The sequence below is a fragment of the Notolepis coatsorum genome, assembly GCF_963971535.1.
Source record: "Notolepis coatsorum genome assembly, chromosome: 1".
Lineage (NCBI taxonomy): Eukaryota > Metazoa > Chordata > Actinopteri > Aulopiformes > Paralepididae > Notolepis > Notolepis coatsorum.
In genome coordinates, this window is record NC_140165.1 from 53524766 (window position 1) to 53596854 (window position 72089).

At 43.4% G+C, this 72089-nt stretch overlaps 1 protein-coding gene across 1 annotated transcript; it reads left to right on the forward strand.

Moving 5' to 3' along the window:
* Positions 1-4236: 4236 nt before the first annotated feature.
* On the forward strand, positions 4237-35179 carry mfsd6a (major facilitator superfamily domain containing 6a; the record flags this gene model as incomplete). The annotated part of the gene is made up of 8 exons (XM_084319810.1): positions 4237-4445; positions 7198-9007; positions 12041-12138; positions 25548-25709; positions 26440-26532; positions 29392-29672; positions 34073-34215; positions 34987-35179. The coding sequence occupies exons 2-8, from the start codon at positions 7200-7202 to the stop codon at positions 35177-35179; spliced, it is 2778 nt and encodes a 925-aa protein (XP_084175936.1). The 5' UTR covers positions 4237-4445; positions 7198-7199.
* Positions 35180-72089: the final 36910 nt, after the last annotated feature.

Consider the following 72089-nt stretch of genomic DNA (forward strand, 5'->3'; position numbering starts at 1 on the left):
TTTTTCTTTTTGAAGGTGGAGAGAGTAGCATTGCTAGTGCCACAACAGTTTTATTTGAGGTTCATAACAGTACATTGTACTAAGCAATTGTTGGCTCATTAGTTTGTGATTCACATGCACTAAAATTCACCAGAATGCAGGAAACTAAGTCTTTGTAACAAAAAAAATCCTGGTGGGGGACCCCCAGACCCCCCGCTTAAAAAGTGGCCTGACTGGGGCTATATTTCGCGCTATATCTCCCGGTATGAATTATTTCCCCAGTCCGGCCCTGGTGGCGCGGCAGGTCCCCCCCCCCCCCCCCCAAGTGCTCCTGAATGCTCTCTATCTCTCTCTCTCTCTCCCTCCAGAGTGCACGAAGAGTATGAGGAAGTGGTTTCCACTCGCTGTGTACAATCAGTCTATGTAGATTGTGGGCGGGCATTAGCTACAACCACAGAGCCAATCACATCACTGTCTGCTACCCAGAGCCTGAGTAACGTCATTCAGGCCTTCAAATCAGGATGACCTAATTTACTGGAGAAGGAAATGATCTGAGCTGAATCAGAGCAATCCGCCAATATGGTATTTAGACACTAAAACACATTGATACGAACTCCTATTACTATAATACAATGCTAGAGACTTAAAAATGACATTTATAGTACATGTCCCCTTTAACAGATTGCAGAATGGGTACAGTACAGTACAGCTCAATACATACAATTGTTAAGGGGATGCAGACCAGAGAAAGACTTTCGTCTTGTTTACATCAGGGTCCCCCATTTTCAATTCATCATAACATATATGACACACACGACATACAGATAGACAGTACTGCTACATCTATACATTTATGATGACATACCAGATTTGCAAATACAGTACTGTTTGTGATACAAAAAGTGTCCAGAAAAATAGTGTATATACATACTGTATATTTGCATATCGTATATGTCACAAATGTAACAGTACTATACCTGTATGTATGTCATGTATGTCCCTATGCCATAAATGTCATGATGTCATGATGTATGTTGACTTGTGTATGTCATAAATGTCACTATGAATTGAAAATGGGGGACCCTGATGATGTAAACAAGACAAAGATCTTTCTCTGGTCTGCATCCCCTTAACAATTGTGTGTATTGAGCCGTACTGTATTGTACCCATTCTGCAATCTGTTAAATAAGGTTTTCATTAATTCATTCATTCACTGCGTCGCGGTCAGAAAGCTAAACGACTTTCACTGTTTATTGAAATGGTCCCCTTTAATATGGTGCATTCGATTATAACTCGGAGGTCGGAAATTTCGACATCCTACTAGGAAAGATCGAATAAAACGGAGCATCAACTCGGGATGAATGAATGAATGAATGAAAACTTTATTTAACAGATTGCAGAATGGGTACAATACAGTACGGCTCAATACATACAATTGTTAAGGGGATGCAGACCTGAGAAAGACGTTTGTCTTGTTTCCATCAGGGTCCCCCATTTTCAATTCATATAGACATATATGACATACATGACATACAGATAGTCAGTACTGCTACATCTATACATTTATGACATACCAGATTTGCAAATACAGTACTGTTTGTGATACAGAAGGAGTCAAGAAAAGGGAGTATATACATTTGACGTAGAAACTGTACATTGGAGGAGGTTGGGTGGGGGGGGTTGGGTACATTGGGATATTGACAACCATACTGGGTAATTTACATTGGAGGTGGTTGGGGGGGGGGGGGGGCGGGGGGCACACTGTATAAACAAGTAACACTGTACATTGAGGGGGGGGGGGGGAGGAGACACTGTACAAACAAACACAATTGTACATTGAACTATTGACAAAACCATACTAGGTAAATGACTGTACATTGGAGGGGGTTGGGTTAGGATATTTACAGGGGCCAGTGTTGAATTGCAGTCTCCCGTAGGTGTCCCTTGAGAGAGGTTTTGAAAGTGGGTAGTGATCCACATTCCTTTACAGCTTTGGGTAGGGCGTTCCACATTGATGTGGCATAATTGCGAAACGTGTTTAGTCCCTTATTTGAGCCGAATCTGGGTTTAACATGATTTGTGGAGCTCCCTCTGGTGTTGTGATCGTGGTATTCACTGACCTTTGGGAAGTATTTTGACATGTACATGGGTACCTTGGTCGTGTAGTGTATCTTGTAGACCAGGCCCATTGCAAGTTGTTGTACTCTGTCGTCTACTCTAAGCCATCCTAGGTTGTCAAAGTGGGCAGGGGTGAGGTGGGTTCTAGGAGTAAGGTCAAGCAGTAGTCTGACCAGTTTGTTTTGAGATGTTTGTAATTTTGTTTTTAGCGCCTTTGAGGTGCTTTGGTACCATGAGGTGCAAGCATAGTCGTAGTACCCCTGAATGAGTGCTCCTGCCAGAGTCTTCAGGGTGTTCTTGTTTACCAGAGAGGAGATCCGGTACAAGAATCGAGTTCGTTGGTTGACTTTTTTTTATTACATTGGATGCCATTTTGTCACAGGAGAGATTAGCCTCTAGGATGGAACCCAGGTAGGTAATTTCATCTTTCCTTGTGACAATATTGTCACCCACTGTAACTGAGAAGCCGTCGGTCTTGCTGAGTTTGTTCTTTGAACCGAAGAGAATGGACTCTGTTTTGCCCATGTGTAATGATAGTTTGTTATCAGCGAGCCATATGCAGATTCTGCCTAGTTCCGAGCTGAGGGTTTTTTCAACCTGTAACTTGTTCTTGTCAGAGACCAGCAGGGCTGAGTCGTCCGCAAACAGGAACAAGTTGCAGTCACAAGCTGACGACATGTCATTTGCATAAATTAGGAACAGTAGCGGTCCTAGTATGCTTCCTTGTGGAACACCACAGCTCACTGTGAGGGGGGGGGATAGGGTACCGTTTACCTCCACCATCTGTTCCCTCCCCTCAAGGTAGGATTGCATCCAGCTCACTGATAGACTATCAAAACCAATTGCTTTTAGCTTGTCAATCAGAATGGAGTGATTGACCGTGTCAAAGGCCTTTTGTAGGTCCAGCATGACCATGCGGAGTTCCTAGTAGTGACCTAGTCGCAAACTCGGGTATGATTTCCCAACCCCCAGTTCAAGCCTCGGGGAATTTTGACATGGCCACTCACATCGTAGACGTTAATGTTGTTATTAGCTGTTTTTAATAGTATGTGTTATTATGTATATTAGCTATATGTTTTTGATTGATTGATTGATTGATTGATTGATTGATTGATTGATTGATTCCCCCCCCCCCCCTACCCAACCCCCCCCCCCCCCACCTCCAATGTACAGCCCCACCCCACCTACCCAACCTCCCCCAATGCACAGTTTCTATGTCAAATGTATTTACTCTTCTTCTGGATTTTTTTAGTATCACAAACAGTACTGTATTTGAAAATCTGGTATGTCATAAATGTATAGATGTAGCAGTACTGTCTATCTGTATGTCATGTCATGTGTGTCATATGATGAATTGAAAATGGGGGACCCTGATGGAAACAAGACGAAAGTCTTTCTCAGGTCTGCATCCTCTTAACAATTGTATGTATTGAGCTGTACTGTACTGTACCCATTCTGCAATCTGTTAATAAACGTTTCAATCAATCAATCAATCAATCAATCAATCAATTGATTGATTGAAAACTTTATTAACAGATTGCAGAATGGGTACAATACAGTACAGCTCAATACACACACTTGTTAAGGGGATGCAGACTAGAGAAAGACTTTCGTCTTGTTTACATCAAGGTCCCCCATTTTCAATTCATTAGGACATAACATAATATGTGAGCTGTAGCCTGTAGTTCATGCGAGACAAATTGTAAAACAAAATTACCAAAGAGTTTAGCGTGAGCAGCATCGTGTTTTTCCCCGACTTTGTAGCTTGCCGAAGTCGGAGATGAAATTCACTATGAATTGAAAATGGGGGACCCGTGTTGAGCCGTACTGTATTGTACCCATTCTGCAATCTGTTAAATAAAGTTTTTTCATTCATTCATTCATTCATTCATTCATTCATTCATTCATTCATTCATTCATTCATTCATTCATTCATGACGCGTTTCCCCCACTCCCAACTTCCCACCTCCGACCGTGAGTGAACGTAGCAACGTAGACAGAGGCAGATGACGTCACGCGGTGACGCGACGGCCCATCCCTGCGGCCCATCCCCGCCCCGAGCAGCACAGGTGGGGTGGGAGCTGCAGCTCGGCGACACTGGGAACCGCTCTGTTGTTGTTGTTCAACGTAACACACAATAGAAGTCAGAGAGAGAGAGAGAGAGTCACTTTATAATAAAAATCGGAATAAATAAACATGGGAAGATAATCGGTTTAGTTTCATTATAAATGTTTTAATGATATATGTTATTATTATTCACCGGCATTGGACTAATTATTAATAAACGACAGCTCGAACGGATCTAATTATACTGTCGAAACTGCGCATGGGAACGGTGACTTGAGCAGGTAAGACTTGTTTTTTATTATTGATGCTTTTTAGCTGTATATTATGAACCATGAGCTGCGTGTCGGCTACTACAGTAAATATGACTGGTGATAATGTCCCGAAGGAAACAACAGCCTATCGGGCACTTTTCCGCTGATAAATGAATTATATTATGATCTAAAGCCCATTATGTTCAATTGTGTGTAATGTAATTCCCTAGGATTTCCCTCTTCCTCCTCCTGCCTCTGAAAATGTATAATGGTAATAATATGAACAGTAGATGCTAGATCCCACGGCCCGGAAGAAACGGTTTACATTTATTTTGTAATGTTGTAGGTAGTGGTGGGGGCGGTTCACTTAAGGTTATGGATATAGGTTTACAAACTACTTTTAATGTTAACATGATGACGACTTGCCAAAAACCGACGACCCCCTCCCAAATAAAACGCCGATGAGCCCGTGTCATCTAGCACCAACCGATGAATGGCCCTTACTGTACTTCCGCATATTATGACAGATCACCGACTGAAAGACAGCTGTCTTTTCCAAAAGCATTTTTAGAAGAAGTCCATTTCAACCCACCTAGATTCACTGTAACTAGTGGCGCGATACAATTCCTTCTGCTCGAGACTATACTTCACTATGAATTGAAAATGGGGGACCCTGATGTAAACAAGACGAAAGTCTTTCTCTGGTCTGCATCCCCTTAATAGTTTAACCAATATTATTATGTTTGATACGTGACTCAGTGGATTATTTCTACGAGTGAAACAAAATATTCCCATTCAAGTGTATTCCGTGTGTATGAATGAATGAAAACTGTATTTAAGAGATTGCAGAATGGGTACAAATTACAATACAGTACGGCTCAATACACAAAATTGTTAACACTTTGGATGCCACTGGTTAACATGGTAAAACATGGTTGAATGCCAGCACCCACTTCAATGATAGCGTTGTGAACACATAATCTATGTCTTAAATTATGGCTATGTGTCTAATCTGCCCGTCGCTTATCACTAGGCTTGTTCGAGATGGATTTCGGTTTGCCTCGACTAGTAGACGAGAGTAGCCGAGTGAAGCCGGGGGAGGAGTTAAAAGGGCGGACACTGCCGATTTCACGAGAGCCTCTCGCCTAGTCTCGCATGGCAGATACGCTTTCACGTCACCACACACACATTACACACCTGTCCAGCTCATTATAATGCGATGGCCGTTTGCAAAATTAGATCAGATTTAAATGTACAGCACACACCATATACTGCTATAGTGGAATATACTATTCATATACCATAATGTATACCATCTTGTTGCGCGCTCCTGGCCGCACGCACACACAACACACTGCTGAATAATTCTGTTTTGCATCAATATATATATGTATACTGTGTATATTGAGGCAAAACAGAATTATATATACAGTATTGAGGCAAAACAGACGATGCATGTGTGTATGTGTGTGTCTGCCAGCTTGAAGTTTATCATGATGATATGATGATAACGCATAACATAATAAAGTGTTCAATCAATCAATCAATCAAACGTCTCATAACTCCCTGGCTGTCACGTGGCTGGTGACTGACAACTTTTCTGAGCCAATAGGCGCTTTGCCCGACCATAGCAAGTCGCTTCCCAGCCGGGAGCAGCCGAGTGAGAGGTACTGTGGCGCCTCGCTCTGAAGGCTGCTTGTGGCTCGCTCCCGCGGGAGTTCCACGCCTCGCCTCGTCAGATTTTCAGAGCAAGTCGGACAACATTCTAACCGTCATGCAACGCGCTTGGCGAGGCAGTAGTGAAACCTGCGCAGATCTGCGTCCGGCTATCCCATCTCGAACAAGCCTAATGACTTGTTTGCAGTCAAAGGATTGTTTTTTAATCGGTTCATTTCCGTTTTATAGCATTTTGAAAAGCCCTCGTTTTCTTGAAAGTTTCAGGAAAATATAAAGATTCAGTGATAAACGGCATTTACTGGAATATTCTGGAATACACAAAAAACGTTGTAATTTTTCGGCCTATTTATGAATCTTTTTCAAATAAACGCTAGATTATCGATAGTATATGTGTACTTTTGCACGCTAGAGAAGCGAGCTGAAAAATCTATTCTCTCATTTCCTGATCAGCGCACACACACACATAGGGCAAACGCTGATATCTCTGTGAAAACAGATCCGATTATCCAAAAAGATTATTCCAATTCCTGATCGCCATTCCAAATATCGATCGCGTTTATTGATTCAGCGCTGGGTACTGTAAATATGTATTCCACGCTGTTTTCCGGCTCGGCAATCACTTCGATCCTTCGGATGGCTTGCTGGAAAAGTAAAATGAGGAAACTGTATTTCCTTCCCCCCCCATCAGTCTAATCCAATGGGGTGCAGTTACACAGGGAGAGACGATAGGGGGCGGTATTTTCCCAATGGAGCTCAGAGCGAGGTTGCTGCACTAGCGTGAGGCTAGATTGATGAAATATGAATTCAAATCGCTAATAATAATAAAAAAAAAAAAAAACGACAAACAAACGCTGTATAGCGTTGCTGGCATTCAACGGTCAGCATGAACTAACGACATAAAGCGTCGCTGGCACTCAAAGTGTTAATCTGCGCACAAGCTATCAAAACCTTTGATTTCCTGGTGAATGATTTGGTAGCTTACAGCAATGTAATAATTTGACAGGATGGGTCTAGTTTCATCTTGTTTCACGAGTATCAGTTTTTTTCTTTTCTCCTTAAAATACCTAAGCTGTCACTGATGGTCATAATTTCCCCCGTCTTCCAGATATGGCCGACGACAAAGTTGCCATCCTGACGGATGACGAGGAGGAGCAGAAGAGGAAGTATGTTTTGGCCGAGCCTTTTAACACCCTGTCACTGGAGCTTCGGTCGGAGCCCTCCGCCCCGGGGTCGTCCTCCGGCACCCCGCCCACGGAGCCGCCCACCAACGCCTCCATCGACTGCTGCGAGAGGATGTGCCTCCGAGTGAACAGCCGGCTCCTCATCTCCAAGATCTTCTACTTCTTCTTCTATGCCGCCTACGGCTCCTTGCACCCCCTGCTCGCCGTGTACTACAAGCAGCTGGGCATGTCCGCCGGCCGCAGCGGGCTGCTGGTCGGCATACGGTACTTCATCGAGTTCTGCAGCGCGCCGTTCTGGGGGGTGGTGGCCGACCGGTTCCAGAAAGGCAAAGCCGTGTTGCTCTTCTCCGTGCTCTGCTGGCTGGTGTTCAACTGTGGCATCGGCTTCGTCAAACCCGCCGCCATGAGCTGCATGGAGAAGGGAGCTGCCGCCGTCACCGCCACCCCGGTGTTGCCCACCTCCTCCATTCCCCCTCTTGGCAACACCACCACGCTGGCGGGTAACTCCACCAACCGCACGAGAAGTCTTCGTAGCTTGGACGACTTCCCACACTCCTTTGTCCTCCTAAGTGGCCTTGACTCTCACCGTAGTGTTCACCGCAGGCACGAGCGAAGTGCCGACGGCAACGTCACGGTGGCTCCCAACGGCGCGGTTACTTCCAATGCCGCGGCTACTTCCAATGCTCCGGCTGCTCACAGTGCGACGGTGGCTCCCAATGCCGCGGCTACTTCCAATGCCGCGGCTGCTCACAGTGCGACGGTGGCTCCCAATGCCGCGGCTACTTCCAATGGCCCGGCTGCTTCCAATGCCGCAGCTACTTCCAATCCCTCGGCTGCTCCCGGTGCGACGGTGGCTCCTAATGCCACAACTTTCCCCTATAAGCCTGACAATACCACACTGAACACCACGACCACCGTCGCCTCCACCACCACCACCACCCCCCCTGCTCCAACCAAAGCCAAAGAGTACCAGATCATTTACAACCAGGACCAGGTGGAGACCATCTTCCTGCTCATCCTCCTTGTCATCATCGTGGGCGAGTTCTTCAGCGCGCCCGCCGTGACCATCGTGGACACGGTCACCCTGCAGTACCTGGGGAAGCACCGCGACCGCTACGGCCTGCAGAGGATGTGGGGCTCCCTGGGCTGGGGCCTGGCCATGCTGCTGGTGGGCATCTGGATCGACCACACGCACGTCACCGTGCTCATCGACGGCTTGGGCTGCGTGCTGCCCGACTACCGGCTCCACAACTACCAGACGGCCTTCATCGTGTTCGGCGTGCTGATGGGCGTGGCGCTCGTGGTGGCCACGCAGTTCTCCTTCGACAGGGGCGACGGCGAGTACCGCCAGGAGCTGCGGGACGGCGGCGCCGCGGAGGAGGAGGGGGCGGGGGAGGTCCCACGGGTGGACGGGGGCGTCTCGTCGCCCGAGTCGGACACCGCCGCCTCCTCCTCCACGGACCACACGCCGATGGCCCTGGACGGCGGCGACAGGGAGTTCACCTACAGCGACCTGATCCGGCTGCTCTGCAGCGTGCGCTACAGCTCGGTGCTGTTCGTGGCCTGGTTCATGGGCTTCGGCTACGGCTTCGTGTTCACCTTCCTGTACTGGCACCTGGAGGACCTGAAGGGCACCACCACACTGTTCGGGGTCTGCTCCATCCTCAGCCACATGTCGGAGCTGGCCGCCTACTTCACCAGCCACAAGCTGATCGAGCTGGTGGGCCACATCAGGTGAGAGTTTGCATTATATATTAGCCACTAGTGTACTTCTGCCCGGTATAAAAGGAAAAAACGGCACAGTTTGAAACGGAGAGAAAACGAAACGCTGATCTGTTGTTGTTGTTGTTGTTGTTGTTGTTGTTGTTGTTGTTGTTGTTGTTGTTGTTGTTGTTTTTTCTGTCACTGTAAAACATTTTCTCACAAACACCGTAGAATAGAGATGTAATATTTCTTGCAATATTTGCAAGTTTGTTGATGTCAGGAGCTATCGGTAGCTGGCCGGCTAGATACCGTTCGGTTAGACAATGCTTCATCATGTATTAAACTAAAAGTGAATAGTTGACTGGGTCATTTTGTAACGGTAGCTAAGCTAACGTTAGCTCAGGGAGACGCCGTCCTCCCGTGTCCCGTCTCACTAGACTAGACCCGTGTTTACATGCGTGCGGGAGGGGCTGGAGGGATGAGCAGACGCCGCACCACCCGGTGTCTGAGACAGAACTCAGCGACAGCGAGTGAGATCGGTTTTGACGATCGGCGAAAATAAAGCATTATCACCGATCACCGATCGCATATTTATACTGATTATCGGCCGATAGCGATCGGTGGCCGATCGATCGGGGCATCCCTAATCCAGACACCTCTTGGTATAGTGGTCTGCGATGTCGCCCGCGGTGCGGGAGACCGGGGTTCGACTCCCACCCAGGACAGGGCATGTCAAATAAGACCGGTTTCACATGCATACGTGTGTGTGTATGGTTTGGAGGGTGGTGTATGTGTGTATGGTTTGGGGGGTGGGGTAGCCAGTTCAACTGGTAGCCAGGTAACAGCTTGGTGGAAGAAGCTGTTTCTGAGCCTGCTAGTGTGGGCTCTGAGGCTCCTGTAGCGCCTCCCAGAGAGCAGGGGGAGAACAGGCCGTGGTCGCTGACTCGCTGTGGGTGGGATCTCTGTGCAGGCAGTGTTTGTGATAGATGTCTTTTATAAGCTGGGTGCCGGTGATGTACTGGGCCGCCTTGACCAATCGCTGCAGGGCATTCTGGTCAGGTGATGTGCCGTTAGCATACCACACTGAGACGCAGCTGGTCAGGACACTCTCTGTGGTGCAGCGGTAGAAGTTGGAGAGGATCTTGCTCCTCAGCCTCCTCAGGACATGCAGGCATTGTTGGGCCTTCGCGAGGAAATGTCCAGGAGAGGTCCTCCTCGCTGATGTGGGCTTCAGGAACATAAAGCTGGGGGACGCGCTCCACTTCGACCCCCGTCAATATATATGGGAGAGTGGCTGCAGCTTTTGGACCTCCTGAGTTACTGCCTCCTTCCTTTTGTGTAGAGGCAGATTTAATCATTTACCGCTTTTAATTTAATCGTTACCAATTTGAATATCAAATTTTATATATTTTCATATTCTCAGTCGCCAGTTACTGGCTCTTCTTCCATAGCCTTTGACCCCCAGAAGACCTACTGTAATAAACCTCTTCATGTATATGTGTACACAGCTCCACCTGAGTGCCTTATTTGTGTCATAATAAAAGGGGCACTTTAAAGGAACATTATGTGAAATCCACTTACCATCTTCTCCAGAGTCAGACAAGAAGCTAGATACCAATTTATTCTCTGTGTTCATCCGGCTGCAAGCTAGCCAAATGAATGGAAGCCGATACGGACCAGCTAGCCTAGATTAAAAAGAAAAGGTGTTTTTGGCCAACGGCTAGGCTAGCTGGTCCGTATCCGCTTCCATTAATTTGTGCAAAGCTAAGCTAGCTTGCAGCCGGATAGCTTTCTACTGAACGCACAGAGAGGAAATTGGTATCTATCTATCTTGTTGTCAAGTCTGACTCTAGAGAAGATGGTAAGCGCATTTCACATAATGTTAGAGTGTTCCTTTTTAAAGGATTACCCCACTGTTTTTCACATGTGGGTTCCATGTCATTCTTACCTTGATATATGAGTTTTATATATCGCACCGTTGTTCAATATGCTTTTTCCCTTCTCAACATATTTGGAAGCCATCCCCCCCCCCCCCCCCTCAAATCATCACTTCACTTCACAACGATACGGAGCCACATATCGGGTCGATATTGACTTATCCGGCAACTCAAGTTGGTTCTATGGACCACATTCACACAGGCGGCCATTTTGCTCTTATGTCACGCTCTGGTTGAGATTATTTTCCATCCTAGGTGAGAACACCTACCTCATCTCCAGCAATAGCGAGGCATGCAGTTAGTGAAAATAGACCGGGTGAATACCGCAGTGGAACAATGGTATCATTGATGGAAGGCTCTCCTGTCGGAGCAGATAGTGGCCTAGACTTTGCACAGAGCAGGGACATTTGAGAGTGAGGTGTTATATTTCAGCCGGGGAGGCCCTTCGGGGCAGTTCTGTGACCTGGGTCGTTTTGGAGACAAGACATCTCCCCAAAGCTGTAGGAGAGGGAGCCACTGAAGCTACTAGTGGTGGGAATCACCAGAGCCCCCACAATACTAGAGTCACGGTATTGTAATATTGTGATTTATTACCTGTTCTTCAACTGTAAATTATGTCCCCTGTTTGATCTAATAAGATAACGTTTTCACCCCAAGATGTTTAAATCTTATATATTTATTTCTCTTGTTAGGATAGGATGGTAAAATACATTTGATCTGTCTAAAACTTAAATGTATACAGCTAAGTTAATTTGAGCTGTAGGGCTGTGCGATTTATCCAAGCTAGCCTAGCTTAGCACAAATTAATGGAAGCGGATACGGACCAGCTAGCCTAGCCATTGGCCAGAAACACCTCTCCCGGGGGTTTCAAGCTAGGCTAGTGGTCCGTATCCACTTCCATTAATTTGGCTAGCTTGCAGCCGGATGAACGCACAGAGATTAAATTGGTATCCATCTTCTTGTCTGACTCTGGAGAAGATGGTAAGAGCATTTCCCATAATGTTGGCGTGTTCCTTTTACCGTAATATCAGTATCGGCCAAAATGTTCATAGCGGTGTGTCCCTACTTTATCTTTTATTATTATTAATTGACCACTCTTCTCCTCGCCCATCTTCCCCCATCCCAGGGTCCTCTACATCGGCCTGGCGTGTAACACCGCTCGCTACCTGTACATCTCCTACCTGGAGAACGCCTGGATAGTGTTGCCAATGGAGGTCCTTCAAGGTGAGTAGAATAGATAGAATAGAATAGAAATACTTTTATTATCCAGAGGGAAATTTGACACTGAAAATCGCTCACATTAAACATTTAGACAGAACAAGTCACGAATAAGAATAACAAAACAAATTGCCTAAGAATAGAATAAAATAAAAATAGAATAAAATATACAGTAAAAAATATACTGAAGTCTACAGTAGGTGTAAGGAGACGAACAGCAGATAAGATAATTCCTTTATTGATCCCCTTGGGGGAAATTCAGGCATCATAGCAGCATGAGGGAGGGGGGGGGGTACAGGTATGGGCAGGGTAATAGTAGAAAGACATCAATAGAGGCAATACAATTATAGTACAGTAGAAAAGTAAAAATAGGCAGTGTAAACAATATAGTTAACTCAGAATGTACGCATATGAGCAAGTAGGCAGTGTAATCAAAGGTGCATTGATTGATTGATTGAAAATGTTATTAACAGATTGCAGAATGGGTACAATACAGTACGGCTCAATACACACAATTGTTAAGGGGATGCAGACCAGAGAAAGACTTTCGTCTTGTTTACATCAGCAGGGAACAAAATAACTAGACGCCCATCGCCAAATGCGTGTAGATTTACCGTCTGGCGTCTGAAAATAATAGTCTGCCCGCCAGCTGGCGTGTAGTTCATATCGATACTCTTATTTTGAAAATCCTGTGCGGGTCTCATTGCTGCCCCAAGCGCAGCTCCAGTCATAATATCTGGGCTCCGGCAGCTAGAAACTTTCCGTTCATATGATACTCTTATTTTGAAAAACCCTGTAGCAACTCCGCGAGTCATATCCGCCCCAGTCCGTGCTTCTGCTCCATTAAAACCGAGCAGAGCAGCGATACACAGCATGCAGCCATAGAGCAGACTATTTGATTCCTTAAGGGCTCGAAGTTGCCTGGGTTTTGGTCATATGCTCCCGAAATGCTCCCGCTGTTTGACTGCTTCTATGTGCAGTGAAAACTACTATGATTTGCAACCTAGTTATTCATTTAATTCGGGGCAAACTAGCGTTAGCTCCGCGTTAGCCACGCGGAGCTAATGCTGCTCCGCATAAACACAGAGAGAGACAGAGAACAGCAGGCTGACTAGAAGAGGGTGGGGGCTAGTGGGGGAGGAGCCGTCTGTGTGTGTGGTGTGTGCACGCTGACAGAGAGGAAAGACAGAGGAATAACGACGAGTTGACTGACTCATTCCTTCAGTCCACTCAAAATTATGCTAATATTCCTTATGTTGTTTATGATATTAATTGAAAATAGCATATGAGAGTATTATATAGTAATAATAACACATGGCGATATACTAAAAAGCTATTTATAATTTTTGGCTAGTAAAAAATCTGCCCGGCTGGTAGTTTTTAAAATCTACCAGCCAAATGGCTGGTAAGTCAAAAAGTTAAGTTTGTTCCCTGCATCAGGGTCCCCCATTTTCAATTCATCATAAGATGAGGGTCTATGCCTTATCAGTTATATTATACATTACAATAAATATGCTTACAATAAACACTAGAATCTAAATATACACTGAGTAAGGTATACAGTATACAAGGTGCAGTATACATAAGGTCCCTAGCTGGCGTGACCTCACTTTAACTGTACTGTGTGTGTGTGTTTGAGGAAGCTTAGGCCATCGAGTCAATGGAGCTGCTTGGCAAAGGCCACGTAAGGACAGGAACCGGGCGTGTTTGTTTAACTGGCCACTTATCAAACGCCCTCCCTGCAGGCCCGGCTCCACAGAAAACAAGAGCAGGATACGCTATTAGTGGGAGACGTTTTATAATAACCATTAGTCCAGACCATCGTATCCTATGGGTTTAGTAGAATGAGCCTGGAGGAAGTTGTAGCAGATATAGTCTAGCCTATATATATATATATATATATATATATATATATATATATATATATATATATATATATATATATATATATATATATATATATATATATATATATATATATATATATAAATAAATAAATATGTGAACATGACATGACTTGCCCTTTTAAATACACAGGAACACGACTTGCTTGTTAAATATCGAGGTCAAGATCATTATCTCCAGAAACGTCTCAAGTCTTTCCCTCGTCCTCTAAACTAGATGGGAAAGGCCACCATTACAAACCAGCCAACAAGAACCACGCGGGACGGCTACTCTCAAAAGTGTGGTAGCGTGGATTGTTGATTAGGGTTGGGTACCGGTACATGTGAATCGATACCGGTACCCAACGGTACCCTTTTTGGTACTTTAGGTCCAGGGGTTCTCAAACTTTTTTATACCACAACCCCATTTTATTTAGGATATTTTTTGGGGACCCCACACTTAATGTATTGTGTAATTTTTACTTGGAATTAACGTTTATCAAAATAAAGGAATATCAAAATAAAAGCACACGTTATTGAACTTGCATATTTATTAGAACATTTTATTACAGCACTAGGTGATACACATTTATAAAATGAGGCATATTTAGCCAAAATATGTTGCCAGAACATAAAATAAAAAAACTATATTACATTTAATATATATTTTTTTACTTGCCAATGCGCCAATGCGCACTGTCTGTCACCTACTCGCGACCCCACTTTGGGTCGCGACCCCTAGTTTGAAAACCACTGGCATAGACAATAAACGGAGCTCTGACTTTATGAGGCCATCATATGTCTGTGTGAGCTCTTAACCCATTCCGTGCCAATCACGATGATAGTCGGGTTAACTCGCCATCACCATAGTCGGGTTTTAATCGTTATTTCTTTTATTAGCGATATCCATTCATTTTCATCCATCCAACCTGATGTTATCGTTGGGAATGGTTCTGAGCTAGCAAAAGGGCAAATACCGCCGCCTATCGTCTCCCGGATGGTATTGCACATCATTGGATTGGATTGGCTGGCGATGTGCATCAGAAAAAAAACTCCGGTCCGGGTTTCCCTTCTCGGGCAAGCAGTATCGTGTTACCACATTGACTGGGGAGACTGGGAGCAGCTTGGATTATGTGTTTTGGACTATAACGTTGGATCAATGGATGCAATCGATATTTGGAATGGCGATCAGGAATTGGATTAATCTTTTTGCAGAACATCTGATGTGAGGTAAGAACTCTATGTTACCAGTCTTGGGTTAATCAGATGTTCTTTTCACCGCCATCGGAGCGTGTGTGTGCGTGCCGTTGGCGCGGAGCAAGCCACGGATAAGCGATTTTTCAGCTCGCTTCTCTAGCATGCATAAGGACACATATACTATAGATAATCTAGCGTTTATTTGAAAAATATTCAGAAATCAGCCGAAAAATGACAACGTGTTTTGTGTATTCCACTAAAGGGCTATTATCGCTTTTTTTTCTCTGGAATTACTAGAAATCTCCAAAACTATACTTGTATTCAAAACGGTATAAAACGGAAATGTACAGATGAAAAAACAATCCGTTTCGTACATGTTGACTGGAAGCAAGTCATTGATAAGCGACGGTGTATTAGACCCATAGCCATAATTTAAGATATATTTTAAACACTCGCAAATTTCCCCATCCTCCCATTGATTAAAGTGCTGGCATACAAGCCCTAATTTGGTCATAACCGGCCGGCTCTGAATGTGTTAACGCCCAAATGTGGTTTATATTCTATATATTTATTCTAGAAGGTCTGAACCAGAATTAAGACCTAATTTAGGTGTAAGAGCTCACACAAACATTTGATGGAAAATGTTAAAAAAAGATGTTAAATTCGATGACCTCACAGATCAAGAGTAATCATCGGGGGTTGCGAAGGGTACTTTTAAAAGGCCTCTCATTACAAACCACTGACTACCTCGTGATTGTGATTCATAACGTAATCTGTTGGATTACTCCACAGTAATGTAACCGGATTACACGGGGCGACAGGGGCTCAGGAGGTAGAGCAGTCATCTGGTAATCCGGAGGTTCCCTTTTCGATTCCAGCTCCTCCCGGGCAACATGCCTTGACCAAAGACACTTAACCCCTAACTGCTCCTGATGAGCAGGTTGGCACGTTGCATGGTTGCCTCCAGTGTGTGAATGTGTGAGTGAATGGGTAAAATATGAGGAACAAATTGTAAACCACTTTGGATGAAGCACCATTTACACGTGATTACTCTCAGATAACCCTACCCTCTTAAATGTGCAGAATAGCCAGTCCGTTGAATATCGAATATCGAATCACGATGTAACTTTATTTAACGTTGTTTATAATGACTTAACGTGTGAGTTACTCGTCTGTAAACCACACGTTCTGGTGCTGGTTAACATGTCAGTTACTCTTCTACTGCCACCACTGAGCAGAACATACGCTGTGACCAGCATTCTACTGCCACCACTGAGCAGAACATGCGATGTGACCAGCATTCTACTGCCACCACTGAGCAGAACATGCGATGTGACCAGCATTCTACTGCCACCACTGAGCAGAACCTGCACTGCGGCCAGAATTCTACTGTCTACATGTAACATCTCTCCATTTAAAATGGGTTTTTGATGATCCCAATCAAGCTGACCTAAATGGAGAGAACTTTAATTAAATTACGTTTTTAATTCCTTATTTCTTAGCTCAACTATGTAGATTGGGAAAGAAGAAAAGTGGCCTCCAGAATAATTAGTTTACAAAATGCTTAGAACCCGTTTCTTATCTCGACACCAATCCGAGAACCTTTAGAAACAGTGTTGCCCAACATGAACCTTTTTAGAAGATGCTTCTTTTGTATTGTAAATGTGGTGGGAGGGCAGGACACCACAGCCAAACAAAGCTCATGTAATGTTTCAGGGATCCAGTTTTGCTCATGGGACACTTTCTTATCGCTTCTAAATTTATATTATCCACTATTTTTACATTTCTAGCCCAAAATACATAGTGCAGCTTTAAAGGATCACACCAACATTATGGGAAATGTTCAATAGAAAGCTATCCAGCTAAAAGCCAGAATGGAACGGAATAGAATTGAAGCAATTACAGACCAGCTAGCCTAGCTGTTGGCCAAAAAACAAGCTTTAAGCTAGGCTAGTGGTCCGTATCCACTTCCATTCATTTGTGCTAAGCTAGGCTAGCTTGCAGCCAGATATCCTTCTACTGAATGCACAGAGAGAGGACATTGGTATCCATCTTCTTGTCTGACTCTGGAGAACACAGTAAGCACATTTCCCATAATAAGATAAGATGAGATATTCCTTTATTGATTCCCTTGGGGAAATTCAGGCATATCATACCTGCTCCCGATGAGCAGGTTGGCACCTTGCATGGTTGCCTCCGCCGTCGGTGTGTGAATGTGTGAGTGAATGGGTAAAATGTGAGTAACAAATTGTAAAGCGCTTTGGATAAAAGCGCTATATAAAAAAGCAATCATTTACCATGGGGGAGGGGGGAGGGGAGGTACATGTGATAGTAGAAGACATGATACAGGTCATAAAATTATAGTACAGTGGAGAAGTAAAAATGTTTTTTAAATAAAAATAGGCAGTGTAAACAATATAACGATATAATTAACTGAGTAATTCTCCTGATACTGATATTCTATTTTAGCCTGGTATTGGACCCATATCCGATACCAGTATCGTTGCGTCCCTAGTATTAATTAAAAGGAAATAAAGGTGGTCCGATTCTTTGTTGTTGCCGCCATCTTTAGTGTTACAGATTTCCCCATTCAAAACTACCACAGTGATCCTTTTCATTTTATAGTCGGTGGTGTTAGATCCTGATCAATCTGGCCAGTATCACGTCTTCGTCTGTTTGGCTCTCCATCCACTCCTCTGCGTTGTGTAATTTTAATGGTCCTGACGTCTCAGATACTGGCTGAATATAATCCTTATCTCTCCCCGTTAGTACGATCCGCAAACCATAATAATTCTCCACCTCCGTAAGAATTCGACACTTCGACACAGCGTAATGCCTTATGAGGAAAAGCGTTGTTTATTGATATAAACAGAAACCTCAGCTCAGATGTTAACAGATTGTATTGTCCTTGAAGAGTCTATTCTAATGATCTTTCGGTGTGTTCAGTCTATTGTCCTTTTGCTATTCAGTCCACTGGTGGTCAGGCCTGGTCTTTAGCCTAACCCTCCTCGCGTTAGCCGAAGCTAATCATGATGTGTCATTCTTCCTCCCCCCCCCCCCCCCCCCCCCCCCCCCCCCTCCGTGATGAGAGGAGAGATGAGAGGAGAGAGAGTTTCTTCCCTCTTAGTCTCAGTCAGATTTTAGTCTGCCCTACCCGGAACCACTGTCAGCTTTATAGGATCTTCGTCATAGCAACGATAGCCCCGCCCCTCTTCTGGTTGTCATGCGACGCGCTGTCATGACAACCGCGTTTAACCTTTACACACATTTCAAAACGTTTCATTCACTGTCTCTTTTTTTTTATCCACTTTTTCTCCCATTTTCTATATTTTCTCCCATCCCAATTTTGTATCGTCCAATTCAACCCTCCCCTGTCACGGACGCTGTTTCTTGCCTCCCACAAGCCGGCTGCAATGTGGACTAAGTCATACATAGCACAAGTCCCCTCCGGTACTTGAGGTAACAGCAGTCGCATCTTTTCACCTGCGCAGCTCGATCTCTCAGTGGCGAGGAGTAACGCGTGGGAGGCTCACGCTGCCCCCGACACTTCCTGATTCTACTGCGCAGGCGCACCAACCGACCTGTAGGAGTCGCTGTCCACAACGCCCGATCCCCACCCATCAGTTTCCCACCCCCTAATACGGCCAATGTGTATTAGTACGGACGACCAGCTAAACTGAAAGCAAATGTTGAGCGCTGGGCTCGAACTGACGAGCCCAGAGTCTACAGCACTACAGCCTTGCCCACTACGCCACGTAGCCGCCCCCTCATTCACTGTCTCTTATCAATGTGTTCTTACAAGGAATGTCAACATTCTGCTGGCTACTAAACATTCTGCTGGCTACTGCCTCTGAACCGCTTCTTCTATCACCGTCTTCTAAGCCAAGCACATTTCGACCTCTCTGACCCGGCCCCTTTTAGCTGTGGTCATCTCCCCCCAATCTATACATCACCTACATTGAAAAACACCCCCAGAACACCCGTTTTCTCTCAGTGGTCTCTGGATGTGATGGAGGAGTGCACTGCATATTGAATGCACAGTGCAAAGTTGCACTTCAACTGAATTTACATGAAATGGGGATGTTTTAACTCAAACATGCCACAAGACCTAGTATTTTAGTATAGTATAAACTATAAAGTATTTAAAGTATTTATTTTTTACATATGCAAATATATCTATGTGACGTCACACCACTTATCGATATCACGCAGTTATCGATAAGTGGTCTCAGCCTTACCTGTGACCCGTCCTCAGACCAGGACGCGTCTATGCTTTAGGCAAGTGGATTGTCCTTCCTGCGTTCCCGTTTTGCGCTCTGATTGGCCACGCACGTTTCTGGTCATGTGACATGTGCGCCCAATAGCGTGACGAGCGTGTCTTTGCCCATTTCCGCGTCGAACAGCCTGCAAACGACCTGGCGTTCTATCGCCCTGCTCTAAGACAAACTCTAACCTTAACCAACTTCGAAAGAGTGCCTAAGCTTAACCGTCCAAAGACTTGCTGTCCCACAATTGGTGCACATGTCACATGACCAGAAACGTGCGTGGCCAATCGGAGCGCAAACCGGGAACGCGGAAGGACAAGCCACTTGCCTAAAGTATAGAAGCGACCAGGACGGACACGAGGACCTCCTTGTTAGAATCATGATTAACAAAGGGAGGTGATCATAGCCTCGCAAGTCAGAAGAGAAAGTGGTGCGTTATTATAAGATCTTTAACACTTTAATCGCCGAAGACGCTGGACAGCGTCTTTGATATCAATATTTCAAAAATCTGTGATCGAAATCATATTTCTCCCCCGGAGACATGAGATGTACTGGTGAGCCCCTCTCAACTCTCTTAACGGTTCAAGAGCGCCATCTGGTGGCCGATCGGCGCATCGCCCAGGGAAGAAACAGGAAGTGGAAGCTGGTGCTCATTTCAATTCGGTCCGATCACTCGCTAATAGTCCCAGGACTCGAGTTGATCACAACGGATAGTGATCCGTTACCAATAACTCGATAAACAACATGATTTGGACGTATATACTATTATACAACCTGGAAATGGATCGGATATTTCGACATCCCATAATAGAAAAAATTCTGTTCCACGCTCATCTCCCAACGCTACGAGGAAGCTACGGTGAGTTTCAGCGTTATTTGTTAACGTCTTCGATACTAACTGCTCTGATGACCATATGACCCACACTAGATGAATGATATAACGTTGCCCACGGAATTATAAACGACCCCCCCCCCATCCGGTCAACATCAGATCATACGTAGTAACTCCTAGAAGCACGTACAGTTGAAATTTTTTATCTCGCACAGATTCCTACCAAACTGTATTTGATCATCAATATAATGCATTTAGGGCTATAAATCAAGTTCTGGAGAAAGCTGCAGAAAACGATAAAAACATACTTATACTTTAGACCGTATTTTAGTATGAATATGTAAATGAAAAAGTATAACGTTGCTACACCCTGAACAATAGATATAGGACGTTGAATGGGCCATAGTAATGTCAATTTAGCAATACAATTTAAAAAGTTATAGCCCTGCAAAGAAGGGGAACTTCTCCATGTTAAATAGGGCTGGCGAGGGATGGTAAATTATGAATTTAACCCCGGCGATCAAAGTGTTAATAATGCAACATTGTTGTCCGAGGCTAAGATTATGATGCAAACAGAGCTTCAAACTTCATGGCTCCAAGGATGAGTTGCTACTGTTCTGATATGTTTAAAAATATATATATTTATATACTACTGTATATATAATGGATTCGATTAAATTTAAATGTATTGTCATTATACAGCACAAGTACAGTACAATGAAAATAAGTTGGCATCTAACTACAGTGCAAATGTAACAGTAAAGTGCAATAGTAATATACAATGTACAGGTGATTAAACTGGGTATAAAATATATAAATTAGTACAACTGAGTAATGGTGCTAATCAGATGTACGTACAGAGTTGTAGTATTAATATGTACAGTGATACAGGTATGAAGACAGTATGGTAGTAGTCATACTGGCCAGCAGCGTAACTAGTAAGAGTAGGTAAGGGATATACAGATATAGTATCTACAGAAAAAGGACTATATGCATGCATGTACAGACAGATAGATGGATATATATTTATATATGATATTACAGCATTATTGTACATGCCATCTTATTATATGGGTTATATGCAGGTGTATAAGTAAGTATATAGAAGGATTATATGCAGGTATATTCAGACAGATATGGATATATATGCAGTAAATATAAATATATATATACTGTATATATACAGCACTATATTACCACTCAATTATAGTTTTAAAACACTTTCCTTTAAGCCTTGGGCTTTTTAAATGTGTGACCGTTCACAACTGACCCGCTTAGCCAGAACCTAAACAGGCGTCTGCCCCACCCTTTTAATCAGTAAAGTCACACCCATGTCTTGCTCAAGAGAATCACACCGGAAAGTGTGGAAATGGCTACCGTGGCGTGGCTATGGAGATTTTTTTTGGCAACCCGGTTACATTTCCTGGTTCAACTTTAGAACTGCCTTAAAGGGGCACTTCACCAAAAAACGATGCTGATTTATTTCACAATTCACACACATCCAAACAGTTTTGCACACATTCATTTAGTTTGACAGTTATTGAGAGTAAATGAGTTTGAATATGGCCACCAATGATGTCCAGCCTTGTGTGGTGTTAATTGCAGCTTAATCAAATGATAAGGCATTGCTATTTTTTCATCTAGCCTACATCATTCCATTGAACTGTAATAAATAGGGATGTCCCGATCACGTGATCGGGATCCGGGGCCGATCACATGATTTTCAGAAGATCGGGATCGGGAAAAATAAAATGTCTTTTGAATTTTATTCAACAAACATGACCATGTTCACGTCTTAAACTCATACTGAGGCCTTAGTTTTGGTTTTAAATTACATCATCATTCATTTATTTATTGTCGCACAGAGCAGAAGAATTTGCCAAAACAAACGCATTTCCTTTGATTTACACCGTCGCACGACAGTGACGTATGCCGAAAATAGCAGACCTACAAGCTCACAACGCGTCGCTCCCGCAACACCGGCAGGTTATGTCCACCTGATGACTCGGAGCAGCTAGACAAAATGTCAGAAGTTTGGAAGCATTTTAAAATTTAAACCGAAGCCTGTCCAATAGCCAGTTGCAATGTTTGCAAGGCGGACGTTCCGCATGGAGGAAAGAACAGAGCTGCGTTCAACATGACCAATCTAATACGCCACCTGAGAAACAGCCACAAACAACAACAAAGGAATTTGGGAGGCGGCTGGTGCTTTGCCAAACAGCTGTATTGATTGCAATGCCTCGCTTGAATGAAGTTAACGTTTGCCTGGATAACGCCAACATTCGCTTTGTGAGGATTATCGTCGGCATTTTAGACCAAAATGGAGCAAATCATTACGTAAGTCGAACACTGTGAATCATAGGCGGTGGGTATATAAGGCGCGGGTAGGCTATGCCTACCCAAAATATTATGCTGGGAATTTTGAAATGTATATATAATATATGTGCGCAGGCTGCTGGCTATTGTGTGTGTCTTGTGCTGCAGCCCACTGGCCGAGGTGTCAACGACGAAGGTGTCAATCGGCTAAGTGGCAGCGTTTAACATTCCAAGTACAGGCAGTAACCAATCACGCATAGGCTCAGGTTAAATAATGTAGCCAATCACATGATCATCCTGTTCCTGCAGGCCGCAGTAAAGCAAACATCTGCGTTCCGAATTTCAGCCCGCAGATCGCTTTGTAGCTTTGTAGCGAACACCAGCGCACTATTTTGAGTCAAATTTCAAAAAACAAAATGGATATACGGTATTTTTCCAAGGCATATAAACAAAGTAATTTAGAAGCTGCACCGGGCTGCCCCTGGGCATAACTACGGATCACCTGAGGCTGTATGTTGCGTTATCTTGGCATACAAGGGCTTTCTCTAAGTTTAAGAGGACATGATGAGAGTCAGAGTTCATCAAATCGTGGACACTTTTTAGAGCTACTGTATGTACCGGTACATTGTTTTCAAAGCATGATGAGATCTAAATTACGAAAAACGTTCCCTTCATTGCTGTCAGCACTGCAACTTGTGATTCAAGTTGTGAACGGTCTTTCTCAGCAATGAGGCACATCACATCCGAAACTAAGGCTAAGAACAACAATGCGCCAGGAGAGTCTGCTTCACATTGAAAGTGATCTCACAGACAAAGTTAAAGCAGAAAAGATCATTGATGCCAAGACGAAACGTTGCATTTTGCTGCATTAAAGGTGACATGCATTATAAATGTCATTTTTCAGTCTCTAGCATTGTATTATAGTAATACGAGTTAGTATCAATGTGTTTTTGTGTCGAGAGAGAGAGAGAGAGAGAGAGAGAGAGAGAGAGAGAGAGAGAGAGAGAGAGAGAGAGAGAGAGAGAGAGAGAGAGGAGAGAGAGAGAGAGAGAGAGAGAGAGAGAGAGAGAGAGAGAGAGAGAGAGAGAGAGAGAGAGAGAGAGAAAAGACAGGCCGTTATTGATAAGGCCCCCTCTCTCCCTCCCTCCCTCTCTCTTCCTTTCTTTCTTTCACTCTCTCCCTCTCCCGTTCGGGGGGGTGTGCCGCGCGGCAGGTCGTTTCTCTTTTATTAAGACCACACCTTAAGACCCCCTAGTTACACTACTCTTGTTTTCTTTTACTAAGACCACACCTTAAGACCCCCTGGTGACACTCCCCTTGTTTCTCTTTTACTAAGACCACACCTTAAGACCCCCTAGTGACTAGGGCTGTACCGAATGCTTCGAAGCTTCGATCATAATGTTGACATTCGAATTCTAAATCAACATTCGAATTTCTTATTTTTAATTTAAAAAAAAATCCTTTATCTTATCTTTTTTTTTTTGTCTATTCAATCTGTTTAAACCAATGGGGGTTTTCTTCACAGTTGCAGTTAAAGATTAGGCTACACTAATATTATAATATTATACTATAAGACGTCACCATCACTTTCATACCAACCGTGCCCTTATTGGATTATTTATGTTGACGAAACTGATGAGTTATATTCATTAACACTATGATCGCCGTGGACGAGTTTACACGTCATTCCTAGCCATGCTCATTCTGCCGAAGACGCCGTAACTCGTCTTTGATGTCAATATTTCAAAAATCTGTCATCGAAATCATATTTCCTTTCCGGAGCCCTGAGACACACTGCAAAGATCCACTCAACTCTCTAGCGGTTCAAGAGCGCCATCTGGTGGCCGATCGGCAAATCGCCAGCCGGAAATTAACCTTTGAACCGGTAGTGCTCATCCATATGTGGTCCGGGCACTCGCTATCGTTAGAGAGACTCCGTATTGACACAGTGAACATCGATCGGTGCAAATAACTCGAAAGAACAACATGATTTGGACGTATATACTATTATACAACCTGGAAATGGATCGGGCATTTCTCCATCCCATAATAGAAAATATTCTGTTCCACGCTCATCTGCCAGCGGCGCGAGGAAGCCACGGTAAGATTCAGCGTTATATTCTAACGTCTTCTATACTAACTGATCTGATGAACATATGACCCACACTAGATGAATCATCTAACGCTGCCCACGGAATTATAAACGATCCCCCACCCATCCGGTCATCATCAGATGATGCGTAGAAACTTCTAGAACCACGTCCAGTTGAAATCTTTTATCTCGCACAGATTCCTACCAAACTGTATTTGATCATCAATATAATGCATTTAGGGCTATAAATCACGTTCTGAAGAAAGCTGCAGAAAACGATAAAAACATACTTATACTTTAGACCATATTTTAGTATGAATATGTGAATGAAAAAGTTTAACGTTGCTACACCCTGAACAATACATATAGGACATTGAATGGGCCATAATAATGGCAATTTAGCAATAGAATTTAAAAAGTTATAGCCCTGCAAAGAAGGGGAACTTCTCCATAGACAAATAGAGCTGGCGAGGGATGGTAAATTATGAATTTAACCCATGGCGATTAAAGTGTTAAAGAAAGTTGATTTAATAAAAGAAAAAGACTAATTTAATCAGATTAATCACATTATTCAAATTGAGGATTTAGTTAAAAAAAATATAATTTTTTTTTTTTTTATGATTTTCTTTTTTTATATAGACATTCGAAGCTTCGTTCGAATACTTCAATCGAAGCTTCGAATGTTAAAAAATGACATTCGGTACAGCCCTACTAGTGACACTCCCCTTGTTTCTCTTTTACTAAGACCACACCTTAAGACCTCCTAGTGACACTCCCCTTGTTTCTCTTTTACTAAGACCACCTCCGTGTTCTCGTCTCTCTCCCTGCAGGTGTGACCCACGCCTCGGTGTGGGCCGCCTGCATCTCCTACCTGAGCGCGGCGGTGCCCTCGGCCCTCAGGACCTCGGCGCAGGGCATTCTGCAGGGGCTCCACCTGGGGCTGGGCCGGGGCTGCGGCGCCATGGTGGGCGGAGTGTTCGTCAACTACTATGGTACGGATTGTGCACACATGTAACGGAGGTACCGCGAGTATATCCACAGTCACGATGGACTTCAAAGTGTTGTGAAGTGACTGTGGCACGTAGCGGTACTGCAAGTAAACTCACTCCCCCTTAAAAGGCATCCAGACACATTACCAAGAAGTGAATTCACCTCTTGGTATAGTGGTCTGCGATGTCGCCCGCGGTGCGGGAGACCGGGGTTCGACTCCCACTCAGAGCATGTCAAATAAGACCGGTTTCACACACACACACACACACACACATATACCATTACACACACATATACATATACACACATACACACACACACACATACACATACACATACATTACACACACACACACACACACACACACATACACACACACACACATACTCTGGTGTTTAATTTTCTGTGAATATTGCTTGTATTATGTACTGTTTACATTTTGTACAATCGTCGTTTCTGTAAATGAGGGAAACCTCAGAAGCTTACGATTTTAAATATAGGTTCAAATGAAAAATGAAATACATACACATATGCACACACATACACACCTCTATGCAGAAACCTGTCACTGCTGACATTAGATATGACATTCAACGACATCAGTCTGAAAGCTTAACCCTGGGACCTGTTTGTCTGAAAGATTCATCATAATAACGTCTGTATTTTAGTTTGTTCTTGCAAACGGATTGATATTATTTGTAGACTTGACCTGTGACCCGTCTGTTCTGCAGGAGCGGCAGAGACGTTCAGAGGGGTCGGCATGGCCTCCCTCGTCATCCTCCTCCTCTTTTCCTTCATCCAGTTTCTTCATCCAGACGACGAGGGTGAGACTACAGGACCCCCGGCTCCCAACACTTCTAACTTCCTGTTTCTAAAGCCCCAATATGGGATTCATTTCACTGTATGAATTAGGGGTGTAAAGGTACACGTATCCGTACCGAACCGTTTCAGTGTGTACCGTACCGAACGGCTGTGTAGTGTACCGAACGAATACGACCGCCCACCGGGGGCTGTTTTTTTCACAATCTAATATAATTATTAGGGATGTCCCGACCGCGTTTTTTTGCTCCTGATCCGATCCCGATCATGTGATTTTGAGTATCTGCCGATACCGATTTTTCCCGATCTGATCTTTCACATTAGTAACCAATTTGATGCATTTTTGTCAGAAACTGGCGAAGCGAGACAAAGCCCCTCCGTTCACATCCCCAGCAGCAGTAGCAACAACAACAAAAACAACAACAACCATTCGTAAATCATGACCACGTCAACATCATGAAAGATTCACTGCGAGGGCTCTTTTAGCTAACGCTAGCTAGGCACGTAGCTATACATTACAGTAGCATCACTTCACTGTCTGCCGATGCTAGCGTTGGATACCAAGCAAGCTAGCATAGGTAACGCTAACGCTAGGCAGCTAATGGTTAGCTAACGCTAACGCTAGGCAGCCGCTAACGCTAGGCAGCTAATGGTTAGCTAACGCTACCGCTAGGCAGCTAATGGTTAGCTAACGCTAACGCTAGCTGCAAGGTAGCTCATATATTGACGCTAGCATATAGCCCCAGTCGAGCGCGGCGGCTCGCATTACATTCATCATACGAGAAATATTCAAAGTTTCAATCTGTTTGCGCATTTAGTATACATTCACAGTGTTTGACTTACGTAATGATTTGCTCTATTTTGGTGTGAAACGCAGACGAATAATCCTCACAAAGCGAATGTTATCCAATATCCAGGTGAACTTTCTTCATTCAAACGAGGCATTCAAAACAGCTGTTTGGCACCAGCTGCATCCCCCCTTCCTCTAGTCACATGTTTACTTGCGGAAGCAACACGTTGTGGCATACGTCACTGTCGTGCGACGGTGTAAATCAAAGGAAATGCGTTTCTTTTGGCAAATTATTCTGCTCTGTGTGACAATAAATAAATGAATGATGATATGTAATTTAAAACCAAAACTAAGGCCTCAGTATGAGTTTAAGATGTGAACATGGTCATGTTTGTTGAATAAAATAAAACCTTTATTTTTATTCTTTTACTCTAAAAAAAATAAATAAAAAAAATGATCCCGATCCTCTGAAAATTACGTGATCGGCCCCAATCACGTGATCGGGACATCCCTAATAATTATTATTATTTTTTAATTCTTTTACAAGTCGATTATTAATTTCAATATAGAATATTCGTTGACAGCCCTACAAGTACAATTAGTTACTGCACACTACATCACCCCTGAGTGGAACATGGAAAGCCAAACTTTCCCCCCACTGTACCGAAAACCCGTACCGAACCGTGACTTCAAAACCGAGGTACGTACCGTACCGTGGTTTTTGTGTACCATTACACCCCTAGTATGAATGTATTATAGCGGTCTGCCCCTGTGTCTGATGTCGTTCGTAATCTACCACACAATGTACATCGTCAAACACAACACACTGGGTAGTGTAGTTTTTCTAAATTCCAAAGCCCATCGAACGCCCTGTCTCCTCATAGGACTACAAACAAAATGGTGGCACGCATTTCCTAACATCAATATTCGCCTGTTTCTGACTAGATTTCTAAAACTCATATTTCACTAATAACACTTTAAACTATTGGTAAACAAACGTATTGCTGAAAATATACACTTTGACTGCTGTTTTGACAGGGTTAGGGTCTTTACTCTTGGCTACATTTGAAAAAGAAAACACAACATTAATTCATACAGTCTGTAGAGATGGATTTATGGCGTGATGTAATTTGGTAGCCAACATTAGCGCTAGGATTAGCTACCCTTTCTCTTTTTAACTATTATTGATATCGGATATCGGCCCCGATATGACTAAAATAGCTGGATCGGGTATCATTTATTTTCTTTTTTTAGATAGAATTTTTTTTAATAATTTTTTTTAATGTAATTATAATAATAAATAACAATTCAGTACATTTATATCTTGTGTTAATTTTAGGGATGTCCGATATTATCGGCCTACCGATATTGGCATTCATATGTAATATCGGAAATGATCGGTATCGGTTTAGAAAAAAAAACTTAAAATTCTATTTTATTTATTTAACCTTTATTTACCCAGGCAAGCAAGTAAGAACAAATTCTTAATGTATTTATTGTCAAAAGTATGCATAATGTTGTGTTCATTCCATGACAAGAGATATGTAATGTTAATTACCTGAAATTCTAAAAAAAATTGGGGGGGAAACCCTGCATATATCGGTATCAGTTGATATCGGTATCGGAAATGAAAAAATGCAGGTCTATATTTCTACATACACTAACATAGCGTGTAGAATACATCAAAAATTCTATTTCAACAACTAACTAGTCGTTGCATCATCCTCTTATCGATCAGCTTGAAAATAAAAACATAACTTCCATCCATGAGCTATGACTGATCTGGATTTGGCTGGATTCGATCGTCATTGCAGTTTTAACGTAGGCAGCGGTGCCAGGGAGACACAGACAGGTCCGCGCGAGTGTTTCGAATGGGGAAACCGAAGAAAAAAAAGAAAGAGAAAAGGATAAAAACCTAAGAAACCTCAGGTTTTGGTGCTCAACGGTCGGATTGGAAACCCGAGAAATGTCAGGTTTGGCGCAGAAAGAGTTAAGATCTGCACTGGGTCGTACCGAGATGAGGGATTAACGCCTCCCTCCCGGGCCTACATCCTGACTTGTGCTTTCCCTGCAGAGGACAAGATGCTGGCGGAGAACATCCCCGTGCCCTCCAGCCCCGTGCCCATCGCCACCATCGACCTGGTGCAGCAGAACCCGCTGGCGACCCCCCCTCGCCCCCCGGCCAGCCTGCCGGCCAAGAAGACCAAGCACCAGGAGGAGCAGGAGGACGTCAGCCGGCCGGCCTGGGTGCTCTCCGGCTCGCCCTGGGTGACCATCGCCTTCGCCGTGTACCAGATCAGGGAGATGGTCGCCATGACCAAGAGCAACGCGCCCACGGAGATGCAGCCACTGCAGGTGTGTGTGTGTGTGTGTGTGTGTGTGTGTGTGTGTGTGTGTGTGTGTGTGTGTGTGTGTGTGTGTGTGTGTGTGTGTGTGTGTGTGTGTGTGTGTGTGTGTGTGTGTGTGTGTGTGTGTGTGTGTGTGTGTGTGTGTGTGTGTGTGTGTGTGTGTGTGTGTGTGTGTGTGTGTGTGTGTGTGTGTGTGTGAGATGAGCAGGTTGCTGAGGGTGTGATGAGCAGGTTGCTGAGGGTGAACAGGTTTCTTATTTACAATGTCGATCTGGTCCAAGAGGCCCCAACAGGAGTACATATATACATTATATATATATATATATACACGCCAATAACGAAATAAAAACACAGTTAAGAATCATATACATAAGCAAATAAACACACACAGCCTATGTACAAAAGAAATAAAACGTGTGTGTGTGTGTCTAGGTGTGAGTATGAATGAGTGCTTGTATGTTGTGTGTGAGAGGGTGTATGCAAGTGTGTATCAGCAAGAGCGGAAGGGATCTACAAAGAGCGTGTTGAGGATTTTTCTTGAAGGCAGTCGGTGAAGTAAGAGCTGTAAGTTTAAGGGTGTCTTGAAAAGCGTTCCAGTCATAAGCTGCTGCAAAGTGAAAGGTGTTTCAGCCGAAGGTGGTCTTGGATCTTGGGATGTTTTAGTTTGATGAGTTCGCTTGATCTTGTGCCGTAAGTGAGAAAGGTGGAGCAGGGAGATAAGATAAGGTAGGTGTGTGTGTGTGCGTGTGCGTGTGCATGTGATGTGATGTGATGTGATGAGCAGGTTACTGAGGGTGTGTGATGAAGTGAATAAAAAGTTTAAAAGAAAAATCAAATAAATAATTTAAAAGAAATTTTTCCGATTAATCGTGCAGCCTTAGTGTGTGTGTCTAGGCTTGAAGAGCGCTGTACGGCCCAGGGCGTGTTTTAGCTCAGCATGTGCATTCAGAGTTCCTACAGTCATCTGAAGACCCAGCCCCACCTCGCTTAGAATAATATGTCAATAAAGTACTAATCGACCACAGGAAAAAGGTACATATTGTACGTTATGTTATAGCAGTAAGTCATATATTTATGTACATTTACGACAATGTGTATGTATTACAAATAAGTACATACCGGTATATTGAATATTCAAAAATCGTTTAACTTTTGAGTGAACCCCGGGGCGCTCGCATGGGAGGCAAGTAACTCTAAACCTAACCTCAACCCTAACATCATATCCTAACCATAACCGTTAAAGCCAACGTTAAAACTAACCTTAACCATAATCATTGCTGTGTTTGTATCAGAGCACTTGCCCCTGAGGACACAATCATTGTTGGTTCGACTCTAGATTGCGGTATTTGCTTTGGAGTTTTGCCAACAAAAAGTAAATATATGACTTATACAATGTGTAAATACATTACATAACGTACCTTTTTTCCTGTGGTCGATTACAACTTTTAAGGTTTTCTGATGAGACCATGTTGCCACGGATTTTTAAGATTGTATTTTCCAGGACTGGAAATGTATTATTATTTTTAATTTGTTTACGATAACATGTCCAAAATGTTTTGGAAATGTACGTTTGGTCAAAAATACTTTTTTTCAAACGCCCAATTTCTTTTTGGAATTATAACTATAGGAATAATTATAACCGTAATACCACATTTTCTCATTACCCGAGTCTCAAGTGGTCGGGTAATGCCAGCCAAAACCAAAACTTTAGCTTAAAACATTTTTTGTTGAACATTGCTCTTTATGTCATGGAGTAGTCATGGAAACTATTTATACAGTGGCTCCGGAGGTAGAGTGGGCGTCTGGTAATCGGAAGGTTCCCGGTTCAATTCCGACTCCTCCCAGGAGCGTGTCGAAGTGTCCTTGAGCAAGACACTTAACCCCTAACTGCTCCCGATGAGCAGGTCGGCACCTCGCATGGTTGCCTCCGCCGTCGCTGTGTGAGTGAACGGGTGAATGTGAGGCATGAGTTGTAACGCTCTTTGGATAAAAGCTCTATATAAATGCAGTCCAGACTATATAAAGTCTCCTGTATTATGTACATTATTGCATCTACATTAAAGGAAAACTCCAACATTTTTGGAAATTAGCTTATTTGCCATCTACCCTGGAGTTAGACAAGAAGATACATACCTTTTTCTTCTCTGTGCATGCAGTAGGAGTAGGAAGACGTTGGGAACTAGGCTAATGGAGGAACCTACTTCCAGTGACTGATGCTAAGCTAGGCTAACGGTGCACGTCTTCCTACTCCTACTGCATGCACAGAGAAGAAAAAAGGTATGTATCTTCTTGTCTAACTCCAGGGTAGATGGCAAATAAGCTAATTTCCCAAAATGTTGGCGTTTTCCTTTAAGTCATTTAGCGGACGCTTTTATCCAAAGTGACTTACAAAATTATATACACAGTATATTTGTAGTACCGGTCTTAGTAGTGGTATATGTATATTAGGGCTGCACGATTCTTGCTCAAATGTGAATCACGATTTTTCTCTCTAAGAATTGAGATCACAATTCTCTCACACGATTCTTATTTTTTCAATAAAATCATTTATTGCATTCTTTCTTAAACAGACAACATAACATATATGAAAGTGCTTGACTTAAACTTAAAAGTATCTTGTAACATACAAAAAATAACTCAAGTCAGAATCGTCATAATTTAAAAATGTTAAGTAAAAAGTTAAAAAAACAAAGTTTAGAAATGAGAAATGAAATGAATCGAGATCGCGATTTTTCTTTGATTAAGCGTGCATCCCTAATGTATGTGTGTGCATCCCTAATGTATATGTATGTGTATTCCACCATTAATCTGCTTCTGGCACAAGTTGTAGACTAAAGGTGGAGATATTTTTATTAAGAAGAAACTAATCTAGAACAAAGAGGCTACATCAAGCTCACAGCTGCTTGACTTGTTGGTGAAGAACTAACGTTCCTCACGGTCTGTGTTTTCACGCAAAGAAGTTTGGTTTCCTCTGGGCTGTTTTGTTGTAAATGTTACTCCCCCTCGGTTTGACTATCGCTAACTGTTTTCCTTGTTGTTGTTGTTTTTTTTTTTTTTATCTTCCTTTTTAAATCCAATGCTTCCTCGCGCTAAAGAAAGGTGAGACGCTTGTTTGTTTAGCTTCCCCCCCCCCCCCCCCCCCATCAGACGTGTGGTTAATGGAAAAGTACTCTGGGTGGTGAACTAACTGGTGCATGCGGTAATCTAATGAGTCATTTCACTGTGTGTGTTTGTGTACACGCACGTCTTTTGTGAAGTCCCATGCCCCGTGTCCTTGAGTACTGCGTGCCGTGCATGCTTGCTTATTATCTCTTTAAGGCTGTGATCACATTGGATGCCATGGTGTAGATAGAGCATCGAAAGTGCACAGGGCACAAGGAGCGATGCCACTGGTTATTTTGTTTATTTAAACGGGTCCCCATTAGCTGACGCCTTAGCGGCAGCTAGTCTTCCTGGGGTCCAACAACATACATATACACAAGATAACATACACCTATAGAACATAAGAAAAAGCATATATCACAAAGAAAATGTATCATAGAATAGAGTAAAACAAAAAAAATAAATGTAAAACAGGAGATGAAAAAAAAAGAGATAAAATCCAGTTATACCAAAATAAAACAATTCAGCTGTGCTGAAGACAACATTTTATTGTGTGTGTGTGAGTGTAAATAGTGTTTTAAAACAAGCCTTTTCTTTGATGTTCCGAACATCGCTGGGAAGACAGTTCCAGCATACTATCGCCCTATAAAATACCGCCCTTTTCATAAAATTAGACTTAGGTAGAGGTAAATTAATCAATCCACCTCTTGCCCCTCTGGTGGAATGTGTGTGAGTACTTGCACCGTTGCTACCTCAGCTAACGTTACATAACTCGCGTACATTACTGCCATTCGTTAGCATTGATAGCTAAAGCTAGCGAACGTTGGCTACTATCTATTGATACATTTTCAACATTTCTCTTCAGCCGCCTCACATGTGTAATGCCTCCCCTCGGTTGATTTGACTGGTCCGTGTGTCGACATGAAGGTGACTTTGGCTCCACAGCTAAAGATGAAAATTGTTCAACTGAGAGCGCTCCGGAAAAGCGCCACTTCAAAAACGCGTAGGAGACAAACAACACCATTGAAAACTATAGAAGAAAATCCAAAATCCAATGTGATCACACAGCCTAAGAGTGCGTTGGAATCTTTGTGTTATTTAACCCTTTCACTGCCACACAACAGCAGGTTAACACTTTCACTGCGACGATACAGAAGGTTAACCCTTTACTATCACACTACCGACGGTAACCGTCGGTAGTGTGATAGTAAAGGGTTAACCTTCTGTAGTGTGGCAGTGAAAGGGTTAAGCACATGTCGTCATAGAGCCATAGAGTGCTATGTAACCCTCTCTCGCCGTTCCCAGGTGCCTAACGAGCGAACTCCGGCCCAATACCAGGCGGTGGCCACGTCACGCGGCGGCGCAGACGGCAGTGCGGAGCGGCAGGAGTCTGCCACGTGCGACCAAGAGACACCCGCGGGGCTCCAGCCCGCAGAACCACGGGACCGGCAATCTGTAAAGCAAGCAGGGCCCGGGGAGAACCCGGCCTTCATACCAGAACACACAGACGGACTTTAGTTTTTTTTTTTTTTTTTTTTTTACCAACCTTTTTAAGAATACATATTTAAATCAGTGACATTATTATTAATACTGTAGTTTACTCTGACCAAGTGATACAGTTCAGTATGTTCATTTGACAATTTCTTTTTTATTTGTCTTTTTTTTTTTTATTATTATTTATGACGAGAAGGTTAAAACTGAATTTTCACACAAACGTGAGGCGGTTGTTGCCACTTGACCGTTCGCTCAGTTGATCCATCTCACTATGAAACGTTACTATGTGAACAGGATATTCTGCTGACCGCCACGCCTTGATCATTGACGACAACATTGTATCCTTTATTTAACCATAATCCAATATGGTAAAGAAAGAAATAGTTGCAGCCACAAGCCACTGTTTTGCTTGCAAATGTATATAAGCCTAAAGTAAAAACCCAATTTTAAGTTTTTAACCAATTAAATAATGTTTTGCTATTTATTCAATATGGAGTTTAAAAGACAATTGTTCATAAAGATTGAAACCTAGATATTTGTAAGATGACACCACCTCTATCAGCCTCTACAGTAGCTGTATTGAAATTACCTTTTGTAAATTATAACTTTTTTAAATTGTATTTGTTGTGATTTGAAAACACAACAACATCTTGTAATGGCGAAAACCTGCAAGATCCCCATTCATTTTGACCAGTGCGGTGCCTATTCAAAATGTGCCCGTTCAGAATGGCTGCTTGCGGCTTTCTGGAGAACCGCTCGTCCAGTCGACGCCACGCCCCGCTCGACACGGCACTTCCCCCGGTCCTCCGCAATCAACCTGCCACGTGTGACGTCGATGACGGGACGAGCGGTTGTCGAGAGAAGGACAGACGGACAAAGACTGTTAGATTGGCTAACCCCACCCACCTCTCCTCCTAACCCCACCCCCCTCTCCCTGTGAGATTCTCTGTTTGTGTAGTAACTTCAGTTGAAACGGGGCAACTGACTCCTACATGCCCCCTTTTCTTGATCCTCCAATTGCCCCGATTTGCTATTGGTCCATTCCAGATGATGATGACACACCGGGGCGGTTCAGTGGCGTCACACGACGGTTAGAAACATCGCTTTCTCTTCACCCCGCCCGGAGACGGATTGCGCTGTCCGGAGGTGGCGCCCTCTCCTGGTGCCAAAACTGAACGCCGCGAGAGCGTCGGGCCTCCGTGACCCATCCTCCTCATGTCAAAGGTCAATCTGATATATGACGATCAAACGTCCCGTTGCTATTAAAGTGAAGTTCCGGTTCATACAGTGGTCTCGTGCTGCAGAAGGATGAACGACGCCGTGTTTCATCTCGTGTCTTTCTACTAAGGCTGAGACCACTTATCGATTTATCGATAACTGCGTGAAATCGATAAGTCGTGTCACTTATCGATTTTTTTGCATGTGTAAAACAAATTTATATAAAAAAGGTTAAAATACTTTTCTCTTAAAAAAGAAAAAATAACTATTATTTAACGTTAGTTCGTGTGTGTCTTGGGCCAACTACAGCATCGCAAAAACTACAGTGAATGCACGTGACACACACACACGAACTAACGTTATATCTATTAAAAAATGTTAACCTCTTAACAAGCGGGCAGAAAAGTGGCAATTTAGTTTTTGAGTACTGCATACTTTTTTTGCAAACCAGAATACTATACTTTATACTTATAGCACATGCATAAGCCTGCGGTCTCTTTTGAAAGATAACATTCTGGAGTTTTTGATACAATAAAGTATCACTTTTAGTGCTAATGAAATAGAGTAACATAGGTCTGAACTTGAGTTGTAGAAAAAACTTGTTACTCACGTTTTTCTGTAATAGTTGCAATATCCAAATCTATTTCCACGCAAAAAATGGTATGGCTGAGAAAACCAATAGACCTGGGTCCATAGCCTGAAGTATTGTGTAGTACTTGTCCAAATTTAATTAAAATCCGTTCAGAAATGAGTGATTTAGAAGCGGTTTTGGTAAAAAGTGAGAAGAAAAAAAGGCTGCAGAAAACGATTTTCTCATAGACTTCAATGCATTCGACGGAGAATTCTCTTACTATTTTCACTTGTGACATTTCACCTAGATCCCTGATTCACTCATTCCCATGTGGGATACCATTGGAAAGCCACACTCATTCCTTACGACCCTGTCCAATAATTCTCGAGATCGCCAAATGATTGACGGAGGTAGAGGCTCGAGAGTCGAGAGTGGTATTTGAAAAAATAGGGCTTTAATTCTATCTATATATTATTGTATTAAAAAATATGCATCCCCGAGCCGCTAGAGGTCGCCAAAGTGGGCAAATCATCCTCAAGAGGGCCCACATGTGGGCCGTTGCGTGGTAAAAGTATTAACAATTTTTTTTTTTACACATGCAAAATAATAACAAAATCGATATTTATCGATTCTTCCAAATGGCATATCGTCTTCAGCCTTACTTTCTACCACTGGGGGTAGTTTCTACCAACATTGTGTTGTGTGTCAATTGCAAACGGCTGACGTAGGGCTGGGCGATATAACGATAACGATAAATATCGCGATATATTTTAATAATCGATATCGAATATCGAAATAAAAAAAAAATCGAAAAATCGTTTTTTTTTTTTTTTTACCTGCAACAGGGCAGTTTTAAAACCAGAGACAGTGGACAGACTTGTCTTTCTTGCCTGCAACTTAAAGTAATGGCTTTGCTTGTCCAAATGACAATACTGACCAAATTCAGATTTCTTTTTCTCTTGTCCATTTATTTTGTTTGCTTTCTAATTTAAAATACATTTTGAAACCGTCTGTACACAGTAGGCTATGTGTGCTAGCAGAACTAGACTCCAGTCACGAGTCACAGTGCACATGTTTGTCCACCAAAAAAGCGCCAAAAGATAGAAAATAAACTAGCAGAGCCAGAACTGTTCAACTCCTCTGGAGCCACAGCCAGCAGAGAAGCCGGTTTACTTTAGCTTTTAAACCAGCTGCAGCCTGAGAACTGGAGTGTGAGGGGATGTAACACTAAAGATGGCAGCAATGACAAAGAATTGCTGCAAAATAAACATACATCTGTTGTTAAAAAAAAAAAAAAAAAACATATTTTTTTTATACTTATAACAATTCGATAATTATCGATATCGAGAAATAAAATAAAATTATCATATCGTTATCGCGATATGATTTTTTTCCATATCGCCCAGCCCTAGGCTGACGTGCCCTGAGGTTTCCAGAGCTGCTGTAGATACTGTAGGAGTCAGAATGGCGCTGTAGATTCTGTAGGAGTCAGAATGGTGCTGTAGATTCCGTAGGAGTCAGAATGGCATGGCTCAAAACCTCACTCGTCCTCACATTAAAGTGAGCATTTCAATCTTTAGACAACTGTACTTCGAATGGCTCGAATTTAAACTGAATCCCCCCCCCCTTCCCATCCCTGCGTCTGAGGCTAATGAATCAAACGCACCTCCACTGTTCCTTTTGGACACTGTGTGACTATGGATGAGCATAAGGAGCTGTTTGTTATAAACCCCTGGGACCCCTTCTTTGAGGTGTGTACGGTCTGAGTTTCGGCCACTGGTTGGCGAAGGAGAGTTCTAGAACTTTTAATTCACCCCAAAGGGTTAAAGGATGAAGGAAGTGCCTCTTTTAAATATGCCTCTTAACTGTTAAGTGGATGGATGTCAATCCTATTTCAAAGGTTTTGTAAGGCAAGCCTTATTCCGATATGCAGAGAGTAGCCTGTGTTTTGTGATAATTTAATAAGCTTTACTAGTGCAGGGCAGCTAACAGCATTGGCTCAAAGGGCGTGTGTCTCTGGGAGGAGGGGGGCGTCATTAGGGGTGGGAATCGCCAGAGACCTCACGATACGATACTATCGCGATACTTGCGTCACGATACGATAGTATCGCGATACTAAATATATCGCGATACGCTGAGTATTGCAAACAAAATAAAAAATTTGATCAAATTTAATTTATTACCTTTTTTCAACTGCAAAGTAAAACTTTGTCAACGTGTTTTATCTAATAAAATAAAGTTCAGTCTGTTCATCTCACTTCAATAATTTTTATTGCAGAACATGGTATTTTCTCAAGCAGACAGATGTCAACACTGTAATCTGTGTTGCATGTACCTGACAAACTGAACTGTTTGTATTAGTCATATTCCAACTTAACTGAATGCACATGTGTGTGTGTGGACTACTGTACTATTACAGGTATTGAAATGAACAATGCAACTTCCTCATATAATTATTTATGAATAATTAAATATCGATACTTGGCGTCCCTGTATCGCCACGCAAAGTATCGCGATACTACTACGTATCGATTTTTTCCCCCACCCCTAGGCGTCATGTACAATGCACACAAGTAGCCTCGAGTGAGACGTTTCAAAAAGGAGCTTTAATATTTGCTTAAAGGAACATGCCAACTTTTCTGGAAATGCACTTACCGTCTTCTCCAGAGAGAGACAAGAAGATGGATACCAGTCTCCTCTCTGTGCGTTCAGTAGAAAGCCATCTGGCTGCACGTTAGCCTAGCTTAGCACAATGAATGGAAGCGGACATGGCCGGTTAGCCTTCGGGAGAGGTGTTGGTTGGACAATGCCTAGGCTAACCGGCATATGTCCCAAAATGTTGGTGTGTTCCTTTTAAGTCTGTTCTGGAACATTCTGTGCGCCGAGAACATATTTTCAATGATGCCTCGTTTGACTGACGATGATAATTGTAGGCCTACTAGTTTTAGAGTAGGAATTTACGGTATGGAGTCGCTTACAGTATATTCTGTATTTATTGTGCCTATTCAATATTACAACAGCCTTTAACCCTGTTGATTCTCATCATGTGTAGGCTAATAAATCAAATTTCTTTTGTACAAAATTATCTCTTGTCTCTTTATGTACCTACTGTTGTAGTGCCAGGTGTAAACCACTTGATGGCAGTAGCGTTCCAAGCCTATGGATATACAGTATTTTTATTTTTAATGGACTGTACCAGCCATTAATGTATGTGTCTGTGTGTGTCTGTCTGTGTATGTGTGTGTGTGTGTGTGTGTGGGTTTATTGAGGTCGTGGTGAGCCTGCTGCTGATGGGTGTGTGTGGGTGGACAGTAATGGGGTTCCTCAAAAACTCGTCAAACGTCTTGGCACACTGTGTGTCTGATATCTGGTGAAATTTCATCAGCCACTACAGTATATTGTTGTTGTCTTGTTCAGAGATATAAGGTTTTTGTGTCTCCACGGTGAACGTCAACAACTTGTGCGTCTCTTTCATCCAGTCGCACACTCTTCACGGCACGGTGGTGTAGTGGTTAACACTGTCGCCTCACAGCTAGAAGATCGTGGGTTCGATTCCCGCTTGGGGACCATGTTGCCAGTTACCCAGGTGGGGTATCTCCCGGGCCTTTCTGTGTGGAGTTTGCATGTTCTCCCCCCGTGCTCGCAAGGGTTTTCCCTCCCGATGAGATAAACCCAATGGAAAAACATGCAGAACGGATCTCTAACGCTGTCACGTCCCTGACGAAGACGGACAGGACCACTTGGATTGGTCCCCGGGCGCAACGCACGCCGCAGCCATCGTCTGCTTCCGGCTGCCCTTGGGGGGGAAGGACGACGGGATGGGAGGTGCAGAGAACATTTCGTCAGCCACTCAGTGCATGTGTGTGTGTTCCTGTCGCCCATCGCATGTGTGTGTTAATCTGATGACAAATAAAGACTTATACTTCTACTTCACAAACTCATGTGTTTCCGCTAAAAACCTTACTAACGAAAACCTTTCCGGTTCAATGCTGCCTTCAAATGGAACTTGGATTATTCTGCACAAGTTGTGAGAGAGTTTGTAAACTGATGTTTTGATATAGTTTCGCTGTTGTTAAACCAAATCTCCATTAACTTAAATTAATCAGTTATTTCTACAGTTTTTTGGATTCTACGTTCACCGTGGAGACATGAGAGAAGAGACAGAAACCTTCATGAAACCAAGGCATCACAGGGGAATTTTTGGTTGAAGTGCTCTTTTAAGGATTGCGACAGTGACCTGCAATCTTTATAGGCTCCATGCCTTTATTTATTTTAACATGGAGAAGGACTTGCTATCAATATGTTAATAATATAATTAGATAATATAATAATGTTCTCTCCCTTACTTTTCCCTTATTTTTTTTTCAAATTGGGGGTCTGCAGTGTAATGCGTATCAATAAGAGTCTCGGTAAACTTCCACAATACGTTTTTTCGGACTAAATGTATATCATTGCACCATTTCTAACAACAAAGATCTTCTCAGATAGGTTCCCTGGGAATTTGTTTTATCAAATGGGGGTCTGCAGTGTAATGCGTATCAATTTGGGGGTTTCTGTTTATGTTCTTATTTTTTTGTGAATTTACAATATTTGAACCTGCCCCCGATTTGATGAATGATGAAACCCACCGTTATTCACCTTCTTCATGGTATTTTCATATTAGTACAATACGATATTGATGTCCAAACGGTGTAATCATACTCTAAAGAACCAACATCAGCCCCACTCTGAATAATAGGCCCATTTTGTTAATTGAGCCCAATGGAACGTTTCCACCAATAGCACGTGAAACCTACGCCACAAGGCCGACCCAGACATGGTGCTATTTTTAGTTTTTACAAGTCGTGTTGCTGGAGTTCTGGGCTCGGGCTCCTCAAGGACGTGGCTCTGCAGGCCCGGTTGACTCACAGGGACGAGTGGTCCTCCGTTAATGTGCTGAACTGAGCCGCGCTGTGCCAGGTTATCACAAGAAGCACCACAGGATAGTGGTTCCACACTTGGGGTCTGGCTGTGAACCCACAGGGTCCATAAGGGACCCTTACTTGGTATATATATATATATATATTAGGGCTGTCAGTTTATAGCGTTAATTAGATTAATTAATTACACAGCAAATAATCGCATTATGAAAATTAACTCAAAATTAATTACAAAAAAAAGTTTTTTTTTTTTTTTTTTTTTTAATAATATTTTTTTTTGTATCTCATTCATTCCATAAGCATGTAGAATACACATTTACAGTTTTTTTTTAATATGGTCCATTTGCATTTTATTGGTATCTGATTCTAGGGACATCTATGAATCTCAGGGAATGTATTCCCAGTGTCAGAAATACTGTGGGCTAGATCCACAAAGAATGGATTGCACGGTGCAAGTTGCACTCTTACTTACAATTCATTATGAATTGAAAATGGGGGACCCTGATGTAAACAAGACGAAAGTCTTTCTCTGGTCTGCATTCCCTTAACAATTGTGTGTATTGAGCCGTACTGTATTGTACCCATTCTGCAATCTGATAATAACATTTTCATTCAATCAATCAATCTGCGCGGTGATTGATTGAATGAACATTTTATTTTGAGTAAATTGTAATGAACCAAATGAGAATATCAATAAATTTTTTTTTAATCTTTGACTGTGAATAACACCATGCTCAAATTGACCAGACCTGAAAAATCTAAGCAAATTAATAGATGGAAGATGATTAAACAGAAGGTTTTGTAGATACAGTACTGAATTCTGCCATCCGGACACATGCTATTTGAAATATGATTATAGAATATAGAATATGAGGCATAAAATGGTAATGCGATTAAAATGCGATTAATTAGATTAATTAATTACAAATCCTGTAATTAATTAGATAAATTATTTTAATCGCCTGACAGCACTAATATATATATATATATATATATATATATATATATATATATATATATATATATATATATATATATATATATATATATATATATATAAAAATGCAGTCCGTTTACAATTTAATTCATTAGAAGTCAGCCCAAAGAGAGAATATGCGGGCGACAGTCATTCAGGAAGTATTTCGGAGGTGCCCGGTTCGATTCCCGCTCCTCCCAGGCAGTGTGTCAAAGTGTCCTTGAGCAAGACACTTAACCCGTGTGTGAATGTGAGTGAATGGGTCAAATGTGAGGATCAAATTGTAAAGCGCTTTGGATAAAAGCTGCTATAGAAATGCACCATTTACCATTTTTATATAGAAGAGTGGCTAATCTGATCATAGGTTTCACTCTCTCCGTCGCCATCTCCCACCTACAGTATGAACGGCTATGGATTGGACCTATCTCTCAAACCCCGCCCTCTTGATCCACCCATCACGACTGTTGCTTCCTTTGGCCCCAGGAAAGCAACGGTTGTGAGTGGAGGAGGATCAGGATGCGTGAATACTTTCGACAACAAATGTTTGTTTCCGCGTTCGAGTTTTGCGCTCTGATTGGCCAGGTCATGTGACATGTGCGCCAATCGTGGGACAGCAAGTTCTGCGCCTATTTCCGGGTCTAACAGCCTGCAAACTACCTGGCATTCTATCGCCATGCTCTAAGACAAGCTCTAACCTCAACCAACTTCGAAAGAGCGCCTAAGCTTAACCAGTGTAGAAACTTGTGGTCCCACGATTGGGCGTACATGTCACATGACCAGAAATGACCTGGCCAATCAGAGACGCGGAAACAAACATTTGTTGTCTAAAGTATTCAGGCGATCAGGACAAGAGGGGCAGGGTTTGAGGGTCAATTCTGCACTTGATCGTGCAAATCTTTCTCCGATCGGGGTCCCTGAGACCAAATGAAGTGGCCCAATGCAGTGATGGTCAAGGTGGGGGGCAGGGACCCGCCAGGGGTCCTCGAGGGGGTTACTGCGGTCCCCAGAATAATTGAGGAGAGTTTGACTTCATTATTTGATTGACTGGAAGTCAGCCTAATGAGAGGATGTATAATGGTGCATTCGGTTGGTCCTCGTCAACTCGCCAAGTCGCAGATTCATCATGTGACCAAATGGTAAATACCAGGTGATGGCGTTCAGGGTCCTAGTGAGGTCATAAAGTCAGGACCAATCAGACGCAAGGCAGCTGATTCAGTCACATTATTCAACCTTTCTGTCTTGATGCAGGTGGTTTCAGCGTTTCTTAGGAATTCCAGCTTATCAACATCATGTTTCTGATGATGCCTCATGATACATGTTCATAATAAAGTATTATTTCTGATGATGCCTCATGATACATGTTCATAATAAAGTATTATTTCTGATAATGCCTCATGATACATGTTCATAATAAAGTATTATTTCTGATGATGCCTCATGATACATGTTCATAATAAAGTATTATTTCTGATGATGCCTCATGATACATGTTCATAATAAAGTATTATTTCTGATGATATCTCATGATACATGTTCAAGTTTCAAGTTCAAGTTTCTTTAATAGTTGTCATACAGAAGTACAGAATACTTTCATACAAAATGCTTCTTACTGTTACGCTCCAGAGACTGTGCTAGACAAGATAGTATCAAATAACATAGTATAGCATGTAATTTAGAAGTAGAAATGAGGTCACAGTGTTCAGTATAGACATATGTACAATGTTCGATGCAGAATAGACGTAACTGAGTTACCATATAATATACAATACTATGCAGTGTACTAATGTACAGTACTATATAGTGCAAAGCAGAAATGGGATGAGGTACAATTTACAGTAAGGTGTATGAGTTGTAGTGCAATCCTTCATCAATAAATATAAAGTGTGGGGAGTGGGTGCTACAGTGTGTTTGTTTAAAGTGAGTGTGTGCTATAAAGTGTGTGGAGTGGGTGCTACAGTGTGTTTGTTTAAAGTGAGTATGTGTGTGCTGTGTGCGTTTGATGGTTGTTGTTGTGTAGTGTTCATTGTTCGTTTAGCAGCCTGATGGCCTGGGGATAGAAGCTTCTCCTGAGTCTTTCTGTGCTCGCCTTGAGACTCCGGTATCGCTTGCCTGACCGCAGCAGTTCAAAGAGGCAGTTGTTCGGGTGACTGGAGTCCTTAATGATTCTCTTAGCCTTGCCCCTGCAACGCTTGTTGTAAATGTTCTGGAGGGTGGGGAGCCCCCCTCCAATTGTGCGTTCGGCTGAACGTGTCACTCTTTGTAGTCTGCTTCGGTCTTGTGCAGTGCTATTCCCAAACCAGGAGGTGATGTTGCCAGTCAGGATGCTCTCTATTGTACATGAGTAGAAGTTCTTAAGGATCTTCTGACTGACTTGGAACTTCCTTAGGCGCCTGAGGAAGTAGAGGCGTTGTCGTGCCTTCTTCACAACACTGTCAATGTGTGTGGTCCATGTCAAGTCCTCGGATATGTGGGCTCCGAGGTACTTAAAGCTGTTGACTCTCTCAACCGGTGCCCCGTCGATGCTGAGGGGGCTGTAGTCCTTGACCCCCGACCTCCTGAAGTCCACAATCATCTCCTTTGTTTTGCTGACGTTCAGGGAGAGGCTGTTTTCCTGGCACCATCCCGCCAGGACCTTGACCTCTTCCAGGTAGGCCCTCTCGTCGTTGGCAGAGATCAGGCCCACCACCACTGTGTCGTCAGCAAATTTGATGATTGTATTGCTACTCCGCTGAGCCACACAGTCGTGTGTGTACAGGGAGTAGAGGAGGGGACTCAGAACACAGCCCTGGGGGGCCCCTATGTTGAGGGTGATGGATGAGGAGGTGCAGTTGCCTGCTCTCACCACCTGGGGTCTGCCCGTCAGGAAGTCCAAGACCCACTGGCAAAGGTCATAGTTCAAGCCCAGGTCCCTGAGCTTGGCTATGAGTATGGAGGGGACATAATAAAGTATTATTTCTGATGATGCCTCATGATACATGTTCATAATAAAGTATTATTTCTGATGATGCCTCATTATACATGTTCATAATAAAGTATTATTTCTGATGATGCCTCATGATACATGTTCATAATAAAGTATGTACAGGTACAGACTGGAGCAGACAGGTGCAGATTGGAGCAGACAGGTACAGACTGGAGCAGACGGGTACAGACAGGAGCAGACAGGTACAGACTGGAGCAGACGGGTACAGACAGGTACAGACTGGAGCAGACGGGTACAGACTGGAGCAGACGGGTACAGACTGGAGCAGACGGGTACAGACTGGAGCAGACGGGTACAGACTGGAGCAGACGGGTACAGACTGGAGCAGACGGGTACAGACAGGAGCAGACGGGTACAGACTGGAGCAGACGGGTACAGACAGGAGCAGACGGGTACAGACAGGAGCAGATGGGTACAGACAGGAGCATACGGGTACAGACTGGAGCAGACGGGTACAGACAGGAGCAGACGGGTACAGACAGGAGCAGACGGGTACAGACTGGAGCAGACAGGTACAGACTGGAGCAGACAGGTACAGACTGGAGCAGACAGGTACAGACTATCCAGAGCTGCGGTTGTCCAGCATGAAGAACAGCATGGGTTACCCTTTAAGTAAAAGGTGAGAAAAACATTTGTATCTATATCTCTCTATATATATACATTCTTTATGTTAATTCTACACTTAATTTCAGCTATAGCATGTCTGTAACGAGTGACAAATTCATACTGTGCAAATACATTCATATAATAACATTATATGATTATATGATAACATTATATTAACACATTGGTTGCCAACGATGAATGACGAATTATCGCTTGGTTGCCACCACTCTAATCAATGAGAGGACGAGCACATTTGCGAACGCTTAAACTATATCTTAAATTATGGCTATGGTTCTAATACACCCGTCGCTTATCAATGACTTGCTTGCAGTCAACATGTACGAAACGGATTGTTTTTTCATCAGTACATTTCCGTTTTATACCATTTTGAATACGAGTATAGTTTTGGACATTTCTAGAAAGAAAAAAAGATTCTGCAGTAATAGCCATTTACTGGAATACACACAACACGTTGTCATTTTCCGGCTGATTTATGAATCGTTTTCAAATAAACGCTAGATTATCGATAGTATATGTGTACTTATGCACGCTAGAGAAGCGGGCTGAAAAATCGATTATCTATGCCGTGCCTGGCGCTAATGTTACGCACACACTACACACACAGGAGACACGTTGTGAATGCTGTGAAAAAAAAATTATTAACCCAATACTGGTAAAATAAAGTCCAGATCAGATGTTCTGCAAAAAGATGAATCCAATTCCTGATCGCCATTCCAAATATCGATCGCGTTTATTGATCCAACCATTATACCTCGAGACACATAATCGACGCTTCTTCCAGTGTCCTCAGTGGATGCAATAGTCTCAGGTTACATGCCTCAGAAGTAAAATGTGGAGCCCGGAGTTTTTTTTCTGATGCATTCCCATCGACTCCATTCCAATGGGTGCAATACCATCTGGGAGACGATAGGGGGCGGTATTTGCCCTTTTCGAGGTCAGAGCCATTCCCAATGATAACGTGAGGCTGGATGGATGAAAAATTAATGGATATCGCTAATAAAAGAAATAGCGATTAAATAACGAGATTTCTCGTCATTGGCACAACGCATGGCGGCCAACAACGAGATTTCTCGTCGTTGGCACCCAATGTGTTAAAGATCATTACGTCCCCTTAATTGACCGTATTCACACGACGTCATTTTGCTCTTACGTCATGCTCAAGTTGGGTTCCCAAGGTGGGAACAGGATGGAAAGGATTTTTATGCTTATTTCTGTATGTACAGTCGACGTGACCGTAAATTATTTTGGGTTTAAATAAAGGTTTGCTCTCTGGTGAAAACTTGGAATCTTCTTCTCATTTAAAATGCATGCTGTAAGCTAGAGTCAAGCCAGGTTGTATAAATTGCATTATTGAACCTAGTACGGGTTCAAGGGTAGTTTAATGTAAGTTAAATGGTAAATGGTGCATTTATATAGAGCTTTTATCCAGAGCGCTTTACAATTTATGCCTCACATTCACCCATTCACGCACACATTCACGCACTGATGGTGGAGGCAACCATGGGTGAAAGTGTCTTTGCTCAAGGACTATTACCAGATGACAGCTCTACCTCCTGAGCCACTGTAGTCCCCAGTTGAAGTTATAGGCAATGTGTTCAGTAGAAAGCTATCTGGCCATTATCTTCGGTTCAAATAACAAAGAGTCAAGAGTCAAGAGTTTTATTTGTCACGGCATACAAGTATACAATGAAATGCAGGGGGTCTTGCCCGCAACGATTGTGCATAATACAATAGTAATATAGTAATAACAATAGTATAATAGGAATCCAATAGAACGACATTGTGCAATAAAACAGGTAAACAAAGTAGGGCATATCGGTATATGTACATGAGTTATTTACAGAGCATGGTAGCATTATTCTGCAGGCTCTGGATTTGCACCTCTTATTGTATAGGACCTGCAGGAGTGGTAGTGCAATACCCGTGGTACGCTCGGCTGAGCGCACCACTCTCTGTAGGGCCTTCTTGTCCTGTGCCGTGCTGTTTCCATACCAGGCAGTGATGTTTCCAGTCAAGATGCTCTCTACAGCTCCGGAGTAGAAGGACTGGAGTATCTTCCCAGATACTCTGAACTTCCTTAACTGTCTCAGGTGGTAGAGGCGCTGCTTCGCCTTTTTTACGACTGAGTCTATGTGTGTTGTCCATGTCAGATCCTCTGAGATGTGGACCCCCAGGTACTTGAAGCTGCTCACCCTGTCCACGGTAGCCCCGTTTATCCTCAGTGGTGTGTGTGTCCCCTGCTGTCTCCTCCTAAAATCCACGATCAGCTCCTTGGTTTTACCAATGTTCAGGAGCAGGCGTTCCAGTACCTCAACCTCCTTCCGGTAGGCCTTCTCGTCGTTGTCCGAGATCAGCCCCACCACCACTGTGATCATCCGCAAACTTCACTATGGAGTTGGAGCTGAACTTGGCCACACAGTCATGTGTGTATAGTGAGTACAGCAGGGGGCTCAGAACACAGCCCTGGGGGGACCCGATGCTCAGGGTGATGGTGTTGGAGGTCTGACCCCCCACCCTGACCGCCTGGGGCCTTTCACTCAGAAAGTCCAGTATCCAGGCGCTCAGAGCGGAGCTCAGACCCAGCTCGATCAGCTTGTCCACCAGTCTGGTGGGGACTATGGTGTTGAACGCTGAGCTGTAGTCAATGAACAACAGTCTCACATAGCCCCCCTTCTGGCAGTCTAGGTGAGAGAGGGTGCTGTGCAGTACTTGGGAGACCGCATCATCAGTGGACCTGTTTGGCCTGTATGCAAATTGCATAGGGTCCATATCACTGGGGAGGGAGGCACAAATGTGATCCTTGACCAGCCTCTCAAAACATTTCATGGCCACAGAGGTGAGTGCCACCGGTCTGTAGTCATTGAGACCTGTTGGGGAGGATTTATTTGGTACCGGGATAATGGTAGACATCTTTTTTTTTGATCAAATATTTTTATTTTCTTTTCTTTTTTCCAACATGAAACAAAACATATCACAATACAACAACAACAATACATAAAAAGACTTACTCAACACCACATGACAAGACAACTACTGATACAACTGTACAGTGATCATCCTAACATGGACACTCGCTCGTTCTCTTCCCCCCCCCCCCCCTCCCCCCGCTCACCCCAGGACCTCAACATGAGTCACACTCATAATACATCACAATACATCACTCAGCAAAAAAAAAAAAAAAAAAAAAAAACAAGAATCTAAACAAACATTTCCAAACTTATATGCGTTCCCTCAACTTTGCCACTGTAGCCAACCAAATTACGATATCAGATTCCCTAACCCCTATAACACGTGCCGTGGATATCTCCAAATAGATCACGTCAAGGTAGGTGAGAAACCATACCTTTGGACAGAGTCTATCTGGATGAAACCAACGTGAGGCAATCAATTTTTTTGCGGCTGTGAGGCCGGCCAAAATTAGTTTTTTCACCTGTATAGAGGTCGGTAATTTAGAGAGATCATTCAGTAATAGTACATGGTAGACATCTTGAAGCAGGCAGGGACCACTGACTCCGCCAGGGATCGTTTAAATATGGTGGTGAACACAGGGGCTAGCTGGTTAGCACAGGACTTAAGTATGCGTCCTGTTATTCCATCTGGGCCAGCAGCCTTTCTGGTGTTCACCTGCATAAATGCTCTTCTCACACTGTGCTCCGTCAATGAGAGAGCGCCCCCGCCCCCCGCGGATGCCCCCCCCCCCCCCCTCCACAACAGCCGGCGCGCCAGTGACGTCACTAGCCGTTGAGCTAGCGGCGCCACTGTTTGCACCAAACAGAGCGTAGAAGGAGTTGAGTTTGTCTGTGAGAGAGGCGGCATCGCTCCCCATTGAGGGGGCGCTGACTTTGTAGTCAGTTATCGTCCTCAGTCCCCGCCATAAGCCTCAGCAAGACCGACGGCTTCTCAGTTACAGTGGGTGACAATATTGTCACAAGGAAAGATGAAATTACCTACCTAGGTTCCATCCTAGAGGCTAATCTTTCCTGTGACAAAATGGCATCCAATGTAATAAAAAAAGTCAACCAACGAACTCGATTCTTGTACCGGATCTCCTCTCTGGTAAACAAGAATACCCTGAAGACTCTGGCAGGAGCACTCATTCAAGGGTACTACGACTATGCTTGCACCTCATGGTACCAAAGCACCTCAAAGGCACTAAAAACCAAATTACAAACATCTCAAAACAAACTAGTCAGACTACTGCTTGACCTGACTCCTAGAACCCACCTCACCCCTGCCCACTTTGACAACCTAGGATGGCTTAGAATAGACAACAGAGTACAGCAACTTGCAATGGGCCTGGTCTACAAGATACACTACACGACCAAGGTACCCATGTACATGTCAAAATAATTCCCAAAGGTCAGTGAATACCACGATCACAACACCAGAGGGAGCTCCACAAATCATGTTAAACCCAGATTCGGCTCAAACAAGGGACTAAACACGTTTCGCAATTATGCCACATCAATGTGGAACGCCCTACCCAAAGCTGTAAGGGAATGTGAATCACTACCCACTTTCAAAAACACTCTCAAAGAACACCTACGGGGGACTGCAATTCGAAACTGGCCCCTACAAATGTCCTAACCCAGTTGTACAGTAAATGACCAAGTATGGCTTTGTCAGTATTCCAATGTACAGTGTACAGTCCACTTTCATTCATTGTGCTAAGCTAGGCTAACGTGCAGCCAGATAGCTTTCTTCCTTTAACTGTCCAAAATCATTGGAATGGCACTATGTACATTTTCAGGTGGATTCCCCCTTTATTAAACAATTGGCAGTATTGGAAGTACATGTGCGTTTGAATACATCACCAGTCACCACTATAACGTATTAATTAAATATAACATATTAATTCAACGGTGGGAGCTCGATCGGCCCCCGAACACTGCAGCGCACTCAAATACTTTCTTGTGTTGGGACGTTTAGGAGCCTTGAAGATACGTACACTGCAGGCTTAATTGCATGCATAATGTCTTGAAAACACTTGACAAATGTAATTTCCCCCGCGACGCGTCCACCATCTGTCGCTTCAAAGATATTATGCTGTTAAAGAGAAGCGCGGCTCGGATAGGATATTTGGTACGAGAGATGTACTCCGTGGTGCTGAGCGCCTCCAACACCAGCCCACCTCACTTTACCTCAACTCACCTCTCGCCACACTACTGCATGTGCAATGGTCACCACAAGACCATCCTACTATGCCTATACTACTACCTACTAGGGGTGTAACGGTACACAAAAACCACGGTACGGTACGTACCTCGGTTTTGAAGTCAAGGTTCGGTACGGGGTTTTCGGTACAGTGGGGGTGTGAGGATTGGTTCTTTCCCCACCACAGGCTTCTTAAAGTACTGTGATGATTGGTCCGTTCCCGGCCACACGCTCCGTTCCTTTAAGGTACTTTGTTGATGAATTGCATTCCCCGCCACGCTCCGTTCCTTTAAGGTACTGTGAGTATTCTGTGATGATTGGTCCGTGGCCGAACACACACTTCTAAGTCAAGTATCAATTACCATCATGCACCTGATGTGTGTTCTAATCAGCGCCCCAGAGGCTTTATATACTCTGATCCCCCTACTATCAATGTTGGATCGTTTTGAATATACTCCTGCATTTGCCTGTCTTCCCCGTCGCTGTTTCCCTGTCTGTTGCTCCCCAGGGCCCCGTTCCATGTACGTGGTTCAACTAAGTCGATCAACATGTCCATTATCCAGCTTCAGTTAACCCGATGTTCAAAGCCGGGATTTTCCTGTTTCACAAAGGAGGATTCAGTCTCGTTAACTCAAGCCAGACTTGAGAGTCAGGCTCAAGTCAGGCTAGATGCGCGCTCCCGTTTTAGGTGGAAAGCCAGCACGTATCGATGGCAGAGACCCTGATTCTCAACGGCATTGATTGATTAATTGATTTAAGACTTTATTGACAGATTGCAATAGGCTCAATCGCCTCGCCGACAAGTTAAATGCGTTATCTATAGGCTAATTCTAAGTCCCTCATTACCTCAATCAATCAGATTATATTTCTTTAAACTTGCCTGCTGGATTGAATAATCAAATGAGATCTTGCTAGCGAAAATTATTAGTTAACTGTTATACAGAATTACGATACGGCTCTCTTACCCATTGATTGATGTATAGTCAATCTTTTACTTATCTTCTCTGTGGTGTAACGGGTTCTTCTTTTGACTTTCACACGGACGACCGGGGTTCAAGGCCCTAGTCTTTTCCTTCTTTTTGCAATATAGGAATAATTCAATTTGGTGCACGTTGAGAGCTATATAAAGAATGACATCCTCAATGCATGTAGATTTATAATATTTTAACTTAAAACCAGGCTACTTTGGCGTATAATCATTAATATTATATTCAAAAAAATCATATTGGAAACACGGGGATTTGAACCCGGGTCGCTGAACTGGCAGGGATGAGCACTACCGCTGGGCCACTGGGCCAGATGGGATAAATTCATTGTTTATACATTAATGAACGAGAGACCCGTGTTTAGAATATCCGTTGTTTTGAATGAAGTTTATCTCTTCATCCTCATTCATTAATGTGACGTCAACGGCTCATTCAATTTCTCAAATCCGTCAAACAGCGCATCTCATCAGACATCTTAATCCCAGTTACAATTAAAATAACCACATCATGTGTACATCGCACGAGCGAGCGCCACCGTCGCCACGGTATATATAACGTGCATTATTTAGGACAAAGTGAATTTAATATCAGCATTTTGGGTCTATTTTACATTTCAAAAGCCCCCTCTGGAAGAATGGAGCACAAAAACGTAATTCAGAATGGTATAATGCAGATCGTAGACTGTGGGAATAGTTTCAGGAAACGGGCTGTCACTTCTTTGCGGGGGCGTGGCGATAGTTCAGGCTAACTTGAACTTGAACTCTGCTTTCGAGCAGGCTCAAACTTTTGGATATGTTGTCATGGTGATTTGGGAAATCCAGGTACATGAAATCGGAAAGTCAGGCTAACACAGTTAGCCTGATAAAGTTATCCGGCTAACTCGGTTATCCCGGTACATGGAACGGGGCCCAGGGCCCTCATTCATCAACGTGTTCTACGCACAGATCTGTGCTTACCCTGTGCGTACAATCATTTCTAAGCAAATAGTGGGATTCATCAATTTCGATTTGAACTTGACTCCGTGCTTACATCTACGCACAGGTCAGACCAGGCGTACCTGGCGCCCAGTGGTAGAATATCGTTACTACGCATAAGCACTCCTCAGTCCTGCATTAGTTTCAAGGCGGAAATAAGCTTCCGTGCATTAGTGTTCAACTTCTGTATGACCCGTAATTCATTATAGTTCATTGTAAAATAGCGACAGTAGTGTAATTATAACGGGCTCACACGCGAACAAGAGGTTGGCCTGCTTGTTTGGCACGGGGGGCAGACGCAAAACACCAACCTCCAAACGCGATTAGATATTGTTTCAAATAAAAAGCAAATTATTTTGTGTGTCATGTTTCCAAATAAGATTGGTCACGAAATGCTTTCTACTTCAATTTGTTGGTTAGAATAGATGACCTCCGTTGAAACTTCACTGAGACTAACAGTCTATTTGTGAGCTCCCGCACAGATGTGATGATAATAATAATAACAATAATAATAATAGCTTCATTTTATATAGCGCCTTTCAAGAGACCCAAGGTCGCTTTACATAGATAGGGGGGGGGGGGGGAATAACAAAGTAACAAACATAGTGGACAGACACACAACATATATATATGATGATGGAATTCATTCAAGATCCTCTCCACCCTCGGGTCTTTGCCACCGCGGCACGGTCCATCGTGATATTGGAGATGGATCGACCAATAGACTGTTACTGTAGCTGTCAAAGCTCCATCACAAATGCAGTTATGTGAATAGAAAGGGATTCCACTCAGTCAATGTTGCGATGCGCATTTGCCTGATACATGTTATTGCTGCATGCCGGGAGGAAGGCGATGCTGAATGTTTTCAATTCATTAAATAAAACGGATACTTTTTGCAAGGGTTTACTGACTGTCATACAAATGATCAACCAACTACATACTGTAACTTTTCAGTGCACGTTCTTATTTACATTGTGACAACAGCCTTGTGAGTTCCCGCAGTGACCCGCACACAGACATGATGGAATTCAAGTTCATGTTTGTATTGATCACATATAGGCAGGCTACACATGGCGTATCTGCTACATCATACATGGCAGTAAGATTCATTGTTCTTGTATAGCTCTCGTATTATTGTTTATGTAGGCTACCCAATACTGACATCAAAATGGATTGTAGTATGCCTCTAGAAATCATATGCAGCAGGTAGAAAATTGACGGGAGATCCATCGCGATTTGGAATCAAATTGAGGAGAACTTTAATCCCTGGGTATTAATCAAACAACACGGGAAAAGGCAGTCATATTCCAGCGCGGTCTTTATTAGCCGACAACAAAATAGATGCCTCTAAAAATCATATAGCCAATCGAACACAACTAATAAAGGCATTCATATTACAGCACAGTTATAATGACACACAACCAACGCCAAACAGTGGTCAACGAACGGTCTTTATTAGTATTTTGAGCTGTCCAGGCAGAATTGCAGCAATGGTCTTAGGGAGCCGTTGATATCTGACATCACCGTTTACAAATCCGCCTTTTATTTATCCCATAATACGCGATAGTGTCTTCTTGGTTCGACAGCAGTGAATTCTCCGTGGAGTTTCTCAGAGTCCCGCTCGGGTCAGTCCATTATTTCACATCCCATGGGGGGTGTTTCCTCACTTTCATGACCATATATGGATAATCATGCACGAGCATTGACGGTAGAACAAAGTTCTACGGAGGAGCGTAGAGCCTGCGTACGCACCGTGTGATGAATCCCGACTTCCCTGTGCGTACACTAGTTCTACATTCCGTGCTTACGTGTGGAAATAGAACATATTCTACGTCCACGTTGATGAATGAGGGCCCAGGACTTTCGTGAAGTAATCCCTGTGGAGAACCTGATTCCCCGTTCGAAGCTGCGCCTCGTTATCTGCCTGCTTTACGCGTTGCGCTCTGGTGAGTTTTTGGAAACAGTTCTTTTTGGATCACCAGTTTTTTGTGTGTTTGTGAAACACCGAAGAGATCCCGTTTTGTTTATACTGTTCTCACCTATTTTTTTGTGTTGGATTTACACTTTGGATTACCGTATTGTTTTTTCTCTGGACTCTGCTAACTGTGTGTGTTACACCGAAGATCAAGTCACTTGGATATTTATTTGGATCAGTCACCTCTCTGTTTCTGTTGTGCGCTGGGCTAACTCAGATTTCTCTCTCTCTCCGTTTCCACCTGGAGTGAAAGCTGGGAGGATCTGCAGAGCGGCTTCAGACGTCACAAGCTAATTCCTCACCACCACCTACTGGGAGAATCTGCAGAGCCGCAATAATCTTCACATGCCAGATTCCCCGTTTGTTCTGTTGCTCAACCTAATTCAATCTTGTGAATAAAAATAAATACGCCCTTGCTTTGGCTAACTCTGAAACAACTCTCTCTGTGCCGTTGCGCTTGAGGTCGGTTACAAACCCTAACAGGGGGAAGGTTTGGCTTTCCATGTTCAGGGGTGATGTAGTGTGCAGTTACTAATTGTACTTGTAGGGCTGTCAACGAATATTCTATATTGAAATTAATAATCGAAATAATTGAAAATTATAATAATTATTGTGAAAAAATAACATACCGTTGTATTCGTTCAGTACACTACACAGCCGTTCGATACGGTACACACTGAAATGGTTCGGTACGGATACGTGTACCTTTACACCCCTACTACCTACTATGCTAACATGTCTATACTACCAGTGTGCGAACCATACCATGGACACAACAGTCCTATTTACACATAAACACACGGATGAACCAATACCGAACAACAAGTCCACGACCAAACACATCGAGTCTAACATTATTATAGTAGGCAAAAAAATGCAACAGTATCACCACCGTACCTGATGGTGAAGATCTGCCCAATTCTGAAAATCTGCATGTGACAGAAGTAGTCCCCGCAGCAGGCTGCTTCGCCTTCTTTGTAAAACCAAAATTGGTTAGAAGGCTTAATTACTTCTTTGATATTTCGTTTAACTTTCGACATGATCCTGGATACCTGTATTTTCTTTTTTTTTAAACGGCGGGTGAAGTTGATTTGTGCCTGCAGACTGCAGTGCAGCGCCGCCACGCTCCGAATGGTACACGCAAGAATAGCATGCATGTTGCATGCATATTACGAGTAGGGTATATCTGCAGTGCCGCAACCCCATAGATTTATGCTATTGTCTATTACGGTGAATTAGTGCGCAAATCATTAATCATACATCAAAATAGCCTTTTATTATTATACACGATGATGACGATACGGAAAATTACAGACAAATTTGAAATGCATGGCAAAAATAGCATTTACTGTATTGTCAGTATTTTAGAGACCCCCCAAAAATTCACAAATCATGTTTTCAGGGGGGCTGATGTCTAATATAGGGGAGCCATGGCTCCCACAGCTCCCCCATGATTCGCACCCTGTATACTACTATCTACTATGCTACTATGCCTATGCTACTACCTACTATGCTAATATGTCTATACAACTATCTACTATGTACTATGCCTATAGCCTACTTCAGTTCAGTTCAGTTATTTATTTTTTTGGGCTTTGGACACATAACAACGGTCATTCCATAAATCGTCAACGTTTTACCAGCTGCTATTGCAGCATTGTCCAATTGTCCGAAAAGGGCTAGGGAGAAGCACTAGGCTTGTCGGGCCCTACCCCTGAAGACTTACGTTTCTTTTCTTTTTGTTTTTTCATTTACATACATACATAGTACATACATATAGTACACATTACAGTACACACATATAGTACACATTACAGTATAGTATACCTGCGGTATATACTAGCATATATAATAGTATATAGTACATAATAGTGTATACAGCACATATATAATGTGATGTTAGATATATAGTACATGATATATACAATATAGTACCATATATAATAGCATATACTGCAAATATAGTTCAATATAATATACAAATTAATTATAATATGATTATATAATGTAATATGATATAACGTACAATACAGTATCATACGTATATATATTTTTTTGTATTAATATGCAATTAAAGCTCTTCTTCCCTTCTGTACCTATCAAATAGATTTCTTTAGTCTAGATTTGAATTGATTTATGTTTTCGCAATATTTTTGTTCATGCTCTAGCGGTCTAGCCCATTCCACAGGGTGGCTCCGTAAGAGGAGATACACATTATTTTCAGGTTGGTTTTCATCACAGGTTTTTTGAAGTTCAATGGTCCTCTGAGGTTGTATCCCCCCTCTTTATCCAGAAATGTGCTTCTTACATTTACCGGTAATTGATTATTTCTTGCTTTGTACATAACTTGCAGAGTTTTAAAGTTTACCATATCAATGAACTTCAAAATTTGTGATTGTAGAAACAGTTTGTGTGTGGTCCCGATATCCTGCATTGTTTAGTACTCTTATTGCTCTTTTTTGTAGGATAGTCAATGTATTTATGGTTGTTTTGTATGTGTTACTACTACCTACTAAGCTAATATGTCTACTACTGTACTATGCTAATACAGTATGTCTATACTACTATGTTTCTATGCCTATACTACCTACTATGCTAATAATTATGTCTATACAACTATGATCTACTATGCCTATTCTACTACCTACTATGCTAATATGTCTATACTACTATTATGCTATGCCTATACTAGTACCTACCATTCTAATATGTCTATATTACTATCTACTATGCTACTACTACTATCACTATGACGTCTGTGATTGGAGCGGAGTGAGAGGCGGAGTCACGGAGTTGGAGAGAAGTGGGGACAGAATGGGTTGGAGAGTGATAGGCAACCTTCGGAACGAAGAAGCCACCTAATGATGATACTACTATGTACTATGCTACTATGCCTATACTACCTACTATGCTAATAATGTCTATACTATGTACTATGCTACTATGCCTATACTACACTTGACTAACAATAGCACTTACACTTAGCTGCCAGAGGTGTACCCCTCCTGCTGACTTGTTGTAGACAATTTGTAAGTCACTTTGGATAAAGGCGTCGGCTAAATGACTAAATGTAAGACTGTATGTTTTAAACGTAATCCTTGGAAAACAACATGGGTATTAGACAAGTAGAAGCTCGATGTACGAGGAGGCTACCTCCCTGAGGCCGCCGGGACGTGCTGCTGCAGTGAGAGGAGTGGAGAGAGAGGGAGTGCGAGAAAGACAATAAGGAGACTTTGTCCTCGTCCCTGAGATCAATTGGCCCATACATGACGCCCACCCAGCCAGGCCCTCCGTGGGCTCCCTTGCAGCCCGGCCCACCGGCCCCCGCAGTCTGTAGAGCGGCGGCGCACGGCAGGAGAGACGCAGGGGCCCCCGGACTCGCGGTCACGCCATGCAGCCCACGGCAATTCCCTGGCAAGGAAGAGGTGGATTTCCAAAAAAGGTTTGGTTGAAATTGAGAGCTGACGGGGGGGGGGGGGGGGGGGGGGGGACAAAAGACCTGACAAGACGCGTTCAATCTACAGAGAAAATGAGATGTACTGGATACACAACGAATATATAACAGAAACCCTGAGAAACGTATGATACATGCATCCCTTTCTTCTTCTTTTTTTTTTGTCTGATCGAAAAGGACCCTACCGTCGTCCACAACAAAGGTAGACAGAATGATCCAGCTGCAACACTCTGCCCTACGTGTCTGTAGGCTTCTTTCAGCCTGTCGTTACGATGGAGGTTATGTTTTCATTTGTCTGTTTGTCTCTGAACAAGACATCTCAAGAAGTAATGGCCGACTTTCCGCATCGCCATCAGACCGAACCTTCAAATGACCCGTTTAGTCGTGGTCATAAAATTAGCTGTGCACATCCATGACCCCTAGAGGAAGAAACCTGTTGCTTTTAGTGATCTGATGACCTTTCATTATAGCGCCACCATCAGGCCACAGTTAAAACGTTCAAATGCATTTTCTCGAGCCCCTTTGAATTTAAATCATTTTACCCTACCCTCCAATCTCCCCCAATCCCATTCAATCTTGTTTGCTGCAGCTCAAATGTATCCCCTTGCCCCACTTTGCCTTTTATTTCTCTGTCTGTGTTTTGTGTATTTGTATGTTTGTTTTTGTTTTGCTGCCATTTTGGCCGGGCCCCGTTCCCCGTACCTGGCTAACTGAGTTAGCCGGATAATATCATAGCCTGACTTAAGCCATACCTTCCCATTCCCCGACGCTCGATTGTCTAAATCACTATGACAACAGATCAAAAAGTTTGAGCCTGGTCGAGAGCAGGGTTAAGTTCAGTTAGCTGGATGAACCATGACCACGCCCCCGCAAAGAAATGCCAGCTCGCTTCCTAAAATGATTCTCACAGTCTAGATCTGCATTATACCATTCTGAATTATGTTCTTGTGCTTCGTTTGAAATGTAAAATAATATGTCTGCAGTAACGCTGATAATAAATCATATTCAGCCTATGAATTTACTTTGTCCTATATAATGCACGTCATATTTATACGGATACGGCGCTCGCGAGTCGCGACACACACAGTTATTTTAATAACGGACTAAACGGATCATTGCAAATGTGAATCCCGCTGGGATATTTTTAATGAATGAAACCTATCGGGTGTTTGGCTCTGATTCGTTTAATATTCTTCGCTGTGTATTTGCTTAACGGAGCACCCGGATGCATTTCATTCAAGCTGAAGCGTCTATGCGCGGATTATGGATATGAATTATGAGGAATCTGAATCTGGAATATTTTATTGTATCACTGTGATAGTGTCACACGTTATTGTGATATTGTAACTGGGATTAAAATATATGAGGAGATGCGCTGTTTGATGGATTTGATGACGTGACGTGACTTGATAAATTCAATGAGCCTTTGACGTGTTTGATGAATGAATTCGAGAAAATGCATTTATCTTTTCAAGCACTGTTATCTGATGATGAACATGAGGTGTCACTGGTATAAACCAAATGGTAATCAATTCAATGCATGTATGGATTAGGTCCGAAACAGATTAAAACCTGATTAATAGTGTAACTGCAAGCCTCCCTCCAAGCCTCTCTTTGGAAACAATGTATTTACATAGTACATAATATTAATACCTAAGCACATACAGATATCCTCATGATATAATTCGTATCAATTAGATATACTATTTGGGCTTATTTTTATCGTTATTCTGAAAGAGCTGAACTAATTATTTTCGCTAGCAAGATCTCATTTGATTATTCATTCCATAAGCCTATACTGCCAGCAGGTACGTTTAAAGGAATATAATCTGATTGATTGGGGTAATGAGGGATTTAAAATTAGCCTATAGATTATGCATTTAACTTGTCGGCGAGGCTATGAGCCGTACTGCATTGTACCCATTCTGCAATCTGTTAATAAAGTCTTAAATCAATCAATCAATCAATGCCGTTAGAAAATCAGGATTTCTGCTATCGACACTTGCTGTCTTGTCAGCTGAGGCGGGCGCGCGCAATTATCCTGGGTCTCAAGTCTGGTTCAAATGAACGAGACTGAATCCACCTTCGAGGAACAGGAAAATCCCGGATTCAAACATCGGGTTAATTGAATCTGGATAATGGGACTCTTGATCGACTTAGTTGAACCAGGGGAATAGGGCCCTCTTGCTCGAAAAAAAGATCATTGATCTCAAGTGACTACCTGGTAAAATAAAGGTTAAATAAAAATAAATATTCCAATTGAAACAAGTGAAATGATGCAATTAATATACACAAGGCTCTCAGGGCCGTTGACGGTCTGGGTATGACAGGACCAGCCCTCCCAGTTCAAATGATGCAAACCTGCTGATTGGGGGCATTCCAAAGCATCTGTCGATTACAATACTACAAACCTAAGTGACTGGAGGGGTTTATGTTGTTTATGGAGGAGTACCAATCAACATGCATGTTAGTGATGCATTAAGTGGAAGTAACCTGAAACTTCTAGTTAAACCATAACAACTGTAACTCTAGCCACTCAGACAAATTCAAATTCTGACAGCATCTTCATTAACTAGCCTCGATCAATTAACCCATATCTGTATAGGAGATATTGAATTCCCATATTATGCTCCCTTTAAAAATAAGAAAAACAACCTGAACACCAATGTCTTTTCCCATTCAAATGAGACGCACGGACGTAGTAGGATATGTGGGTCCGTGTGCGCGGTGAGGAGCCCTAAGTTGCAGAGGTTCTTCTAATTGAGTCAGGGACTTATGTTGGCAAGGTAGGCGTGTGAGGGGGACTAATCCCAGGCTGCTGTTGTGTTTCATGCCTGCTGGCTACAGATCAAAAAAAAAAAAAAAAAAATACTTAACAGCAATAATCAGCTAAAATGTGTGGCTTTTACTTCAAAGCCTGCATCAACTTTAATTGCACTCTGGTAGCCCTTATTGTTTTTAATAAATTTTTTCTCGTATCTACGTTTTTTTCTTTTTTTTTTTTAAGGGAATTTACCCAGGCAAAGAAGAAGAAAAAAACAGAAGGGTTTTTAAAGGTGAACAAAAAAAACTAAAATAATCTCACAAAACAAACGCGTGCGGCGTTCAAATCAGGGCGCCCACTTTGGTCTCTCTCTCTGACTGGCGCATTGTGGGCTGGTTGTGGTTGTGAAGGTATAAAAGCATATCAGCCTTTCGCCTGCGTAATTTTTTTTTAGGACATCTGTCGACGTCAGCACTCTGCAGCAGCACTCAAGAGTGGGTGTCGGGAGAGAGGTGGGGGGGGGGGGCACGGTCAGCGCCCCGCCCACCTGGGCAAATCCCCCCCCCCCCGTCAGTGTCGCTGACATGTGAAAAAGTCAACCTCGCTATCAGCCAGCAGAAAGAGCCAGAGAGACCTCCTACGCTGGACCCCCGGCGTGGGAGTAGTGGTGCGAACCAGTGTCCCCCGTCTGGAGCGACGTGGTGGTGATCACGGTGAGACACGTTACAGAGATTCAGAAGTGGAGGAAGGGGGGGCCGGGGGGGGGGGCACTCTTACATTTTCTACAATCTACTTTTTTTTCTTCTTTTCCTGCCATAAGAAAGTTTCACTCACAAAAAGCTACAGTCCTTATGTGTGTGTGTCATGTCACACGACCTCCGCCTACACACCAACACGCCCACACACATCCTTGCCCAAAACGCCCACGCGAGTGTGTTGCTGCGTGCACACGTACGGTTACAGACAACACGCGCACACACACACACACACTCACATTCGCCCCTATATACACACTTGCCGCCCACGCACGCACACACGTGTTCTCTCAGACATAAGCTGCTCATAGCATCCCACACTTCCTCAACACATAGAAAGTAAGACCAACCAGGGTGCTTTTTCTACAAGCAAATAGCCCCCCCCCCCCCTCCCCCAATAAATGCACTCTTAAGAAGACTATTTCTGAGGTGTCAGTGGAACAAGAGACAATGTTTTGTGGAACTAATTCATGTTTTCATTCTCACTCCATGCCAAAATATATTGTACTATAATAACGCACATACAGGTTTCTGTTGTTTATGATGGATTATGAGCTGTGTTCGGTGGTGCAGACGACAATGGTGTGTGGAAAAACGTTTAGAAACTCGACTCATTGTGACATCTCTCTCTCTTCCCTCCCGGGGCTGATGACTCTCTCCTAACCCTGCCGGACTGAACAGGAGAAAGGGACACGCTTCTCTCCACGAGCGCCAGCTCAGTGTAAACGGTGATTCGTGCTGCACAGGGTTTTCTCTCTCTCTCTCTCTTTCTCTCTTCTTCTTCGTCTTCTAAACTTGGATGAAAATACCTCCTTTTAGAGCACAAGTGTGAGCATGTGGGTTGGTTGGTTGGAGGGGAGGGGAGGGGAGGGGAGAGGAGAAGAGAGGAGAAGAGGAGGAGAGGAGGGGAGTGGAGGGGAGTGGAGGGGGGGGGTAGAAACGCGTGGGCGATATGACAGGGTGAGGGGCTGACAGGCCTAGGTGTGGGCGTGTCGTAGAAATGTGTTTGTACTTGGGGGAGAGGGAAAAGTTGCAGAGAGGGAAGAAAGAGAAGCGAGCAGCAACTGCCTTTTTGAAATAAGAGGAGCATTAACCTGCAACAAAGAGGAGCATTAACCTACAACAAAAAGGAGCATTAATCTGCAACAAAGCAGCCAGGAAGTAACCTGCAAGGGGGGAAGGAGCCGGCGGGTTTGAAGGTGATGGATAACATTTTTAAGTAGCATAATAATACCAAAAATTACAGCTTTTAGAAAGTTACGGAATAATAGTATTTCTTTCCTCCCCCCCCAAAAGATGTATTCATTCATTTATCATTTAAATAAATGATAAATGACATGCTGGTGCTCTAGTGCGACATCTAGCAGCTGAACGTTATCTATACTAGCACCTTTAAAGGTAGGACCTGTAATTCCGTCATAAGGTCTGATGTGTGGGTTGGAGTTTAGTAACTGACTGCTATTACATTTCTCCACACCTCTCTCGGCAGAGAGCCAGCGGTGGCAACCGCTCCCCCTGTCCCCGCCCACTCCAATCCAACCCCTCCCCCCCCCCCGCCCACTCCAATCCAACCCCTCCCCCTGTCCCCGCCCACTCCAATCCAACCCCTCCCCCTGTCCCCACCCACTCCAATCCAACCCCTCCCCCTGTCCCCGCTCACTCCAATCCAACCCCTCCCCCTGTCCCGCCCACTCCAATCCAACCCCTCCCCCTGTCCCCGCCCACTCCAATCCCTCCCCCTGTCCCTGCCCACTCCAATCCAACCCCTCCCCCTGTCCCCGCTCACTCCAATCCAACCCACACATCGGACCAAAACAGAAAATGTAAACAAAGTGCCAAATACCAAGCAGGGCTCTTTTGCCTAGAGGTCGCTGTTTGACGGTGTTACATTTCCGAAATAAGATGCAGGTGACTGTTACTCTTCTTTAGAACATAGGGCCCTTCTTTAGAACCTAGCTTTAGAACCTAGGGCCCTTCTTTAGAACCTAGGGCCCTTCTTTAGAACCGAGGGCTCTTCTTTAGAACCTAGGGCTCGGCTCCTCTTTAGAACCTCAGGCTATTCTTTAGAACCTAGGGCTATTCTTTAGAACCTAGGGCTCTTCTTTAGAACCTATGGTTATTCTTTAGGACCTAGGGCTCTTCTTTAGAACCTATGGTTATTCTTTAGAACCTAGGGCTCTTCTTTAGAACCTATGGTTATTCTTTAGGACCTAGGGCTCTTCTTTAGAACCTATGGTTATTCTTTAGGACCTAGGGCTCTTCTTTAGAACCTATGGTTATTCTTTAGGACCTAGGGCTCTTCTTTAGAACCTATGGTTATTCTCTAGGACCTAGGGCTCTTCTTTAGAACATAGGGCTCTTCTTTAGAACCTAGGGCTCTTCTTTAGAACCTATGGTTATACTTTAGGACCTAGGGCTCTTCTTTAGAACCTAGGGTTATTCTTTAGAACCTAGGGCTCCTCTTTAGAACCTAGGGTTATTCTTTAGCAGATATGGCTCTTCTTTATAACCTACTGTAAGGCTCTTCTTTAGAACCTATGGTTATTCTTTAGGACCTAGGGCTCCTCTTTAGAACCTCTGGCTATTCTTTAGAACATAGGGCTCCTCGGGCGGTCAGGTGGCGTAACGGAGATTGCGTTCGTCACCAAACCCCGGAGCGGCTAGATTCGCCTGTTCGAATCCAGCTCACAGCTCCGGGGTTGTCACCAGCTTGGCTGGCCGTTCACACTAATACAATTGGCAGTATTAGAGGGTGGGAGAAGCTGGCGGGGTGGGTCCGGGTCGTTGTAAACAGCGACTCCTACAGTTCGGTCGGGGCGCCTGCTAAGCACGGATAGGACTTGAGTGGGATAGTGTGATCCTTCCACACGCTACGCCCTCTCAATGAGAATCCGCGCTGCCAGGTGAAAAGAAGCGGTTGATTGGCTGGACGTGTGTCGGAGGAAGCACGTGATAGCCTCCATTCTCCCAGACCGACTGTGGGGGGTAAGTGCGCAGCGTCCAGGAAGGGGATTGGGAATTGGCATAACGACTAACATTGGGATGGGAGAAAATCGGAGGAAAATGGAGGGGGAAAAAGATAAAAAAGAAACAAAAAAAAATAACATAGGGCTTCTCTTTAGAACATAGGGCTCCTCTTTAGAACCTAGGGCTATTCTTTAGAACCTAGGGCTGTCTTCAAGGATGGAAATTCTTAGTCGAAATCACAATTGATTTCACGACAAGTCTGTAGAATTTTTGTTCCCCGCATGCAATCATGTGCAAGAAGGACCACTTTAAATCCAGCGCTTAACACAGATGTGCTTATCTTTTTTTCAGGAAATAACTGATTCAGTGCGGAATAAAACGTTTAAGAAATGACTAATTGACTTAGTCTAAGTCGACTGAGACCAAACCGAGCGATTAATCCATGACTAACTGAGTATGAGGGGGCAGCCCTATTTAGAATATATCCATGCATTGACATCTGATTTGATATTCCCTTTGGGTTATGTCTAGAATGATCCCAGTGCCCCGGAGAGGGTCACGGGTAACGGAGTAGCACTGTTAATAAACTCACCAAATGTCCTGTTCATTTGGCTCGATCGGTAGCACTGCAGCCTTTCATGCTGGCGAGCACAGGATTCAGCTGAGGAGCGGAAGCTAACGTCCTTGCTAGCATGAATGACACCTGTAAGTCCCTGTGGCCTGGAAGTGTGTCGTCACTTGTCAGCCAGGCTGCAAAGCCATAACTTGGCATAATTTTCACCTAACTTAACCCAAACCTTTAAAGGGTCACTCCGCTGGGGAAAAAACGATGCTGATTTATTTTTCACATTCAAACGTTTTCCCAAAACTCACTCAAAAGTCACTGCCATAATTCTATGGTCACAGCCAAGGTCCTTCCAGATGATAGGATCAGTATATGGTATAAAAACCATCTTCTCCAGAGTCAGACAAGAAGATAGATACCAATTTCCTCTCTGTGCATTCAGTAGAAAGCTACAGTATCTTCGCAAGCTAGCCTAGCACAACACAAATTAATGGAAGCGGATAGACCACTAGCCTAGCTTAAAACTCCTGGAGAGTTTTTTTTGGCCAACAGCTAGGCTAGCTGGAACAGAGGAAACTGATATCTATATTTTTGTCTGACTCTGGAGAAGATGATAAGCACATTTCCCAATAATGTCGGTGTGTTCCTTTAACACTGATGCCATTGCTGGATACACATTATTCAACATCTGCAGTATGAAGGACAGGGGGGGGGGGGCACACGTAATTTCCCCTTCAGCTTAGTAACAATATCTCAGCTACAGGTATGATTATGGAACTTCCCCTATAGCCTACAAGAGCCAATTGTTACTGGTTTGATGTCAGTTGGACTTTTAATGTTTGCTTGTATCAGAAAAGAAAAAAAACGAAAGAAAAGACAATTCTGGAACAGGCTGTGTGTCCACCTACTTTCTCCTCTTCCTAGTTGGTTCTTGTTTTGGTATTTTGGGTGCAGGGTTGGTTGCAGGTCAGGGCTGAATGGTCAGAAATATGTCGTTGATCACACACACACCTTTTTATTTAGATATTTATTTATTAATGTGTTTATTTATTTATTTATTGGGCTACTCCTCTCTACAGCCGGGTTTGATTGATTGAAAACTTTATTAACATATTGCAGAATGGGTACAATACAGTACGGCTCAATACAAACAACTGCTATGAGGATGCATTGCATACCAGAAAAATACTTTCGTCTTGTTTACATCAGGGTCCTCCATTTTCAATTCATCAGGACATTTATGACATAGCCTACATGACATACAAATATACAGTACTGTGTAAGGAAAAAATATATACATCCGAAGGGGAAGAAACTGTACATTGGAGGGGGTTGGGTAGGTGGGTGGGTGGGGGGGATTTGGACATTTACCGGGGCCAGTTTCTAATTGCAGCGGTTTTGAAGGAGGGTAGGGATTCACATTATTTTACGGCTGTGGGTAGGGCGTTCCACATTATTGTGGCATATTGCAAAACGTTTTTAGTCCCTTGTTTGAGCCCAATCTGGTTGAACATGATTTGTGGAACTTCCTCTGGTGTTGTGGTCGTGGCATTCACTGACCTTTGGGAAATATTTCGACATGTACATGGGTCTCTTAGTGGTGTAGTGTATCTTGTAGACCAGGGCCCCGTTCCCCGTACCTGGATAACTGAGTTAGCCGGATAACTTTCGGTCAAGTCTGACTTAAGCCGGACCTTCCCATTCCCCGAAGCTGGATTGTCTAAATCACCATGACAACAGATCAAAAAGTTTGAGCCTGGTCGAGAGCAGGCTTAAGTTCAGTTAGCCGGATGAACCATGGCCACGCCCCCGCAAAGAAGTGACAGCTCGTTTCCTGAAATGATTCTCACAGTCTAGGATCTGCATTATACCATTCTGAATTACGTTTCTGTGCTTCGTTTTCCTAGAGGGGGCTTTTGAAATGTATAATAATAGAACTAAATGCTGATAATAAATCATATTGAGCCTATAGATTTACTTTGTCCTAAATAAAATAATGCACGTCATATACGGCGCTCGGAGTCGCGATACACGCTGCATGTGGTTATTTTAATAACGGCTCATTGCAAATGTGAATCCCGCAGGGATATTTTTAATGAATGAAACCTATCGGCCGTTTGGCTCTGATTAGTTTCATATATTAATCTCCGCTGTAGATTTGCTTAACGGAGCGCCGGATTGTGTTTCATTCAAGCATAAAATTGAAGTGTCTATGCGGGGATTGTGGTTTTTGTGTGATATTGTAACTGGGATTAAAATGTCTGATGAGATGCGCTGTTTGACGGATTTGAGAAATTGAATGAGCCGTTGACGTCACATTAATGCATTTGAGAATAAAGAGATAAAACTTCATTTTTTGGTAAGAAAAATATTCTAAACACGGGTCTCTCGTCCATTAATGCATAAACAATGAGTATATCACGTCTGGCACAGTGGCCCTGCGGCTAGTGCTGAATCCTGGCAACCAATGAGTATATCACGTCTGGCACAGTGGCGCTGCGGCTAGTGCTGAATCCTGCCAACCGGGCGACCGGTGTTCGAAACCCCGCGTTTCCAATATAATTTTTTTGGAATATAATATTAATGATTATACGCAAAAGTAGCCTAGGAACTATGTGAGAATGCTATTCATCGACTACAGCTCGGCATTCAATACCATAGTCCCCTCCATACTCATAGCCAAGCTCAGGGACCTGGGCTTGGGCTATGACCTCTGCCAGTGGGTCTTGGACTTCCTGACTGGCAGACCCCAGGTGGTGAGAGCAGGCAACTGCACCTCCTCATCCATCACCCTCAACATAGGGGCCCCCCAGGGCTGCGTTCTGAGTCCCCTCCTCTACTCCCTGTACACACACGACTGTGTGGCTCAGCGGAGTAGCAATACAATCGTCAAATTTGCTGACGACACAGTGGTGGTGGGCCTGATCTCTGCCAACGACGAGAGGGCCTACCTGGAAGAGGTCAAGGTCCTGGCGGGATGGTGCCAGGAAAACAGCCTCTCCCTGAACGTCAGCAAAACAAAGGAGATGATTGTGGACTTCAGGAGGTCGGGGGTCAAGGACTACAGCCCCCTCAGCATCGACGGGGCACCGGTTGAGAGAGTCAACAGCTTTAAGTACCTCGGAGCCTACATATCCGAGGACTTGACATGGACCACACACATTAACAGTGTTGTGAAGAAGGCACGACAACGCCTCTACTTCCTCAGGCGCCTAAGGAAGTTCCAAGTCAGCCAGAAGATCCTTAAGAACTTCTACTCATGTACAATAGAGAGCATCTTGACCGGCAACATCACCTCCTGGTTTGGGAATAGCACTGCACAAGACCAAAGCAGACTACAAAGAGTGACACGTTCAGCCGAACGCACAATTGGAGGGGGGCTCCCCACCCTCCAGAACATTTACTACAAGCGTTGCAAGGGCAAGGCTAAGAGAATCATTAAAGACTCCAGTCACCCGAACAACTGCCTCTTTGAACTGCTGCGGTCAGGCAAGCGATACAGGAGTCTCAAGGCGAGCACAGAAAGACTCAGAAGAAGCTTCTATCCCCAGGCCATCAGGCTGCTAAACGAACAATGAATGAACACTACACAACAACAACCACCAAACGCACATAGCACACACATCCACACGCACACACTCACTTTAAACAAACACACTGTAGCACCCACTCCACACACTTATAGCACACACCCACTTTAAACAAACACACTGTAGCACCCACTCCCCACACTTTATATTTATGGATGAAGGATTGCACTACAACTCGTACACCTTACTGTAAATTGTACCTAAAATTGTACCTCATCCCATTTCTGCTTTGCACTAGATAGTACTGTACATTAGTACACTGCATAGTATTGTGTATTGTATATTATATGGTAACTCAGAACATTGTACATATGTCTATACCGAACACTGTGACCTCATTTTCTTCTTCTAAATTCATGCTATATTATGTTATTATGTTATTTGATACTATCTTGTCTAGCACAGTCTCTGGAGCGTAACAGTAAGAAGCATTTTGTATGAAAGTATTCTGTACTTCTGTATGACAACTATTAAAGAACTTGAACTTGAACTAGTTTTAACTAAGTTAAAATATTATAAATCTACATGCATTGAGGATGTCATTCTTTATATAGCTCTCAACGTGCACCAAATTGAATTATTCCTACATTGCAAAAAGAAGGAAAAGACTAGGAGAAGTGGGATTCGAACCCGGGCCGCCTGTGTGAAAGTCAAAAGCAGAAACCATTACACCACAGTGTAGATAAGTAAAAGATCCACCATACATCAATCAATGGGTAAGAGAGCCGTATCCTTATTCTGCATAACAGTTTAACTAATTATTTTCGCTAGCAAGATCTCATTTGATTATCCATTCCATAAACCTACTGCCAACAGGCAAGTTTAAAGAAATATAATCTGATTGATTGGGGTAATGAGGGACTTAAAATTAGCCTATAGATAACGCATTTAACTTGTCGGCGAGGCGATTGAGCCGTACTGCAACCTGTTAATAAAGTTTTAAATCAATTAATCAATCAATGCCGTTAGAAAATCAGGATCTCTGCTATCGATACGTGATGGCTTTTCAACTGAAGCGGCCGCGCGCACTTATCCTGGGTCTCAAGTCTGGTTTGAGTTAACGAGACTGAATCCACCTTCGAGGAACAGGAAAATCCCGGCTTCAAACATCGGGTTAACTGAATCTGGATAATGGGACTCTTGATCGACTTAGTTGAACCAGGTACGGGGAATAGGGCCCAGGCCCATTGCAAGTTGCTATACTCTGTCATATACTCTAAGCCATCCTAGGTTGTCAAAATGGGTAGGGGTAGCCTAAATTCTTATCCCAACCCATGTTTGCTTCCGCGTTCGCGTTTTGTTCTCTGATTGGCCACTGACGTTTCTGGTCGTGCCTATCGTGTGACGGCAAGTTCTTTCGCCGGTTAAGCTTAGGCACTCTTTCGAAGTTGGTTAAGGTTAGAGTTTGTCTTAGAGCAGGGCGATATCGTGTGACGGCAAGTTCTTTCGCCGGTTAAGCTTAGGCACTCTTTCGAAGTTGGTTACGGTTAGAGTGTGGATCGTAGGCGTTAGGTAGTTTGCTGCTGGTCGAGGCAGAAATGGTCGGGTCACGCGATTGGGCGCACATGTCACATGACCAGAAACGTCAGTGGCCAATCAGATCGCAAACATGCAAACATGGGTTGGGATAAGAATAGACGTGTAGGGGTAAGGTGGGTTTTAGGAGTATGGCCAAGCAGTAGTCTGACCAGTTTGTTTTGTGATGTTTGTAGCCTTGTTTTTAGAGCTTTTGGCTTTGGTACCATGAGGTGCAAGCATAGTCGTAGTACCCTTGAATGAGTGCTCCTGTTAGAGTCTTCAAGGTATTCTTGTTTACCAGAGAGGAGATCCTGTACAGGAATCTTTTTCGTTGGTTGACTTTTTTGATTACATTGGTTGCCATTTTGTCACAGGAAAGATTTGCCTTTAGGATGGAACCGAGGTAGGTAATTTCATCTTTCCTTGTGACAATATTGTCACCCACTGTAACAGAGAAGCCGTTGGCCTTGCTGAGTTTGTTATTTGATCCAAAGAGAATGGATTCTGTTTTACCAAGGTGTAATGATAGTTTGTTATCAGCGAGCCAGGTGCAGATTCTGCCGAGTTCAGAGCTGAAGGTTTTTTCAACCTGCAACTTATCCCTGTCAGAGACCAGCAGGGCTGAGTCGTCCGCGAACAGGAACAAGTTGGAGTCACAAGCTGATGACATGCATTTGCATAAATTAGGCACAGTAAAGGTCCTAGTATGCTTCCTTGTGGGGGGGGCAGTGTACCGTTCACCTCCACCATCTGTTCTCTCTCCTCCAGGTAGGATTGCATCCGCTCACTGATGAACTATCAAAATCAATTGCTTTTAGCTTATCAATCAGAATGGAGTGATTGACAGTGTCGAAAGCCTTTTGGAGGTCCAGCATGACCATGTATTTGCCCGCGTCCACCTTGTGTTTGATGTGGTTGTTCAAATAGAGAAGGCATGTGTCAGTGGAATGGGATGTTCTGAAGCCAGATTGGAATTCGTAGATTCGCTTTTTTCCGCAAGGTACTTTTCGACCTGTTCGTAGACTATTTTTTCCATAACTTTCGAGATGGAGGTAAGAATAGAAACAGGGCGGTAGTTGCCTGGGTCTAATTTGCTGCCTTTTTGTGCAGGGGGGTCACTCTCGCAATTTTGAAATATTTGGGGACGTGCCCCTGTTTTATGGAGAGGTTTATTATGTGGGTGATGACTGGGGTGATGGTGGCTGCTGAGTCTCTGAGGAATTTGGAGGGGATATTGTCATGGCCAGTGGCCTTGTTAGGTTGGAGGGCGCTCAGTTTTTTGAACACCTCATCAGTTGTTACCATTTCAAGTTTGAAGTCATCTTTGCGAACCCCTAGGTTTTTGTAGAAGGCTTGGATGTGTTCTACCCCAAAATGCCCAGAGTGGGAGGGTAGTTTATTAAAACAGGCGCCCCCAAAATTGGCCATTTTAGTTTTAGTTTTTGAGGACTGCATACTTTCTTTTCAAACCAAAATACTATACGTTATACTTATAGCACATGCATGAGCCTGGTCTCTTTTGAAAGATGACATTCTGTAGTTTCCGATAGAATAATGAAAACTCACTTCTAGTGCTAATGAAATAGAGTAAGATAGGTCTGAACTTGAGTTGTAGAAAAACTTGTTACTCATGTTTTTCTGTAGTAGTTAGTAGTCTAGAAGTAGTATTTCCAAAAACATTGCTATGGCTAAGAAGACACACTGGGTCCATAGCCTGAAGTCTTTTAATAATAATAATAATAATTAATTGAATTTATATAGCGCTTCTCAATAACCCGAAGTCGCTGACAGTAGTCGGGAGCAGGAGTACAAACAAAGAAACGAAAGCAATG